Raw genomic sequence first — 59948 nt, 5'->3', positions numbered from 1 at the left:
AACGAGCCGTAGCGAGGGGCAGAGGGAGAAGGAGAAGCAGACTCCCTCCTGAGCAAGGAGCCCAACATGGGACTGGATCCCAGGGGTCCAGGATCATGCACTGAGCCCACGGCAGACGCCCAGCCAGCTGAGCCCTCCAGGCGCCCTGTAATGTGAATAGTTGAAGCAAAAAATTTTGTTTATTTTGTTTTTTGAAAATGCAGGTGCCCTGGGGCTCGGAAGCCGGGAGGAAGCACGGATTGTCCCAGCCCGGGAAGGCAAGGTGTAGGCTTAGCCATGACCTCCTCGTACCCTTGCAACTGCAGAGCTTAGTGGCAACCCACAAGTGTTTTAAAGGTCCAATCAAGCCCCTCGGGCAAATGTGAAAGTAACACGTGTCAATGATTTCATCCCGCTGGGCAATTAATGAGGGACCTAGTAAGATGTCACAAGTGCTCAGAGAAGCCAGACAGACACATACACAAGCCATCAGGAAGGCTGCACTTAATTCACTGAACAGAGGCACGCAGCTCCCTGTCCTCGGGCAATCATCAGTTGCATTTCCGTGGATACGGTTTGTATATCCGTGGGCAAAATCATTTGCACTCTTCTCAGTTTTCTCCAGTTTTGCTCAACGACGAAGGAAGACAAAGATAATCCAGAGGGAGACGGGACAGGACAGCCCATAATAATCTTTGCCGCCAGTTTCAAAGTCTCTCCCAACTTTCCCTAACATGACGATTTTCTTCCTCTCAAGACAAAGCCAAAAAGACGGAGATGGGCCCAGGACGCAGGAAGGGGAATTCTATCCAGGGCCAGTCCCTTGTGAAGGCGGAGGAAGTCCAGACGATGACGTCACATCCGGGATGACGTCAGAAAGATAAGAATGAGGTTAACTCTCCCCACGAAATTCTAGGATGTCCTTCAAAAGACTGTCCTTTATTGGAGATTATATCCTTCATATATTTATGGCATTCAAACGTCCCTTCCTTTCTGAAAACATGGTGGTCATAGGTAGTATTACAACTAGTGGTTTTGGGGTGTTTTTTTTTTTTTAAGATTTTGTTTATTTGGGGCACCTGGGTGGCTCAGTGAGTTAAGCCTTTGCCTTAGGCTCAGGTCATGGTCTCAGGGTCCTGGGATGGAGCCCTGCACTGGGCTCTCTGCTCAGCAGAGAGCCTGCCTCCCCCTCTCTCTCTGCCTACCTCTCTGCCCACTTGTGATCTCTCTCTCTCTCTCTCTCTGCCAAATAAATAAATAAGATTTTTTAAAAATAATTTATTTATTCGACAGAGAGAGAGCACAAGCAGGGGAAGCTATAAGCAGAGGGAGAAGCAGGTTCCCCGCTGAGCAAGGAGCCTGATGCAGGACTCCATCCCAGCACCCTAAGATCACGACCTGAGGCAGAGGCAGACACTCAACTAACAGAGCCACCTAGGCATCCCCACTAGATTTTTTTTTTTTTTAAGATTTTATTTATTTATTTGACAGAGAGAGAGCACAAGCAGGGGAGCATCAGGCAGAGGGAGAGAGAGAAGCGGGCTCCCAGAGGAGCAAGGAGCAATGCAGGACTCGGCCCCAGGATCCTGGGATCATGACCCGAGCTGAAGGCAGCTGCCTAACCAACTGAGCCACCCAGGCATCCCCACTAGTTGTTTTTAAAACACACTTGTTGGGGCGCCTGGGTGGCTCAGTGGGTTAAAGCCTCTGCCTTCGGCTCAGGTCATGATCCCAGGATCCTGGGATCGAGCCCCGCATCGGGCTTCTTCCTTTCTCTCTCTGCCTGCCTCTCTGCCTACTTGTGATCTCTGTCAAATAAAATGAGTAAAATCTTTAAAAAACAAAACAAAAAAACCCAGATACATAAGTAATATTTAAATAAAAAAACAAACAAACAACACTTGTTGTTTGAGGAGATAAAGTTTAGCAGCCCTCTGTTCAGTCCCCATCTTATATAAACATAGATATAGTTTTTGTTGTTCTGTGTTTTTTTTTTTTTTTTTTTTTATTTCACTCATCTGTGATAGCCAAAAGTCTAGAAACACCCATCCTGTTCACACTTCTGAAATCTTGTTCCAGGTAAAGTGGCTGAAGGTAAGTCGTGTGCACCAGCGCCCACGTCCCCTGGCCGGTCAGAGCTCTGCTGGTCCTGGTGGAGGCCGGGCAGCCAGCCTGGACAGGGCTTCCAGATGCAACGCTGAAGCGAGAAGGGAGAAGGAACTGAGACTTATGGACTGACTTCTTGGGAAGCCAGAGGGAGGCTGAGACAGTGGAGCCGGAAAATCACCCTCCCTGGAGCAGGATTCAAATTCTTTCTGTATAATCTGTGGCTTGTCAACAGCCTTTACCTACACCACCCTCCCTGTCCAAGCACAGAAGATTCTGAGGCCCATTAAAACCTGGTCTAGGGGCGCCTGGGTGGCTCAGTGGGTTAGGCCTCTGCCTTCGGCTCAGATCATGATCCCAGGGTCCTGGGATCGAGCCCCACATCGGGCTCTCTGCTCAGCAGGGGGCCTGCTTCTCCCCCCCCACCCCACCCCCCGCTGCCTTCCTCTCTGCCTACTTATGATCTCTGTTTGTCAAGTAAATAAATAAAATCTTTAAAAAACAAAAAATAAACAACAACAAAAAAAAACCCTTGTCTATGCTGGCATGTGGGCCAGACAGACAAGGAACAGGACCTGGGACCATCTCCCTTCCGGAGAGCCTGCCCCGGTCCCCAGATATAGGCACGTGAGCAACGCCCAGAAGGAGAGCAGTTTCAGACTCGAGACTGAAGAGCTCTGGAGAACTGGAACAGTCGCTTCCTAGCATGTTCGATATTCACATTTGCAGCCTCGCTTTTCAACTTCTCCATGCCCTGAGGCCTCCCCCACTTCCGACTATCCCACCGCTGTGAAGGCAGAAGGCACAGTGCTGCCCGGGGGCCCGACAGCAAGACCCCTCCCCAGAGAGCAGGGAGAGCTCGGGCAGCGCTGGTGTTCGGTGTTTCATTCCAACGAGATGGATGGCGCATCGTGACCCTAAAGGGGAAGGGGGGGGTGCGACGGAGGAGCTCTGGGCACCCACATTCTGGATGTTAGGGACTGCGATCCTGAGTGCCTCCTTCCTGCTGGATTCACGGGAAAGAAACGGAGCAGAGGGAAGGAGACAGCTCCCGGTGGCTTTTCAAGAAGAGTGTGTTTAAACTTAAACTCAGTGGAGCAGAACAGCTGGCTTGGAAAATTGGTTGTTTAGCTCTGCAGTTGGTGTCAGGGGCCCACTGGGAGAGAGGTTCTAAGACCAGCTGGAATTGGTAAAGGACAGGTACTGGGGACCAAGACAAAGGGTCTCTAGGGAGCAGGGACTCCAGCGACTTCTCTCCCTACCCCATCCCCTCAACCCTGCTCCTACACGTCAGGGGAACCACAGGACCCAGCTAAGAAACCACCGCCAGGGGGCACCTGGGTGGCTCAGTGCGTTAAAGCCTCTGCCTTCGGCTCAGGTCATGATCCCAGGGTCCTGGGATCGAGTCCCGCATCAGGCTCTCTTCTCAGCGGGGAGCCTGCTTCCTCCTCTCTCTCTGCCTACTTGCAATCTCTACCTGTCAAAGAAATAAATAAAAATCTTAAAAAAAAAAAAAAAGAAAGAAAGAAAGAAACCACCGCCAGGGCCTGAGCTGGTCAGGACCTGCCTATAGGCATTGGTCAGGCTCTAGAGTTTTCCTGTTCCCAGGTCCACCTTCAAGGAAACCACCCACTAATCCCAGAATCGCAGATCCAGAGGGAGCAAAGATTGCACTGGACTCCCCCACTGTAGCTCGCCTGTGCCCCAGGGACTGACTGCTCGCCAGTCCTCCTCCAGCCTGGCCTGCTGTCTGCAGCTAGAATTGGGGGAGGGGCCTCCTGGTGGCCGCAGACAGCTGCGTCTCTTCCATCCCCCAGCGCGGTGGGTCTACAGCGTGGCACTTTAGATGGGAACGGCCTCTCAGAGGTGACCTGACCCACAGGTCGCGGACTAACCCCAATGCACCTGCAGGAATTTTTTTTTTTTCCTCTTGGCCTCATTCATGTTAAAAGTACTTTTTAAATCCAATATTGATGCTAGGGAAATTTCCTACAGCAATCCAGTGTGGTGGATTCTCTGGAAAAATCAAGAAGGCTGGCCACAAGGACCCCACCTAACCGGTCCCTACAGGTGGGAGTTCGTGAGGCCAGACTGAGCACTCTCCAGGTGTCCGCAGTGACGGTAGATGAAGATGTCCTTGGTCTAGGACTCATCCCCTTCCTTTATGATCCAGCCTCTTCCCTTACAGAATTACGCTCACCTCCAGGGACTTCCCTCGTCTTGCCCTGTTCTCTTCTCCTAGTGACCTTCATTAATATAAAAATAACCAGAGCAGCAGAGCAATTTTGTCTAATCCTCCTTTTCCTGCAGCCACGCCTTTAAAAGCGGAGGTTCCAACCAGCGGCAGGACCACCTCTCCCGTATCTTCTGGGGTTTCTGGAAAGTATAATTAGTACCTTAATGACCGAGGCGCTTAGTGCTTGGGGGCCAGAGATGCTAAAGACCCCGCTGGGCAAGGATAGCCCATAAAAGGAAAGATAACAAAATCTGTCTTTGCGGAATGCTTCAAACACTGATTAAAATGGAACACTGGCTAATTTTTTCCCATCTCTCACTCGGCTTCTCTAAGCTTCTGTAAAACGGGGACAGTCTACGTCATTCACGGGACACTTGTCACACAGGATTGTTGTGGAGATTCCGTGACATAAGACCAGACACACCTGACATGTGCGACACATGCAGTAAATGTCAGCGATGACAACTGATTGAAAAAAGGGGACGGTGAGGCAGGAACTAGTGTGTCTGCCCACAGAGCTAAGGGCTAGCCCTGCGAGAACTGTGAGTCTTCCATTAAGACCAGGTGACCCTGGTCCTGCTGTCTCTCCTCTCCCAACAAGGGGGAAGGGTCATGCGAGCTTCTCGGGAGTCCTCTCCACCCACCCCAAATAGTTTATAGTGCTGTATGCTGAAAATGGTGCATGCCATACCCTTTTGATTTTCCTTCAGGCTTTTCTAGTCTGGGCCAGCACTCCCAGGTCCACAGTTGGACGCTGACCCGAGGCTGTATTGCCTCCCTCACCAAATTAAAGAACGAAGTTGACAGGTAAAGAGTACACCGGATATCACTGCTCCCCCACAAATCTGTGACATTTTGAGGGAGGCTCCAGTGACTGGTGGCCTCAGCTCTTCCTAGCTGTACCCTTCCTCCGATGGAGAAAGAGCTTTTTTTCCGCAGCACACAGCCTCTGGGGATGGGTACCTGCCCATCACCAGACTCGCACCCCAAAGGGATCCAGGGAAAGAGCTGAGGCTCAGCGGTAAGGCAGAGGCTCAGAAATAGATCCCACCCCCCCACCCCCCACTTCTAGGAGGAGGCCTGGCCATGATGGGGGGATCCGAGGGGAGGCTGCCCATTAAAGGGAAAAACAGCAGTTCGGTTCATTGGACTAACCAGGCAGCAAGGAACTCCAGTAGCTTGTTACTGAAAGAACCATTTGTAACTAGGTTACAGACAGTCTGAAGAGACAGAGCATGGATGGTGGAAATGGACAAGATTTAAAAAAAAAAAAAAAAAAACGAAAAATTCTCTTGACAGCTGATGCGGAGTAAGAGCTCCATTTACGTTAAACTTCTTACTGCAGATTTCCCTCCTGGATTTTAGAGGAATCTTACAAATGATTCCTTCAAGCACCAGGAGGAAGAATATTTAAATAAAGACTTGAACTTGAGGGGGTTATCCTCAGGATGAATCCACGGTTTTAAGGGCAGAGGGCCCGTCCTCTCAGATTTACAGGTTACTGGCGCCCTCTGGTGGACGATATAGGTTACAGCTGCAGGTGAGAGGCCAGAGGTGCGATTGGGCGCATGGGATTAGGAAGCTGCGGCCCCAGCTCCCACGCAAGCAAGAGGAAGAGTGGGTGTCAGGGGCTGTGCACCTCACATGCGGTAGCCCATGTGTCCATCATGCTGTTTTCCAGATCTGTGAGCTGAGGCTTAGAGACATTCAGTGACTGCCTGAGGTTACCCAGCCAGTAGCCAATGGGCAGCTCTGATTCAGGGCCACGGATTCCAGAACTCCTGATGCTTCCAAGTGTCTCCCTTTATCTCTCTCTCTCTCACACACACACACACACACACACAGAGAGAAAGAAGAAAGCATCTTCAGTAAGGGACACATATGTGTCCCTTATTTTGGTAGCAACTTTACCCAGTTTTGAGCCGTATAAAGCTGGAGTTTTGTTTTGTTTTGTTTTTTAAGATTTTTATTTATTTATTTAACAGATCACAAGTAGGCAGAGAGGCAGGCAGAGAGAGAGAGAGGAGGAAGTAGGCTCCCTGCTGAGCAGAGAGCCCGATGCGGGGCTCGATCCCAGGACCCTGAGATCATGACCGGAGCTGAAGGCAGAGACTTTAACCCACTGAATTACCCAGGCGCCCAAAAGCTGGAGTTTTTGAGTTAAAATTTCCCAATTCAAGGCATTAGAAGTTTCACACTTCTTTAACTCGACTCAAATGTGTGGTTGTATTTCCACTAGTGACTCTTCTAAAGGTTAACGATGAAGGGGAAAGAGTCCCAGAATCTGAGGAGGCAGATGGGGTTCCCCACACCACATGCATTTGTCAGTCAGGCCCCGCTTGTTGCCACTTCCGCTCGGCGTGTTAAAGAAAATGATCTCCAAAGACATGTTAAGCTAAAAGGGGATCTTTTTGCACACCTGGCCCTAAACCTGAAATGAGTCCTCACTCCTTTCTCCCTTCTTTTCCCTACCGGGGAGTCTTTGCGTGGGTGGCAGAAACGTTCAAGTACATGCTTGAGATCCAGAATTCCAGGAGAACAAAAACCCATCCCTCAGAATTCCCCACTCTGCCTCTCCCTCCCCAAAATCTCAATCACAGTTTTAGACTATAGCAGTAATTCTCAGAACATGCTTCCCGAACCAGCAACACCAGCATCCCTTGGGCACCTGACGGAAGTGTGGGCCTACCGAAGGAACCTGTGGCCCAGCAGTCTGTGGGCGAAGCCTTCCAGGTGGGTCTGTGCTTGCTGAGGTCTGAGAGCTACTGTTCTAGAACACGGTTCTTAACCTAGGGTCCGGAGGAAGTTTTAAGGGGTCTAAAACTTCCTTGGGTTTGCATATAAAATTTTACATATATATCCTTTGTCTGCGGAGGGGGTCCAGAGAAGACACCTTTTGATCCCAAACAAGTTATGAACTACTACTCTGGGATAGATGGTAGATATCCCCCTGCCGGCACCCACAAACTCTTCAATTTCCTGTATCTTTGCCTTAAGACACCTGGCTTTCCCCCCAAAGAATCTTGTGGTCAGGGGTGCCTGGGTGCCTCAGTCGGTTAAGCATCTGCCTTCAGCTCAGGTCATGATCCCGGGGTCCTGGGATTGAGTCCCACAACGGGCTCCCTGCTCAGCGGGGAATCTGCTTCTCCCTCTTCCTCTGCCCCTCCCCCTGCTTGTGTGCTTGCTCTGTCATATAAATAAAAATAAAATCTTTTGCTAAGAAATCCTGTGGTCATTTTCCCATACCCCTTGTATCTTCAGTACAGGAGATGGGCCTTTCCTGCGCTGTCCGCAGACCATTATCCCTCCGCACAGAAATCTCAGCTCTTTTGAGATTCAGGCCCCTCCTTTTTGTGTCATCTGCTTACCTTCCAGATATTTCGCTCATTCACTGTAGACTTTGGGTTCCTACAATCCTGCCATGATCCTGGGTGGAGTCAATGTCCTATGAATGCCCCCTTCAACACCCCAGCCTCACAGGAACCTCCCACATTGAACAACCTCAACATGAAGAAATTCCCTGTCCTCGACACCTGAACCACCCACTCTGTGCCATGTAGGACTTACCCTTACCTGGGATGGCTCCGCTTTCACCGTCAGCTTAAACTAAGTCAGTGCAGTCACACACCCCCAAATCTCAGCAGACTCCTATAAAATGTTTGCTTCTCTGCCCATGGCAGGACAGCCGTAGCTCTGCTCCCTATGCTCGTCAATCTGGAGCCAGATTGAAGGAGTGGCCCCCATTCTGGCGTGCGATGGCCCCCCGCTAGGGGGAAGGAGCACCCAATGAACCCCACAATGGTCCCTAAACCTCAAAAGTAGTACAGTCAGAGCAACAGGGTGGCTCAGTCGCTTAAGCATCTCTTATTTCAGCTCAAGTCATGATCTCAGGGTTGTGAGATCGTGCCCCACGTTGGGCTCCTTCTCTCTCCTTCTCCCTCTGCCCCGTCTCCCCTCTCAAAAAAAAAAAAAAAAAAAATAGGGGCACCTTGGTGGCTCAGTGGGTTAAGTAAGCCTCTGCCTTCGGCTCAGGTCATGATCCCAGAGTCCTGGGATCGAGCCCCACATCAGGCTCTCTGCTCAGCAGGGAGCCTGCTTCCTCCTCTATCTCTCTCTCTCTCTCTCTCTCTCTCTCTGTGATCTCTGTTAAATACATTTTTAAAATCTTAAAAAATAAAAATAAAAAAGTAGTGCACTTCATTCCCACTCACATTTCATTGACAAGCCTGTTGTCACTGGGGCAGGGAGCGTAATCCTCTCCAAAGGGTGGCAGAGAGAAGTGGCACGTTTTGACAATTCAATCTCCCCCAGGCTTTGAAGTCTCTATTAGAGCATCAATCCACATCAGAACACAGCAGCCTGTCCTTTCTGCTCTCAGTCCCGCCTTACATACCATTCTTCCCATTTCGTTCAGGCTCTCCGTTTCCCGCCAGCCCCTCCCACAAATAACAATGATAGAAAAGCTTTATCGAACATTTCGAGGGTGCTGATTTAACCTCTATCAGCCCAGGACAGATTTGCGCCTTAGAGAAGCTAAATAACCTGTCTTCACTTCCTTCTTCCTGGCCTCTAGGTTAGAACCATCATTTCAACTATAAGGGGAACAACAGGAGAACCAGGTAGAATCAAGAGCCCCGGCTGGGGACATGAATGCGTGGTAACAGCATCTGCACGCGGTGTGAGTTACGCCCCGAAACACTTGGCGGCTGGGCCTATCGGGTCTCAACCAGAGGGGAGTCCCTCCCAAGTGACATTCAGCAGGAGCTGCAGATATTTCTGTCATCTTGAGTAGAGGCCAAGGATGTCACAATGCGCAGGACACTCCCACCCCGCAACAGAAAATGTCCCAGTCCCCAGTGTCAATAGGGCTGAGGCTGAGGAACCCCGGGCCAGGGACAGGGAGGGTGTGTCCAGCAATGGCCTTGCAGGTTTCCCTGGTCCTTTCTCTCCTGTTCCCCGGAGTTCCCACTCAGACCCTCTCCATTCTCTTCAAACTCGTATCCCAACTGCCTCCTCCCTCAGACTCCACTCTCTCCCTCCCTGCTTTCAACTACACGGAACTTTCCAGTCTTCCAGATGCCCTGAGCTCCTCACCTAAAAGCCCTCGCACACCAGCTCTTATCTCGACGCTCCCCCTCTCCCAACTCCTTCTGGTCTCTTCGAGGAGGCTGGTCGGTCAACCCTTGACTAGATCGGGCCCCTCTTCTCCATTTCCCACAGCGGCACATCCTAACAGAACACGCACCACACTAATACTATGTGTTTAAACTGGCCAGTTTCCCTAAGCCACGAGAGCGAGGACCACCTTCCTCATCTTCACCACAGAATCCGCGGGACCTATGAAGTGTAAGACACAGAATATTTCCACAGGTCTATTTCCATTTGGATCTTCTCATATGCACAGAGTCAACATAACCCAAACACAACTCATCGTTTTTTCCTACCTCACCACCACCAGCACAAAACTACCCTTTTACACATAATTTTTACCTCAGTGAACGGCACGGCCATCCACCAACTGCCTCAGCCACCCCTGACTCCTCCCCTTCCCTCACACCCCCAGTGACTCGTTCAGGAATTGAGTTCCTTCTGCCTGGGTTTCCCTCAAATCCATGCACTTTTTTTTTTTTTTTTTTAGATTTTATCCATTTATTTGACAGAGAGAGACACAGCGAGAGAGGGAACACAAGCAGGGGAGTGGGAGAGGGAGAAGCAGGCTTCCCTCCAAGCAGGGAGCCCGATGCGGGGCTCAATCCCAAGACCCTGGTATTGTGACCTGAGCCAAAGGCAGAAGCTGAATGACTGAGCCACTCAGGCGCCCCAAATCCATGCACCTCTTTTGGGCTTTTGTCTCAGACACCATAGTTTTAGCTAGTGACTGATTCTGTGACTCTTAATTCCCTTGGATATATTATTTAGTTCCTCTAAGGCTTACATACCCCATGGGATAATAAATGCCAGGTCAGCACCTACTAAGTGTCTAGTCAATGTTATCTACTATTATTTTTCCAGGCCCACTGCCATCGCCTCAGGAATATCATTGTTTCTAGCCCAGATTGCTGCCACAATCTGTTATCCTTGCTTCTAGTCTGGCCAGCACTCTAGTCTAGTCTAACAATGCATGCGGCCAGCATTCTTCCAAAAATGCAAATGAGATCAAGTCTTCCACCTGCTTTTAAAATCCTCTGATGGCTCTCCACTGCCTTCAGGATAAGGCTCAAATTCCCTGGCTGGGCACAGCACACCTTCATCCTCTAGCCCCTCCGACAGTCCAGTGCCTTCTCGTCCCTTCTCGAGCCACACCCCTTGCTCCAGTCGCACAGAACAACGAAACGATCACAAACAAGCCCGGCTCTCACAGTTAGTTCTCTCACTGCTGCTTCCTCGATCTGTGTGGAAACCACCAGATGTCCCCAAGTCCACTGTTAAGACTACAGGCAATGTGGAGTGCCTGGGTGGCTCAGTGGGTTAGGCCGCTGCCTTCAGCTCAGGTCATGATCCCAGGCATCGGGTTCTTTGCTCAGCAGGGATCCTGCTTCCCTCTCTCTCTCTCTGCCTGCCTCTCTACTTGTGATCTCTGTCTGTCAAACAAACAAATAAAATCTTTAAAAAAAAAAAAAAAAAAGACTATAGGCAACTTGAGGGAGCTTCCTAACTCACCGTGCTGGTCCCAGTACCGAGCAGGACCTGGCTCACAGGAACACTAAATAAGTAATTAGCCGTACTGAAAGGAACTCCCACACTTTATTTTGAAGAGGAAAGAAAGCAAATGAGTTTCGGGTTGGGAAGGTATGTCGTGAGATGATCCCCATATCCCGAATTCTGTAATGACCTGAAATCTTCCTAATAGCACTAATTTTTAAATTACATTTTAGAGAACGGATTTGTGCACATTCTGGCAAACAATCACCAACTAGGTATTTGTCTGCTGATGACAATTTAAATCAGTTGCTACATTCAGCTCGCCTTCTTTTGGCCTCAAGACTACCTCTAACAACGGGGCGCCTGGGTGGCTCAGTGGGTTAAAGCCTCTGCCCTTGGCTCAGGTCATGATCCCAGGGTCCTGGGATCGAACCCCGCACTGGGCTCTCTGCTCAGCAGGGAGCCTGTTTCCTCCTCTCCCTCTGCCTATCTCCTGTCTCTCTGTCTACTTGTGATCTCTCTGTCAAATAAGTAAATAAAATTAAAAAAAAAAAAAAAGACTACATTCAACAATGATGAAGTTACAGGACCAGGACTCAAGATGAGTATGGCGCAAAACCCAGAAAACCAAACAGGTGATGTGGCTGGAATCATCACAAAGTACCTTAAAGAGGTCACAAAACGTGTGAAGGGTTGTGTGGACACAGAAACTGGCTTCACCTTTGGCTCTAATGCTCCTCTTGCTTTGTTTTCATTTTAAAATGCTATCCCTGGTATTTCCATGACACACGCACACACACACACACCCCACAGGAGCTCCTGTGTGTATACATCACACCTCTGGACCAGAGAGCCCATGCAGGGTGCCCCCAAAAGTCGTGCAGTGTGGCCCAGTCTGCACCTGCCCTGCAGGGACCGCGAGCTGAAATGTTTCACTCACCTGAACGGTCCTAGCTGTAAGGACTTGACCTTTTGAAAATGTGGCCTAGCAAGCTCTTTGTGGCCAAGGTTTCTTCAGTATCCCTCCAAGGAACAGAACCGGAGGGCCACAGACCAGCGGCTGCCATGAGGCTCGTCAGAGCAAATGCACAATGTTATGCTTTTGCAGATTTGGGAAGCTCCTGGAGCTTTTCAGGGAGGGCTGTCTTCCTCCTCCAATTTAAGAACCACTGCTAGAGGCCTCAGCAGATGTGAGGCAGGTAAGGGATTAACATGTACTTTGTGACAAACCCTCAGTACCCCGTGAACTAGACCCAATTTAAAACACAAACTAGAACCCTGCACCTAGCAGCTCTGTGTCAGCTCAACAGAGGCAAATCTGTCATCTCACCCTTTGAAGTCTCTCCAGCCACAAAGGTGAACAAAATGATAGCCCCGTAGGCTTAAAAGAGTTCTGTCCAGACTTGTGCCGAGACAGAAGGCTTGTCTTAAATCACTCTAGACATGCACGTATGATAGTCTCTAATTCTCAGGTGCTCTAGTTGGGGAAATTCCACTTGGCCTACCTAGCTAGCTCAAGGTTAAAAAACATTCTGCGAAATCTTGAGGTTCCCTTCAAGGACTTGGAACCTAGAAATGAAATACAATACTCTAACAGGTGACTGGAGGAAAATATCAAAAGTCGCTGCTGATTTTAAGTACGTAACTTCTTTTGCAAAATCTATTCTCTGTCCCCAAACCAGACTACAGATTATACATAAAAACAGAAAGTGAGATTTTGCGATATACAGATTTCTCCAATCATGACACAAGATGGCAAAATGAAAAATATTTAATACACAAGAAAGCAGAACAGAATCAAAAGGTATTAATAGCATTACATAGTGCAAAACCCAGAAAGATACAGAGCCATTAATTTATTGGTGCTTAAAGAGAGTAGGCAAAAAAACACATGAAAATGTCTCCTTTCCTCCTTTATTGAGCTGGGCCACTATTCAAAAGGTTATTCGACATTGCTTTTTTCCGTCCACTTTATGAAACCACATTTGCTACATGCTGATTACGCTTACCTGACAAGATATGTTATTTGGAAAATCGCATGTTTTCTGTGTATTGGCAGTGCATTTTAGGCCACCTACTCAAGTGCAAGTAGAACATTTTTGTCCATCCAGACCACAGAGCAGCTGTATCTACTCTCCAAATCTACACACACTTCTCTCAGAACCTAGAGACAGAACTCTTTCCCAGTCAGGTGCTTCAGACCTAGGAAAGGCTGGATGAGTCAGAGGCGTACGAGGAGGCCACGTAGGCCCTGCTAGGCAGGCACTAAGGGGAGCTTGTGCTCAGCTTCCAGAACATGAGGTATTCTGAATATATACCCCAGAGAGTGGTCTAACCATTTCCAACATGTCATTCAAGGCAATATATCTAGGTTGAGCTGCTCTAGCATCCTTAATCTCCATAACAAACGATGAGGTAGAAAGGGTAGTATGTATGTTAACAGATGAAAAAAATGAGGCTTAAAAAGGGGACAATTGGGACTGCAGCTGGTGACGGATCTTACTCCTTATCTCTATCCCAAAAGCACTTACCAGTGCTTGCCTGTAGACTAAGGACAGAGCCCTACCCAGAGGCTGGTCACAACTGCTACCTTGCCAAGTACCGACCGAGGAGGCCAGAAACATTTTCTGTTATTTCTTAAAGGAGGAAAGAAAAAAACCAAAGGAGATGTTTTGATTATTTTGAAAGGAAGGGAAAAAATGAGGCAAATCATAGGGGGAAGGCTGGCCTGTTTCTTAGTGCTGAGGCAACGGTCTTCCGTTGCTCATTCCCCTGCTGCCCCATCATGGACACCAAGGAAGTCGCAACTGCAAGTCTCGACTACAAGTTTTGTTGTTTTTTGTTTTTAAGATTTTATTTTTATTTGACAGACAGAGATCACAAGTAGGCAGAGAGGCAGGCAGAGAGAGAAGGGGAGGAAGCAGGCTCCCTGCTGAGCAGAGAACCCGATAAGGGGACCCTGGGATCATGACCTGAGCCAAAGGTGGAAGCTTAACCCACTGAGCCACCCAGGTGCCCCAACTACAATTTTTTTATCAGACAGTAGCTCTGGTTTCACAGCTTCCCTTCCTTACTGCTAGAATCCACCACCTACCCCTGGTGAAGAAATGTTCCCCAGAACTGACGAGAAAAGAGGAACCTTATCTAAATATACAGTCGTTCCAACCGTCTGGGGGGTGATACAGAAAGCCTTTGGTATAAAAGCAATATCCCAAAGTAGACCACTTAGAACTCTGAGGAAAAAAGAGCAACAGTAAGGGAAGAAGGAAGGAGAAAGGTATGACATCAAGTAGTTACTGTTTAAAAAAAAATGCCTTGAGATTAGACATCAGTTGCTCTAATAAATTGTCAGGATTGTAGTGATAATGTCAATTTTCAAAAGAGCGTGTGCCAAATCATAGCAAGAACTCTGAGAAAAGAATTGCTCTGACAGAACTATTTGACCCTTTTTAAAATTATTCACCCATTCTCGCCCAAGAAATGAGGACTCTTGCTCGCTGTCCTATGCTCCTAGAAGACATGAGCGAAGGATCCTGGGTAGAGGAAAACCACGTGCAGCAGCAGCGGCAGCCTGGACCTCAGATAAGCAACTAACAAGGATCAGCTACCACTGTCTGCAGATACACAAACCTGCCACATTTTCAGTCATCCGAAAGCCTCTGACAGAGGGACCGTAAACCCAGCGGTTTTCCTTTGACAATGCCACATCTGCCAATAATGGCGCTACTTGGGATTGCACACTCCTACCGAAAGATCTCAAGATACTTAGGGGACACCCTCCCACAGGAGAGAAGAGATCGGTGGCTCCTATAAAGGAAGCATGTAGCCATGACGACCGAGGAAAGCACTGTCCACCGACAGGATGTCGCAAAGCAATCTGGAAAAACCGTCCCCAGATTGAGTCAGGGAGTCATCTCTACCACTACCTCAGACACTCACTTCCAGTTTAGCTTTAGGTCCTCAGTCTCTCTCCTCAGATGCTAACCTACGACTCCCCTCATCACCCTCTGGGAGACACTTAGCATAGCCTATGGCAGTGCAAAATTCCAGACATTTGTAAACATTGTACATTTCACTTTTGGCACAGGGGAGAGCTTATAAGTTCTTTATCTCTGAAGTGAAAATTCGAAACACAGCAAGTTCCTATTCTGTCCACTTTCAGCAAAGGCATTGGCAGTCTTAATACTCTCTATATATACATATACACCCATGAATAGAGACCATCATACTAAATTCTTGAGGACATCCATCAACAATTCAAATAGATACTTGGCTAAATGGAAAACAATGGCTTCACAGTATCTAAAGGCATACTTTCAGGTCATAGGACTCTGCGTGGGGGGAAAAACCCAAATATCTGGTTAACAAATGTCCTCCTTTCTGAAGAGAACCAAGAGATAACACTCCAACAGCTCACCAATTTCTAACATTCTAACCAATTTCTCATCAAAGACTGTTCAAAGGAGTCAATGACGCACTAAATTGATTTTTTTTTTAAATGCCACAGATTATCCTGACCTTTAAAAATAAAATTTTTACAAACAAATGACCCACAAAGCATTATATACACCTAAATATACATAAATTATTATTAAAACACAATCATGTATTTCAAGTGCTTGGCAGTGATCCCATCTTGTATTAGCAAAGTTCATTACAGATTGGAGGCTGGCCCGGCAGACGCTGATCCATTGTTCAAGCGTAGGATTGCTACCTTTTGACATTCCATAGGTGGACTCTGGGGAAAGGGCATCTGAAGGCTTGGTCTTAAGATTTTTATAAAGTCTGATTTAAGTATCTGATACAAAAACATAGCAAATATACTAAGTACGACGCAAGACCAGTGAGTTAATGAGACAGGAGACATTCTGATCTGTAACCTAAAAATCCACGGTTTCTGAGGATATGTTCATTGTTTTTGCAGTGAACTTTTTGTCCAGGATAACATGATCATAAATATTAAAAGGATAATTAAAATAAGAAATTGCGCACTGGGGCACCTGGCTGGCTCAGTCAGTACAGAGTGTACGACTCCTGATCTTAAACACCTTGTTGAGCGTTGAGATTACTTTAAAAAAAAAAAAGAAAAGAAAGAAAGAAAGAAAAGTAAAGAATCTAGCACTAATGTGGGATGATCTCCTTAATCCTAAGTCTACAGCATGAGACAGCAAAAGCAGTCAACTCTTCGGGTACCTATTTGAACGGAGCCTTTCCTCACGATCAAGATTTCAACTCAAGCAGCTGAGAATGAAAGAGAAAAGGAGACAGATCAGACGGGCTGCTGGAAGAGGGGCAAATTAGCACCGTCTCCAGAAACCAGGGCCCTGTTTCACTCTGACTACGACTAAAAGGTAACGGTAGTGTGGAGAAAGCAAGAGTTTATCAAGTCAAAGTAAAACCATGAAGGCTTCACATACAAATCACGGGTTACTTTCATTGGCAGTGAGTAAAATACATCTGTACCGCAGTGGCCTTGAAAAAGAACAAAATCAAAGAGGAATCAAGATGGTGTAAAGTCTCTTGCGGGTTAAGAATTGCTCTGATAGCACTATTTGGCTCTTTGTAGGATGCTCGACCCATTCTACCGCACGAAATGTAGAATCCTCCTTGCTGTCCGACACTCCCAGGAGACGCGAAGGAAGGATCCTGGGTGAAGGAAAACAATGTGCTGCGGCCGCGGCAGCCTGGCCTGGGCCTCAGATAAGCAAAGGACTATCAGCTCTTTCTCTGTAACAGCTGTAGTCACTCACAGGGCTCTTGCTAGAGGGTCAGTAAACCCAAGTATTGGTTTATTCTAAATGTGCAGCTCAAACACGCAGCTCGGGATCTCCTAAGAATTTAGTAGTTAACAGGAGCAGTAAAAAAACTCGGGTGAGCAAGGGGGAGACGGAGGAAAGCTGAGTAGCAGAAGAGGGTCCTGTGACAGGCGGGGATGTACCAAAATGAGCATCAAATATCTTCAGAGGCAAATAAAATTTTTAAAATTTTTTCTTAAGTTTTCTAAAAACAAACAAACAAACAAACCTGCAGCTTTATGTAAGAAGAATCAGAGGGCGCAAGTGCACATCCCCTACTCTCCCCGTCCCTCTTTTAGGTCTTTACCTGCAAAAGCTCCTAAATGGCAAAAATCAGACGAAATTGAGGGCCATCATACTGCTCTGAAGAGAGGAGCACTAGGGAGAACATAGGGAAGACAGACATTTAACTTATTCATTCACTATGGCCTAACAAAACTATACGATCCAAGGACCCATTCTGCTTCGAGGGGAAAACCCTTGTCCGTGATACTTAGAGCAAGAGACCTGGGCTTCCTTCCCTGAAAAGGAACAATACTGGAGAATGGGGTTCAGGTTCCTCTGCACCTTCATCTGTCCTCTCCCTGTGGGAGGAGTAACTTATCTGATTATATAAGAAAGACTGGGGAGCAAATAATACAGTATACATTAATTTAAAAAAAGAAAGAAAGAAAGGTTGGTATTTAATTGGCATTTTCTCTTTGGGAATTAAGTGTTAATATGGAAGTCTTACTTTGACCGCAAGTCCTATTCTGCAAGATTTCAATGATTAGCACCCTGAATCCAAACTCCACAAGCATCACCCTTCAAATATTTTAACAAATAATGAGAAGAAAGTGAGTATGGTTTGGGAACTTAACTACAAGTGACTTGGGTTCTAGTAACAAAGGCATCACGAGCTCGCACTCTCCACTGTCATTTAACCTTTTAGCCTCAAGTGCAAAATGACAGGGGCTGGGTTTAAGAGTGCATTCAAGTTTTAAATTTCTAGAACGTTTAACAAAACTCCCTCTCAAGAAATCAAATAAGATACTAAAAGCGATCTTTGCTGCACCTCTTGTAACTGGGAAAACCCTTTTCTAGGGCAGGTCTTCCCAAAGTGTGGTCTGTGGACCACTTAACCAGCTTCCAGAACAAACGCTCTCATAGAAAGAAACCCCCTTTGTGGAGGAGAAACAATGCTACTGTTTGAATTTTTTTTTTTCTTTTTCCTTTTTTCTTTTTTTTGACTTGAGTTTTTCTTAACAAGCAACCCAGGTGATTTTTATGATCCATAAATTTGTTAATTCCAGTAGGCTATGGTCTTCAAAATCTCATATGCAAACCACTGAGCATACATCGAGATTTTTTCAATGGGGAAGGCAGACAGGGATATATATATAAGAACATCAGCTTAAAGATCTTCAATTTCCATATGCATTACCCCAAGATTTATGTGCTCATATAATGCTCCTTCAGACCTAACATTTTTAATTATTTTCATTTTCACAACTGCCATACTCTGTATTTGAAAGGCTGACTCACACCCATCTAGAATCTTACTACTGGGCATCGCTTCAGATTGTAAAACACCTAGAGGCATCAAACAAAAGAACAATAAGGAAAAAAAAAACAGAATTTTCAAGGGACAATGAGGACAGAGTGAGCAAAGAGAGCTTAGATTAAAATCTCTATACCTCATCTATCTTAGAAATGTAATGGAGAAGGTTGTGCCAGAAATGTGTTAATGCTTTTATTTGAATTAAAGTCAAACATTTTCTGACTGAAGGGAATCTGATTTGGCTGGTCGAGTTTTAAAATGAGAGCAGTCTTTGCTACTTTTTTATGACAGGACTTTTCTTATAAATTCAATCAGCTAAATCTACAACTCTAAAACTTTTAGAAAAATATTTTTAAGGCACATATACAATATACTGGATAGGGTATCCTTTGTTAAGTACTTAAATTTATTTTTAAAAATTTAGATGTCACATTAAACATGTGCAAAAGGAAAACTACCCTAGAATGAGAGCCATGAAATGGAGTTCTCGAGAAACTGTTTGGGAAAGGTTACAAGGGACAAAACTGTCCTCTTGGAGTAACTTGTTTTAGGTTGGGTACTCAGGTGTCTACAACTCACCAGAAGGGAACACACTATTTGCTAATCATATCCTAGGGTGTAAAATGTGCAAAAGGTTACATATAGTTTTTCAAAATTCTTTCAGGGATATGTTAGCAAAAATGCTCAGAAGAAATCTCGTTTTTCAAGACTTTTCTTTGGGCTCATCCAAACTGCGTGGACCGATCGCAACCATAAAGCGATTTACAGAAGAAATCTCGTTTTTCAAGACTTTTCTTTGGGCTCATCCAAACTGCGTGGACCGATCGCAACCATAAAGCGATTTACAGCATTTCACAACCGGACTAATCAAATTACTTGTTTGGGTTTTTTTTTTTTTCCCCACTGTTAGCTCTAATACTTTTCTAAGTATTAGATCTGGGTGCCTAAAACCATTCCCTAAGAGAAAAAAAAAAAGGCTAGGGAATAAAATTAACTGAAGGAAGAGTAAATCTTCAAGTAACTCAGTAAGTGAATGAATTAAAGTACTTTTGTTTGTACTGGCTTCTCCCAGATCCTCATCTTTAGAGAGAGAATGAAGTGGTTAACGTATCTTTTCATGTTAATGGAGTCCATCCCCCAAATTGATAATCTAGTTCTAAAGAACTCACTGTCAAATTCCCTCTACAGGTAGAAGCAAAAATGTGACACAGAGATGTTTACATAAATAAATAAACAGATACAGAGGGTTATGATGAGTAGAGATGTTCAATACTGACATTTTGATACACACCTGCCCTGTTAATATTTCTCTCCAATTCACTGAGTCAGCTACGCTATGAAAACCTTAATAACCAACTGAATCTCTTTCTTGCATATAGGGCAGGAAGCCCCAGCCTTCTTTAATCTTCTGGCACAGTGAAAACAAGTGACAAGATGCCCTGTCCTCCCATGAATAATGTTCCCGTCTCGTGGCCTCTTCTCACACAGACTACATGGCTTCAAGAGATTCCGACAATCCTCCATGTTTTCTGCATCTGTTCTCTGTTCAAAAAGGTTATCGGATTGCTCTCCCACGCTTGATATTGTTTCTTGGCTTTCAGAACTGTGGGCCAAATCCAAGAATTCCACCGAGTTGCAAGGATCAAAAAGTCTGGGGTTTTTTTCTTCCTTTGTACATACATCTTTAGGTCTCACAACTGGAGCTGATATGGTTCTCCGGCAATCGGGGACATCAAGTCCTTCATTTTCCTTCTTTTCAGCAGGTATGGCAGTGATATCGGACGTGGAGAGAGAATGGGTTAACTTAGAACAATCCGAATACCAATCCTTCCTCAACGCCCAGCAACGAAAACAGTACCTCTTGCTTGGAGAATTAAATTTCTTGCACTCAGTACATTGCCACTCATCCTACAACGACAAGTGCGGCCAATTAATACTCACGCAGCAGCGAACAAGCAGCTCAGAAAAAGGGGAGAGTGGGCCACGTTCATCATCTCACCAAGCCAGGGAGACATTCCACGTGAGCGGTCTAGCTCCACATCTGAACACATTCCACAGCCACACGTAAGAAAGTCTACACGAGTTTTGCGACGATGGTGATGCAACTGGCATTTCAAGTCAGAATTTGATATCGCTATCTTTAAGAAAGTCAATTCATTATTTTCGCATTCTATCTAGTCTGGGTGGAATTTACATTGCTCGGGTTTTTTTCCCTGCTGCCTTCTTTTAAGTTCATTTCTCATTGTACAACTTACTCTTTTATTGAGCAAGAGGCTAAGAATGAAGAAAAAAATAACACTTGCATTCCTTGCCCCCAATTAAGAAATGTTATAAAATCTGGCAAAAAAAAAAGTTTAAATCAAAATGAGGTTTGAAAATAACTATATTACTCATGCTCTCTCCCTGGTCTCAGGATTAGAGGTCGTTTACCGTATGCCTAAACCCTACCCTCTGAAAAATAAATGTGCTCATCCTTGAATGCTGCTAACTTTCTTCCTACTTCTCCATATTCAAATGAGAAGATATTAGAGTTCAATGAATTTTAAATGCCTTGCTTAATGCAAAGGTAGCTACTTGGAACAAGTCAAGAGTATTTAATGTGGATAATTGCCTGACTTTGACAGGATCAATGATTTGACACAGGCAATCTTGATTACTTTCAGAATGAAGGCCGCACACTTCACATTTAGAAGGCATAATTCAACTGCCTAAGCCAAGAGGCAGGGACATGACCATTTGTTAAACTGGGTGGTCTTCAGGGAGCGTCAAAACATTCTTGCCAGTGTAAGATCCTCAGATCATCAAATGCTATACAGAATCTCAGAGAGACTTCACAAACACTTGGAATTCATAACTGATGGTGTGTCATAATCTAATTGGCATCACTTTTTCTTTAGTAGTACATAAAATAATAGGGCTTATTAAATTAAATGGCGTCTTTGATTTGATGAAATACAGTCTATTTGCTTAATAGGTTTTCTGGGCCCAAGTAGCCACAGAAGTCTGATTAAGATGGAAACACTTATCTCTGCTATTTGTATTATGGTCAAGAACACTTAATGGACCAATATATTCCACTTTATTACTTAGCTTCGCACAGACAGATAATTTGCAATGCATTATCATAATGGTCAACAGTGGCAGGCTGGGAGCAGGGGAACCTCAATACCAGAGACAACCTCCAACTATTCTAAAAGCAGCAAACTATAAAATCCCCTCCCCTCTCCCTCCCCCATCGCCCTTCTTCCAAGCAGGTGAGCTGAGTGTAGCACTGAAGAAAAATGGGAACTAGCATGAAAAGAGAAAAGCAATGTGTGAGTCTACACCTCGGCTGTCACATTTGGTGACAAATCCACACCTAATACCTAACAGCTTAATACTCTACCTGCATTTACTAGCCCTCGTTAATGTAAACCTAGGTGGAAATTGGGCCATTCCCCATTGGTTTCTTTTTAAGAAAGCAGTGAAAATGGGGTCTTTATTCTTGACAAGGAATCTGAGATAGCTTACAGGTCTAGCTTTAGGATTGTGGAGGGCTGTTTAGTGGGTAAAGTAGTGTAGGAGTATTTTAAATAACTCCTGTGTATCCACTGCATCGTATCCAAAGAATTCTGTTAGCAGGAAGAAAGGCACACAGACGGGCATTTAAGTCACCCCTTTCAAGGTGGGGAGAGGATTAGGTCAACTCATCCTCCCCTTCTCCAAATTGCAATAAAAACCTCTAACAAGATATAAAGAAGCCAACATGTCTTAACACCAAGGAAGGCAAGACAGAAACGGGGTAAATGGCCTTCTTCAACACAAGGGCACTGCTGAACGTTCACACTGGAAGCCGCAGGTGGCGGGAAACGGCTTTTTTACTAGCTTACTCATACCTCAGAGGTAACTTCCACATCAGTATCGTCACTTAGGGACTTAGAGTCCTCAAGGTCATCATTTTTTCCCACTTCAAGCACCTGTGAGGGCAAAGACATCTCATTAGTAAGGTTTACCTAGTTTAGATGAGGTTATAATCTGAAAGCAAGAGAGACAGAAGAACTTTGATTTAAAGCCCACATTCTGCCTCCATCACTACCACTTGAAAAGAAAACAGCTTACTATGACTCTGTGCATGCCCAGCAGGCAGCTCAGTAGAAGAAATGACTGGAAAGTGCCCAGAAGGATCACCAAATACAAGAGGGCACCCAAACGTATGACCTTAATGAAAATAAATAGGATCAGAGCAGAAAAGCTACAAATCATTAAACGTGGAAATTTTTTTTTATTAATTTATTTATTTTCAGTAAACAGTCTTCATTATTTTTTTCACCACACCCAGTGCTCCATGCAATCCGTGCCCTCTATAATACCCACCACCTGGTACCCCAACCTCCCACCCAAACGTGGAAATTTTTTATCTTGGAAATTTAGGCAGACATTTACAAGAGTAAGGACTGCATGAGAAAATGAAGTGAAAAGCACTACATAAAATAAGGAACTAAGATGTGAAGAATGAAAAAGTAGTTTATAAAAAGTAAATTTCACATTCAAAAGTAAAACTAGTTATGTGCACTCTGGTTGTCCTATAAAAACATGCCCGTTGGGGCACCTGGGTGGCTCAGTCAGTTAAACGTTTGCCTTCGGCTCAGGTCATGATCCCAGAGTCCTGGGATCGAGCTCCGCATCGGGCTCCCTGCTCTGTGGGGAGCCTGCTTCTCCCTCTGCCCCTCACCCTGCTGTGCTCTCTCTTGCTCTAATTAATAAATAAAAAATCTTTTTAAAAAAATTGCCCATGGACCAAGAAAAAGAAAGTCAAGAAATGTGGGAAGTGTCCTCTAAATTTTCAAATTCAGAATTGAAAATTCTAAAAATTGGGGCACTTGGGTGGCTCAGTCATTAAATGTCTGCCTTCAGCTCAAGTCATGATCCCAGGGTCCTGGGTTTAAGCCCCGCATCGGGCTCCTTGCTCAACGGGAAGCCTGCTTCTCCGTCTCCCACTCCCACTGCTTGTGTTCCCTTCTCTTGTTGTCTCTCTGTCAAATAAATAAAATCTTTTAAAAAATAAAATAAAATTTTAAAAATTAAAACCCTATTTTATGATCTAGTAAATGGAATAAAATCAATTATGATATAATTAGGAACCTCCTTATGGCAACTTTCTCTCACAAGTTCAAGTATTTTAAGTTCCATGTCTCTCAATGGAAGTTTCCAAATGTCACCTTTGTCTTCATTCCAGCCACTTACAGTCCCTTCTGATGCTACGCATACAACTAGTCTAGCAGGACCCAAGCATCGATCTGCCTATAAACATACCAGGATACCCTTCAGGAATCCAAATTACTATGAAAGTCCCTCAAATTAAAAAGATGACTCTATTTACATCTGTGTTTTGTTATATTTACTCAATAGATGTTTACTGAGAATCCTGTCAGCGTCAGGCATTGGATCTGCAGTCCAATCTCCTTTGAGACTTGAACAAATGCTTTAATGACTCTTGGTGTGCTCACACTGTGTATTCGGAGTTCTAACACTCTCTCTTCTTCCCTCTTACTTAAACTCCAACTATGTAAGAAGAGCCCACCTGCCTACTTCCATTTAGATATGAATGACTGTGGAAGACATTGAGACATCCAAAAAGTAAGAATTTTTTCCCTGCAGGCTTCCATGGCCACTTAGAACTTTGCCTTGTTAGCGAAGCAAGGTCACCAGAAGCAAAAAATCCACAGTGAGAGATTAGACAAGGAGAAAAGGACAGCTTCTTGCTTCTAAGGAAGGAGTTTTACCCATGCAGTCCTATCCTATTTTTAAGAGAGTGTTGGTTAATGTACTATGAACCTGAAAACCGGATAGAGGAAAACATTAGAAAATAAAAAGGGGGGATTATGTGACTCATCTGTGGTACCAAGGGACAGGACACCAGATCTGAACAGATTATACTATGTGCACATAAATACAACCAACGTGAAATTTTCCACACATACCCTTTTGTCTCTTACTTTCCCTACTTCTTCACTTGTTTCTTCAGTGTCTGCAGCTTCAACTTTTATTCCCACACCAAACTGCTCTGATACAGACTCATTCAAAAACCACAAGTCATCTGTGGTGTCTGAAACAATGGCAGTACCTATATCCTAGTAGAAAAAAACAAATGTGAGTTTTTGTAGTCGGAGGCTTATCGGTGACATTGAACCAAGAGAAATGAACCCAAAACTCTATCTTCACACACCTCCAAAGAACAGCTAGCCTTTCTTCGGCAGATGTCTATTCATTCAACAGATATCTACTTGGCACCTACTACATATGAACTAATGAGTGGATATAGGGAGCCTGGCAAGAAATTTTCTAACTTTAACAGTAAATCGGGTATAACACCTAAGAAACAGTACCGAAAGCTTAAAAGCTAAAGACTCATAGTTGCTCAACTAAACAGAATCCATTCCCTAAAATTTCCTTTCCAAAGGTGGCACACTGAGAACCTAGAAAACAATTCTATTAACTATAATATATTACTTCCTTTATGGTCAAATAACGTTTACTGAGGGATGCCTGGGTGGCTCAGTCAGTTAAGCATCCAACTCTGGATTTTGGCTCAGGGCATGATCTCAAGATCATGAGACTGAGCCCCACGTCTGGTTCTGCACTCAGTACAGAGTCTGCTTGAGATCTCTCTCTCCCTCTCCCTCTGCTCACCTGCTCTCTCTAAATAAATAAATAAATAAATAAAATCTTTAAAAATGATAATGTTTATTGAAATATAAGAAATACTGATGGTAACTAAAATCTCCTATCCTCTTTCTGAATTCTTGAACGACTTTAAATATGACTTTCTTTCACATTCGTCTATGGATATTTTATGACCTGCTTTTCTACACTATTCCTAAGAGAAAACTTACTTTTTTTTGCCACTATTTTATATCCATTCATTTACTAAGCAAATACTCCCTGAACTCCTATTACGTGTCAGATACTGTTCTAGGTACTAAGTAATAGAATGATGAATAATGAGAAAGCCGTGGACTTACATTTCAGTAGGGGTAAAAAGGCAAGAGGCACATAAACAAAATAGAATAATAGGTTTTCGAAGTGAGAAGTAAAAAAGAGACTATAAGTAAGACAAAGGAACAGAACGTTTATGGTTTGAATTAGGGTACCACACCAGAAGTAATAAAAGTCGTTGAGAGTCTGGATATGTTTTAGATAAAGAGCTGAAAACCTGAATGTGGCATATGACAGAGAAAGAAACTGATACCATCCCTTGAGATTTGGCTGGAAGGACTGGATAGAAGGGAGATTCACGGAAAAGGAAAGGCTATACAGGAATGTTTAGAAAAAATTAAAAATAAAACCCAGAGCTCTGGTTTGAACACGTTCAATGTCCGATCATCTAAGCGGAGGTGGTGAGTAGGCAGCTGAGCACAGAAGCTGGGCATTTAGAGAAGAGGTCAAGGCTGTGGATACAGATTTGAGCAGCAGATGCACACAGATGGCGCTGAATGAGAATTCTTATAAAATGCAATGTGTGGTGAAGAGTAACCAAGAAAGTTACTCTTTCAAAAACAAAATGGGGGCGCCTGGGTGACTCAGTCGTTGGGCGTCTGCCTTCAGCTCGGGTCATGATCCCAGGGTCCTGGGATGGGAGGTCCGCATCGGGCTCCCTGCTCAGCAGGAAGCTTGCGCCTCCCTCTCCCACTCCCCCTAGTTGTGTTCCCTCTCTTGCTGTGTGTGTGTCTCTCTCTCTCTGTCAAATAAATAAATAAATAAAATCTTAAAAAAAAAACAGAAAGTTACTCTTCCAATGTGACATTTACCTGATTTGTCTGTAAATCAGTCGAGCCATTACTTCTAGGTGTATAGTTGCTCCTCAGGTTTCCTAAAAACCACCAAGGCAGCCCAGCTACATCCCACTCCTCAAACCCAAGGTCCAGCTTAGATGTCTCATCTTGGGTTAAGTTTTTTATGAAGTCTTCATCTACAGCAGTCAAACGGAAAGGACAGTAACTACCTACACAAAACTCAAAACTCGCTTTGTAACACTTATAATCTCTTTACAAGACAGGTCAAAAGAAATTTCTACAGCCAATATATTGAAAGAAACAGAAATCAAATATTGCAGTCACAGAGTCCGGACCTCCTCTCAAATTCAGGAGTCGTTCATTAACAAGTAATGACACTAGAAGCAGATGATCATTTATCAAGAAATCTGGGGCACCTGGGTGGCTCAGTGGGTTAAGCTTCTGCCTTCGGCTCAGGTCATGATCTCAGGGTCCTGGAATTGAGTCCCTCATTGGGCTCTCTGCTTGACAGGGAGCCTGCTTCCTCCTCTTTCTCTCTGCCTGCCTCTCTGCCTACTTGTGATTTCTCTCTGTCAAATAAATAAATAAAATCTTAAAAAAAAAAAAAAATCTAAACTCTGAAAACACCCAAACAATGACACTGTTCTAGAGGATTTCAAAATGGTTATTTAGCACCATGTTAAACATTCAGAGCACGCAATGATCAAAGAGAGACTTGTTCTAGTACATGATGCCTGATGGTGGCTTGATCCATGGACTGCAACAGTGGTAGCAGAGCGGCCGAACCTGAAGACAGAAGCAAGGCAGTCCAGACCGAATGGGCACTCACAAGGTTGTCAAGGCCATCTCACTGCTACATATTTAGGGATGTTTCTCACGAGTTCATGTTCAGATGGCTAACAACCATTATAAAACACCAATGTCCTTTCTGGATCAATGGGCTCTTTCGAGGTTATCTAAGATCTAGAAATATTGCAAACCCCAAATCTAAGAAGGGACCATATATTCCAAGTAAAAGATCTCATGTTGTACATCCAAGTGACATTCGAGGTGGTGACTAACATAAATTTGTTGCTACCGGGCGCCTGGGTGGCTCAGTGGGTTAAGCCGCTACCTTCGGCTCAGGTCATGATCTCAGGGTCCTGGAGTCGAGTCCCGCATCGGGCTCTCTGCTCAGCAGGGAGTCTGCTTCCCTCTCTCTCTCTCTCTCTGCCTGCCTCTCTACCTACTTGTGATCTCTGTCTGTCAAATAAATGAATAAAATCTTTAAAAAAAAAAAATTTGCTGCTACCACAACATGCCATCATCCAATCTTGTTTTGTTGTGCTCTCCTCTGTTCCTACTTTCTCACTCTCCTCTGCCTCCTCCCGGTGCACCAGCCATTTCCATAGCAACCATGGGTGTTAAAATGTGTTGAGGTGCCCGTGCTTAAAAACTTGCAATAAATTGGTCCCTGTCAGAACAAAGGATTACCTTATCTACTTACAAATTATGTTGAACCCTGCCCATTAAGTTCAGGGAGAAATTTAGCTTTTTACTTACTCATTACTAGATAATCAAAACCCAAACCCCTGAGATGATGCCATATTAAAGTTATCCTCGTCTCTTCAAGCTCTCAAACATCCCGTAAGGACAATAGAAATATCTTTTCCACATACACAAAGTCTGACCTTTCTACTTATACACTTTTCTGAAAATACTAAGCTCTTTATTCTCAAAATTTACAGCACAAGCTACACACAGTCTCTTACATTGGCTATTCTTACATTTCAAATAGCCTTTTGAGTAGCAAATAACCAAAGACCTACATTTAAAGAAAAAATTACACACTTAATACCATACAGACAGGAAATAAGCTCCCAGGTGACTAGGTAGCTCAAAATTCGGTTGTATGATAAATGGATTCAATTTTTAACATTTAAAACAATTAGAGCAGCATCATGTTCTGGGATGTTGCTAGAGATCTAACCTGCCACTGCTCTAAGTATGAGCCAGTACCTAAACTAGAAACTATCATGTCATAAAAGGCTTGAATAATTTATTATTTTATACTCCTGTAGAGAAAAAATTTTAGGGGATACTTTATTAAGCAGAGCTTGGGGCAAACTTTCAAAATATCAATTAAGTCATTTAACCTGACCATAGCGTATCTAGTACAGATGGCAAAGATCCGAGGACTATCATCCAAGGGCAAACAAAGGAACTACTAGGCTCCTGAGGGCTCATTCTTGGCTCTGACAGACTACGTATACATCATCTCTGCAAACTTCAAAACTCTACAAAAATTAGCCTTCACCTGAAGCAGATAAATCAAAATAAGAAGCCTAACTGGACTGAATATATACAAGTATGTCAAAATTTAAAAGGCCAAGGCAGCTTGACTAGGTGGTAAATTGATTTATCTGTAGTGATCTTCTATTAGCATGTAACCAAAGGACAGGTCTCACCCCACCAGTCCACCCCAGTAAACACAGGTTGCTAAAAGAGCACTACCATCTTCAAAGTTAACAACGGTCACTAGGGTAAAGGAAAAGTTTTTGGAAAAGAATGAGAAGTAAGGATGACATATGACCCTCTTACTTCATATACAAAAAATGCATTATTATTTTTGGAGTTGTCTATAGAATGGTCTCAATTGCAGCCAGTGCTAAATGTTGAATAAATCCCATTTCTAGAAGTCATCAACGAAAGGAAAAAAAAAAGAGAGAGAAAGAAAAAGTAAAAAATGTATAGCCTTAACCCAAAACTTACCTTCTCTAGAACTTCTGCATTTATGATGTGAGGTAGGCAGTGCAGGAATATTGCCTTCTTCTGTTCTTTTCCTGTAATTGGAACTTTCTTCTGCACTTTGCTGGAAAAAAAAAAAGGGAAAGATGTCTGTCAGTGCCATAAAAATGACTGAGACCCGGGGATGTAGCAGTTCCGTCCTGGCTCACCAGTCAGCGTGCGGCACAATGGGTTACGCACAAGAAAGAGATCTCTGGAGTTCGCAATAGTCATCAAATAAAGGCAACACCTCTCCTTAACTCACTGTGAGCAGCACTAAGAGAATCCCAAACCTAGGGGAATAAAAAAATCTATGCACAAAAGGCCAAAATCTACTGTTAAAAATAGGCTATCAATGAAAAGCCTCTAGACTACAAAATTAGGCATAATTCAGAAAACATGAGAAACCCTCAGCACATACCAAGAAGATCATAAAGTTCCCAGGTCTCAAGAAGCTTTAAGAATGGCCTGACATGAACTCAATTGCAAAAAGCCTGCTAAAATCTAATAAAGCAGTTTTCTCAAACACCTATATAAGGACACCATCACACACACAGGCATACACAAACCCCAAAGAAAATGCAACTGGAGGAACTGAAGATCAGAAGTGCTACATCCCAAAGAAAAATTCAGAGACTGGAACTCTGTTATGGGCAGAACAGAGAAGTTCACTCTGTCCCTGGTCTGTGAACTCCCAAGAACCTTTCTTGTTAAATTCTTACCACATTCAGAGAAAGGTCTTGGGAGTCCAAGATCCATAGGTACAGAGAAGGGGCCACTCTGTACAACAAAAGAAGTCACCGTGTGGTGATTTTACCTTCAGTTGGTCTTGACTTGGAATATCCATACTGTGATCCTGTGCGAGAGCGAGAGTCTGAGCAGCATCTGGATAGCAAGTAAAACAAAAGGAAAACCTTCCCTGGTAATAACCGTTCTTTCCACATAAAAAGGACCTCAGCAAACAACCCTGGAGCCAGGTGTGCTCCCTAAAGATGTACATCTCCATGTTGGCTGGGCAAAGCTCTCATCCAAAAGGGAAAAATCAAAACTGATAAAAACAGCAAAGACCAAGACAGGCTTTGTTCAAAATGTTATTACCAAAATGTAATCTGGGAGAAAATGAAAAATAACTAAAAAATGTTCATGGCAAACTTTCACATTTTTCTATGAAAGTGATTCCAACCAAGAAATAATGGAGAGTATTTTTTATTATCTCTTCCCACAGATGTTTATTATCCAATCTGCCTAACTTGTAAACCACAGCAAAAAAGTTCGGTCTTTAATTTTTACTTTCAACTGTTAAAGTTATACAGGGTTATGAAATCTGAAAATCTGGAATTTTCCTCACTTGCTTCATAACACAATAGCACCTCGTGCAAACTTACATTCTAAATTCCCAATACATGAATATGCAGTAGTTTTTTTAATTAACATGTTTTACTTAAAAAAAAAGTTTTATTTTTCCCAGTTACTATAATCATTTCCTAAGAAAGAAGGGAGAGCAGATAAAAGTTCTTCTCAAAGCCAGTGAAAGCAAAGAAAACAATAACCTGAGAGTAATTCTCAGATAGTCTGAGAGAAATGTATTTTGAGGACTTGGAAATTTTTCAAGCAGAACAGAAGATGAAAACTCAGCTACAGGAAAACGACAAAGTGCAGAGAATTTAGTAACCTAGACTGCTCATTATATGAGGTTATATGTAACTGAAATGTTCCCAAATAAGTCTACCAAGGGTTGGGTTCGTTAGCTACTATCAGGTCCAGAGACAAGACATTTATGGAGAACCCCATCCTCACGTCATAGAGGCTGCCAGGGAAAAGAATATGGATCCTCCAAGTGGTTTGATAATTCAGTTAGTTTGCACAACGCAAACAATTTCAGAACTGTAATCCTAAAGAGCGTGATTTCGACAAGAATTTTTATAGGTCAACAGAGAATACTGAGAAGTTTGAGAGACAGCATTTTCTGACCCCAGTGGTCTTCAAAGATCAACTAACGAGACAATGCAGATAAAGTATTTCTTTACTAAAGCAACTTGATATTGTCATTTATAGTTCTAATGCCTTCCTATATCTTCCTCAGGTTAAAACATTTAGAAGCAGGGCGCCTGCTGGTTCAATCTGTTGGGCATCTGCCTTCGACTAAGGTCATGATTACCAAGTCCTGGGACTGAGCCCCCTGCTCAGTGGAGAATCTGCTCCTCCCTCTTCTCCTGCCCCTCCCACCAACTAGTGAGTGAGCTCTCGCTCTCAAACGCCCTCTCTCAAATAAATCTTTTTTAAAAAAATGAAAATTTATAAGCAAAAAGAAATTATGTGGGAAAACCACAACATACAAAAGGAATTTTAAACTAAATAAAGCCTGTCATTTATTTGTCATTTTGTTGGTATACATGTGGAGATTTGGACAGATGCCTCATAAAAGAGCCACCTTTACTTTACACAATGACATTTTCTCAACCATCAAAATAAAAGGTTTAACCCACTTGCAAAGGTGTACAGCAGGTGATATAAAAAACATTTTTCTCGTTTGTCCTTTTAAATAAAACACAAGCAACCCAATTCATTCAGATCAACAGCAATAACCAACCACAAGCACCAAAGCAAGGGCAAGTCAAGAGCAGACAATCAAAAGTACTTTGGGGCAATATTCTGGTTTTTAACAAGGTACTATGGTTATACAAGATGTCAGTTATCATTTGGGGAATCTGGGTAAAGAATATTTGGAACCCTTTATTATACTTTTATTACTTTTTTCTAACTAAAATCATTTCAAAGTGACAAGAACAAACAAAATCTTTTAAACATTTCATGTTTAGAGAGAAATGTGTTAAGAAAAATTAATTGGGGCAAACTCTGTTATGACATCAATGTGTGGCACAATGAAAAGCCCAAGAACCAGTCAGTCAGAAATATCCGTTCTACCAATTATCAGTGGCACCTCATCTTGGACAAATCATTTATTCTATTAAGAGCAAAAACCAAAGGGGCGCCTGGATGGCTCAATCGTTAAGCGTCTGGCTCAGGTCATAATTCCAAGGTCCTGGAATCAAGCCCCGCATAGGGCTCCCTGCTCGGAGGGAAGCCTGCTCCTCCCTCTCCCACTCCCCCTGCCAATGTTATCCTCTCTCGCTGTGTCTCTCTCTGTCAAATAAATAGAATTAGGACGCCTGGGAGGCTCAGTTGTTAAGCATCTGCCTTCGGCTTGGTTCATGATCCCAGGGTCCTGGGACTGAGTCCCACATCGGGCTCCTTGCTCAGTGGGAAGCCTGCTTTTCTCTTGTGTTCCCTCTCTCGCCGTGTTTCCTCCTTCCGGCAAATAAATAAATAAAATCTTTAAAAAATAAATGAATAAAATAAAATAAAATCTTTTTTTAAAAAAAGCGAAAATCAAAACCACAAACAAACATCTCCAGACCTTCCTCACAAGGTTGTTGTTAGGATCAACTGAAATATTATTGAAATGTTCATTTTAATAGATGGCATGTTAAATGCTCCAAGTGCAAGAGAAAGAGAGAGGAAACGTGAGAATTAGACCCACTCGAGTTATCCAGAGAACAATCAGAAAACAAATTCTACTGAAAGCGTAGATCAGCAAATATAAAATCCTCCGTGCAGTTCAAGCCTGCAGTGAACATCCCAGGAAAGCCCTACTATTTCACAAGTGACTGAATTTCAATAAAGCGCTGTATTATTTGCAAGGCCTTCCCTCTCAACAGAAATTTAAAGCTGGGTGAAGTGGGCAAATGGCTCAATGAAGACAACAGGCTCCAAAATTCAATGTAAGTTCAAAGACACATTTCACTATGAAAGCAGTCTCTCTGCTCTCACGTTAAATCATAAATCTTTATTAGGACTGGATTCTTTTCAATTATTTGTTTCACTAAACTACTGGAAGATAACCAATCTAAAAGATCACAAACTTGGCTTTCTTTAAAGGATAAGGTTACCTAAAATCTAATTTGAGACGCACAAAAGGCCTTCACAGAGAAATGGGGGAGGGGGGTTCATTATTTGGAAAGGAGTAACAGATAGGGTTACATTTCAGTTATATCCAGTTTTCACCTATTTCTTCAGACCTCAGAGCAGTCCGCTTCCTGCACATACGGAATAAATTAAACCCAGAGGACAGTATTTAAAAGATATGGAATTGGGGCACCTGAGTGGCTCAGTGGATTAAGGCCTCTGCCTTCAGCTCAGGTCATGATCCCAGAGTCCTGGGATCGAGCCCCACATCAGGCTCTCAGCTAGGCAGGGAGCCTGCTTCCCTTCCTCTCTCTGCCTGTCTCTTTGCCTACTTGTGATCTCTGTCAAATAAATAAATAAAATCTTTAAAAAATATGGAATCAAGCAAAGGGTGTCAGATAAACTGACATTCATATAACAGAAAGCTAAAACCATTAGATGAAAGGTTCCTGGGGACCCTGATAACAGATAACAGCATGTGCGCCTACAGAATCAACATCACTGAAAGAGGGACAAGTCGACCTTTACATGGCTCAGGTATGATGCAAAAGATGTACAAAGCACCACCTACGAATTCTCAGCAAAAAATTTAAACTTGAAACTATTCAAGCGTTACTAGTTTAATGGAAATAAAAGAAACAGACAAGCACATTTAACGACATCATAAGAATACAATCTTGCAACCACTAGAATGTAGGAAATTCTATAGGACAAATGATCCATTTCTTCAACAAATAAATGACATAAAAATAAAAGGAGGATTGTTTTATAAAGATACTTACAGGCATATCAACCAAACGCAATGTGTGGACTTGGTCTGGATCTTGATTTCAACAAGCCAAATGTAAAAGGCCTTTCTGGGATAACTGGGGGTAAACTATACACACACTGGCTATTGGATAATATTATGGAGTTATTATTTATATTATTAATAATTTTCTTGGGTGTAAGAATGACACTGCAGTTCTGTTTAAAGGAAAATGGTCCTTATCTGTTCGAGATTTTAATGTTAACAATTACTAAGTCTAAGAGATGGGCATTACACTAATCTATCTAGTATATCTGAAATTTTCCACAATGAAGTTAACATCCTAATAACATTCTTTATGACAGGTGTCCCTCCCAATCATGCCAACACAGCATTTCATTTCCATCTTAATCCTGCTTGTTTTCCCATCATTTGCCCCCTTGAGCTCAAAGCTGTGATACAGGTTGAAGAAAGAGGATGTGACGTACCTGTAGTAGCAGAGGCTAAAGTGATAAGATTCTTTCTTAGCATATCATAGAGAGGGCTGTCAGAGACAAAAACAAAAACAAAAACTTAATAACCCCATGGTTTTCCATTAAAATGTTATATGTCTATTTGGTACATGATCTTTCAACTTTCTCTGTAACACATGGAGAAGCAGAATGTTTTCCCCAGAATAGATTTGTTTGTAATTATTTAAATGTCAAGATACTCATGTCCAAGTGCTTGTGTTACTTTGCCACCATTAAGACACTAATTAATTTACATTTTATTTAATGAGCTAACAGTAACACAAGATTTCCCTTGGAGACCATTTCTTCCCACGAGGAATTAAGTTTTACAATTTTAACTGGGGAAGGGGTGGAAGGGAGTCTAACCACAGTAGGACAAAATGAGCGCAGAAGAAACAGTCATCACAAAGCTATAGAAAGAAAACAATGGCTTCTTAATTACTAATCTGCTTTTCACTCTGTAACAACCATTTACACCCCCATGTGGCTGGAGAAAGTTGCACAACAGGTCAAAGAAGTTCTACTGTGATTCTTATGAAGCCCATCTTCGACCTCAAACCGCCCAGCCATGCTACATTTCGCTCATCAGCTCAGTCTTCCTCTCTGTAACAGCTGCTTCACAAAATTCTAACCTAGCCACACCAAGCTCCTCCTACCCAGGCCTTTGCACATGATGTTCAATCTGCCAGTTCTCCAACCCTCTCCCAGAGCACTCCCATTCCTCACTCATCCTGCAGCTCTCGGCTCAAATAGCACTTCCTCAAGGAACCATACAGACCCCAACCAATAAGACCCTAAATCCCACCCCAACGCAGCTTCATGTACCTCTTTGTCTCTAACTCTCACAGTGTAATTTACTAAGTGCGGTGTGATAACCTGAAAGAAGACGGGGAAGAGCATCCACTGTCTCACTGCTCCTTAAACTCCATAGAATCTGAGATCGCTGTTCACGAACACATTCTCAGGGCCTCACAGGAGACCCTTAAATATTGATTGACTAAAGGAATAAATAACCACTAATACCCTATGGAGACTGAGTTGTTAGAAGCACCCAAAAAGACAAACAAATCTTCAATCTTCTTACCTTGGATCTTTCACGGAGAAGCTCTGACGTCCTAGCAGTTCTCCTAAAAGATCTCCGCCACAATACACCATATGCTGCTCCCGCTGATCATAAAGCTTCTTCACCATTATGTACTGGCCGAGATAATGCATGACCTGCAGGGCAATAAAACCACAGGAAGAGGTCTGCCCAGCTGCTCCAAACACAAGTTAATTATGAGAAGGGAAGGTACATTAGTTTGTTAGAAAAAGAGAAACCATGAGTGAGCATGAATGTCAGTGCTTGTGGAAGGAGTCCTATGACAAGACGGTTGTCCCCAACTACTAGGTTCAGCCACTTATTATCTTGCTGGACATCAAGAGACTTACTTTTAAAATAGAAACGCAGTGGTCTGACAGTGAGAAAGAGTGTTGAATTTACCTAGTATCCCCATAAAAATGTTCTTACGAGTCCAAATAAAGAGGCCTATTCCATGACTAGAATAAACTTTATATGTGCCTGGTCCATAAAAATATATTCCAAGTCCAGGGACACATAACTCTAAGACGCTTCTGATGCATATTCCTTTAATTCTTTTTTGGCAAATGAAGTACAATGGTTAACAAGCCATCGGCACCGTAAGTGCATAAAACACAGAATCTAGTGTCTATCAAATAAAAATTTAGTCTATCTGGCTTTTTTCACAGAGTTCACAAAAATGGAAAGAACTCAGACAAGATCATGATTCAAAAGTTTTAAGTGATCTATTTTTTCCTAATGTTTTCTCCATGCAGATTTTTAAAAAATAACTTAATAATTAAGTTCACTTAATGACAGTAAGACCTCTGCTGTCAGAGACCACATGCAAACCAAAGCGGCTATCTGTATCTTTAGGCCCCAACTTCTCAGGAACTATTAGATACCTGCACAGAAGATGTTTCCAACACTGTCCCCATTATATTGGTACAATAATGCTCCTAAGCTCCCTTCTATACCAAGCAACATTTCACCCCAGATCATCAAATACCTAGGGGGAAGTAAGATGGGGAAGAACAACCACTGGAAGAGGAAAAGGAGGAAGTTTTATATTTTATCAGTCCAACTTCCGGAAGAAATAAATCCAAAATAAGCTCTTCTAAGATAATATAGATCATCTACCCTATAAATGTGTACATAATTGTCTGCAGCCACTGCCACAGCATCACCACCTCTAACTCCCAGAGCTCCAGCTGAAGAAGGGGGAGAAGGTAAGACCTCTACACTAGGGCTTGCACAAAGCAGACCACTCGAATATCAACTGGTGGTAAAGCTCTGAAGAAGTGACTGACTACAAAAAGCCACTTGCAAGAGTGTGCCCTCTTCTGGAGGGGTGAAGAAACCTCACCGTTACAGTCCTGGTACTGCTGCACCTGTGAAATCGGACACTATCACAAGTCCACTGAACAGATCTGCAAGCTTCCATTCCAGCATCTGGTGCAAAAAAGTGTTCAGGGACACCTGGCAGGCTCAGTCAGTAAAGCATGTGACCCCTCATCTCAGGGCTGTGAGCTCAAGCTCCACATTAGGTGTAGAGATCACTTAAAAATAAAATCTTAGGGGCGCCTGGGTGGCTCAGGGGGTTGGGCGTCTGCTTTCGGCTCAGGTCATGGTCCCAGGGTCCTGGGATCAGGCCCCGCATCGGATTCCCTGCTCGGTAGGGAGCCTGCTTCTCCCTCTCTCTCTGCCTGGCTTTCTGCCTGCTTGTGATCTCTCTCTGCCGGATAAATAAATAAAATCTTTTTAAAAAATAAATAAATAAATAAATAAAAATAAAATCTTAAAAAATAATAAAATAAAATAAATGCATTCAGCAAAAAAACATTAAAATAAAACATTAATAATGTATACAAAATTACTACTCTCATTATACCGTACTGCCTCAACGCACATACTGAGAACCAATATTTAAAAATAAAAAATTAGCAGGGTGCTGGGTAGCGGGGGTTAACCAGGGTTAAAGCCTCTGCCTTTGACTTGGGTCATGATCCCAGGGTCCTGGGATCAAGCCCCGCATCAGGCTCTCTGCTCAGCATGGAGCCTGCTTCCCTTCCTCTGCCTCTCTGCCTACTTGTGATTTCTGTCTGGCAAATAAGTAAATAAAATCTTTAAAAAAATAAAAATAAAAAATAAAAAATTAGGGGCGCCTGGGTGGCTCAGTCGGTTGAGTCGCTGCCTTCAGCTCAGGTCATGATCCAGTCATGATCCCATCATGATCCCAAGGTCCTGGGATCGAATCCTGTATCAGGTTCCTTGTCCAGCAGGGAGCCTGCTTTTCTCTCTACCTCTACATGCCATTCTGCCTGCTTGTGCTCTCTCTCTCTGACAAATAAAGAAAATGTTTTTTAAAATAATAATAATAAAATCTTTAAAAAATTAAAAATATTAGGAAATTCTTCTTTATGCACCAGGTAAGGTCAAAATTCATAATAGAGAGCTTCATATAAACTGACTCATTGCAATTTCTTCCCCAGTAAAATATTCTTTCTGACCAATATGTACTTAATTTCTTCTTAACCCAGGAAACCTCTACCACAGGACTGAAGGAGATAGCATAATTCATTTTAACAACTTTACTGATATAAAATTCCATACATCAGGGGACCTGGGTGGCTCAGTCAGTTAAGTCAGTTAAGCACGGACTTGTGGTTTTTGGCTCAGGTCACAATCTTATGGGGGTCATGAGATCATCGAGCCCCACACCAGGTCCCACACTTAGTACAGAGGCTGCTTGAAAATTCTCTGTCCCTTCTCCAATGCATACGCCCCTGCACTCTTTCTCTCAAATAATTTTTTTTTTTTAATTCATACTTTGGGACACCTGGGTGGCTCAGTCGGTTGGGTGTCTGCCTTTGGCTGAGGTCATGATCCCAGGGTTCCGGGTTTGAGTCCCACATGGGGCTCCTTGCTCTGCGGGGAGCCTGCTTCTCCCTCTGCCTGCTGCTCCCCCTGCTTGTGATCTCTCTCTCTCTCTTTCTCTGACAAATAAGTAAATAAATAAAATCTTTAATAAAAAAAGATAAAAAATAAAAATCCATACTTCAATAATAGTTTCAGAATTCTAAAGATACAGTCCAAAATGATGTACTTAATTTAAAATGATAAAGTAAATATGAATATTCTAGAAAATCTAAAATGCTCCCAATTTGTTTCCTTGAGAGATATAATGGCTCAGAAGTTCAGTGTTCCTTAAGTATTTCAGAAAAGTTTAAAAAAAAAAGCTTGATAATTTTGTTTCTTCCCATTAGAAAAGGTTAGATTTTTATCCTACTAAATGCAAGCAGTTCAGAGAGATTAACATTTTAATACTGAGTCTTTTCCACTTAAGGAATTCAATTTGGTTTTGTTAAAAAACAAAACAAAACAAAAAACCTGTAGATGCTAAATAAGTTATTTAAATGCATAAGTGTTTAAAATAACTCACAGTGCTCAGAAGAGTATCTGACACATTTATAATGAAAAATCACTGCATTTAATTCCTGCCTGGCAGTACATCCTATAAATCATAGACAGTGTCAATTTTTAATCTTGTACACGCTTTGCATTTTAACTCGGAGATCAATGAATTCACAGTTAATTTTATGTTTGGCTGACAACATACTTCAAAAGGAAATTTAAAGGAAATATGAAGTTGAATTTAGCTCAGCAGTCTTTAAAACAAGCAAAAGTTGCCTTTCCAGTACTTCAGGAAGAGAATTTCCTTTCTTGGGCCTGATGTCAGAACTACATATTCATCAGCTACTACTTTTTTTCTTTTCATCAGCGTTTACTTCTCAGCTGTTCTTATAACTGAGAATTCTCAAGGTGCCTGGGAGGCTCAGTGGGTTAAAGCCTCTGCCTCTGGCTCAGGTCATGATCCCAGGGTCCTGGGATTGAGCCTCTTATCGGGTTCTCTGCTCAGCAGGGAGCCTGCTTCCTCCTCTCTCTCTCTCTCTCTCTCTCTCTGTCTGCCCTTCTGCCTACTTGTGATCTGTCAAATAAATAAATAAAATCTTTAAAAAAAAACAAAAACAAAAACTGAGAATTATCTTTGACGGCTTACCTCTTTAACAGTGAACATTTCTCCTTGTGCACCTGCTGCCTGCAAAATCTTCAAAAGTGGCTGTTTTGGTCGTACCTGATAGAAACATTGAAAAAACCTGTTATTTATATTCCAACTAGCTTGGTTTCTCAAACCCTAGGGAACAAGAAAAGCTCCTTAAATATATATATATTTTTAACAAACCCTGGTAGATACTTACCATCTAATAACAAACAATCTTCCAATACCTACAATAATAGCAGATAATCGGACTACTACCTGTTACCTCTCTGAAAAATCACATTTTCAAAAGACAACACATTGACACCTGCTAAGACGGCCAAAATCAAAAGAAAAAAGGAAACAAACATTGGCAAGCGTGTGGAGAAACTGGAACCCTTGTGCACAGCTGGTGGGAAGATAAATGGTTCAGTTGCTGTGGAAAATAGTTTGGCAGTTTCTCAGAAAGTTGAACACAAAATTATCATATGACCCAGGAGTTCCTCTCCTAGGTATATACCCCAAAGAACTGAAAGTAGAACTCAAACAAGTATTTGTACACCAGTGTTCCCAGGAACATGATTCACAACAGCCAAAAGATGGAACAACCCAAACAGCGCCAACAGGTGGGCAGAAAAACCAGATGTGGCATAAACACACAAGGGATAGTGACTTTGACATCTCTTGACTCTGACTGTGGAGTCCGTCTTTAACCACACAGTTTTATCTTTAAAATTTTTATGGTCAAATTTGTCTCTCTCTTCCTCTTACAGCTTCTTTGGTTTTGTCCTAAGGCCCCTCTCATCCTGAAGTTTCACAACCATTTCCTAAATTTTCCTCTAACATTATTTCACTCTTTACATTTAAATCTTCATCTACCTGGAATTTGTTTTTGTACAAAGTTTGAGGTCTTCATTTGTTTTCTTCCAGAGATGGACAATTATATCAAACCCATCTATTATACAAGCCACATTTTCCCCCAACAAATCCAAATTCTACTTTCATCATCCACTAAGGTACACAATACTATATGTATTGTGCAATGTTTATGAAGACAGGTGACAAAATTATGTATTTTTACATGTTAGAGGAAAAGAACTGAAACAAGACACACCTAATTAGTAATAGTGTTGTCTTAGGGAGAGGGGATTTTGGGCAAAGAAGGGAAGAGACAGTCAAGGAGTCTCTATAGCTAAATACTTTATAAATAAACACATTATAAAACTGAATTTTATAAGAATACATTTGCTATATTTACAATTTAAAATTAATTTTAAAGAAAACAAGCTTGTTAAAATGAAGCAAGAGAGATGGAAAACAAACATATAACTTGGCCCCAAATTCTCCATTAGCCACCCATATCCTAAAACATAAATTTTCAAAATGTACTGTATTTTAAGCAATGTGTAACCTCCACATCTTTATTTAACCAATAATCAATTCAAATTTTGAGCAGTGAAACTATTTATTAGTTTCCCTAATACGGAATTTAAAAAATAATCCTTTCTGCTCTACATAAAATCCTAAGTCAGTAAAAGTCAGTAAAGTTACTACGTGCTCCAACTCAATTTTTTAAAAGCTTACAGAAAACTAGGAATGCCTAAAAATGATTTACCTGATTGGTCTGTTCTGGAGAGATCCTGCAAGCACTGTCAGAAGTTGAACACTGGGCAGAGGTGGAAAGTGAGGTCATTTTGGCAGTGAAGAAATTGCCGTCTGCTGATAAATCTACAAGGAAAAAAAAAGTTATGAAATCTCTTCTAAAGCAGAAAATTTTCACTTTGAAGATTTACAAAACAGCAGCCAGCAGAAGGTTAAAAAAAAAAAAGACACATGTATCAGAGGACCCTACACAAATGGTTCTCGATACTCTTCTGATCCCTTTCTAAATTCAGATCCTCCAAAAAACTGGAGAGCTTAATTAAGAGTCAGAGCCATCCATGCTTCCCTCAGGTGAAGTCCGAAACAGAAACAGGTTCAGGCATGCTCCAACTTCCACAGTGATGATAATGAGTAAACTGTTTTAGCCGAAAGTCAAATTCACAATCATTACCTCCCCAATGGGTATCAGGGTTTCAGTAACTCCTCCCCTCTTAACAGTGCTCAAGAGCACCCCCTGGAAGACAACAGATCATAGAGCTGGGGGAATTGCCAAGATTAAGTAATAGATTTATGATTCCAAGGGCATATCAAGAAAAACCTCTGCAACATGTTGAAACATGTCTTGGCCAAGCAACTGCAAGAAAGTGAGAGTCAAATTACTCAGTATCAGTTAAGGCAGTTAGTTTTTAATACCTGCCAACGCCAAAGAGTATAGCAACTAAATGCCTATAAAATGGGTTAAGCCAAGGTGGGAACATAACGTGTGCCAAACCTAAAGAGTATAGCGATCCCTACAAGATGGGTTAAGCCAAAGTGGACATCTATCATCAAGGAAAGCTGTAACACGAAATGAAATAGAGTAAGGCTCAGTGAAAATTTTTCAACTTCTACCATCTCTCCTTTAAAAAAAAAATTTTTTTTGAAGAGGGAAAATAAATTTTTAAATAAACTTGTTAAAGTTTACCATCGGGTCTTTTTCTAGTAAAAAGGTGATAAGTGATCAGTGAAATTTGTGATAACAAGCCACATCAGGGAAAAGGTGAAAGGGGCCTGGAAAAACTGACAAATGGTCTGGATAAAACTAACAAGATTCCTCAGTCTTCTGAGAATACTTACTGACTCTAACACAATTCAAATTCCTCCCTCCCCCATCGGCTTCCCTTGCCACAAAATGGGAAGTCAAATAGGATACAAGCATAATTTACAATTTTAAAGTAGCTAGCTTTTAAATAGCATTTCAAACCTTATACCTAAAACGCCAGTCCAGATCTCCCCAAACCTGCCAGTCCTGCAGTCCTCCCCACCTTAGCAATCAACAACTCCATCCTTCCAGCTACTCAGGTCAACGACCTTGAAGCCATCCCGGATTTCTTTCACATTCCACACCCAGTTCATGAATAAACTGGAGAGCTGTTATCTTCAAAATACAAACTCTAGCCATTTCTCACCACTTCCACTATTACTGCACAAATCCAAACCACCTACCTCTCAACTGCACTACCCTCCTAAGGTTTTCTTGCTCCCACCCTTGCCCCTCGAGCTCCTAACCTCCTCCTCCTTTTGTCTACTCAAATATCAGTTTACCGAGGAGGCCTTCCATGACTACCCATTTTTAAAACTGCAGCTCCCAACCCCCAGTATTCCCTATCCTTCTCTGCCTTATTTTTCTGTATCGTCCTTATTACCAACCAACATACTATACGTTCTAATTCCTTATCATGTAAAACAGAAGCAGCAAGAGGGCAGAGATTTGTATTTATTCATTAATCAGTCCCTGATGCCGAAACTGACAATTACATACATGTTACTGTAGAGTAACATGATGGTCACAAGTATCACTAACAGTGTGGATGCTGGGTGCCTGGCTGGCTTAGTGGGTGGAGCATGCGACTTTTGATCTCAGGACTGTAACCCCGCGTTCAGTCTGCACTTAACCAAAAATAAAATCTTAAAAATAAAGAAATAACAGTGTGAACGGTTTCCAAAAATGGTCTTCAATGCATCTCCCAAGTAGCTCTGTGACATTTATCAACAGAATACAGCGGAAGTGGTAATGTGCCAATTCCAAGCGCTGGCAGCTTCATTTTTTGTGCTCTTGGAGACCCGTAAAATCTGACTGCTTTCCTAGAGACCACATAAAAGGGCCGTGTGGGGAGGACTAGTTGTCCAGCTCATCACAGCCTTCTAGCCACTCCCTCCAAAGCACCACGTATAACAGGACATTCCAAAAGCAGCTACTGCTTGACCAGAGCTGCACGACAGGCAAGAACCATCCAACTAAGCCCACAAAATCGTAAGAATAAATCAAATGGCTGTTGTTTTAACTAAGTTGTTGCGTGGTTTATGACACAGCACTAGATAATCAAAACAAAAGGCGCAGACTCTGTATCAGGCACACATTAACCCATTTAATACATTTAATAACCCTATGATGTAGGTAAAAGAATTATTACTATTATTTATAGTATAATAATTACTTATAGTATAATAATTATTAGTAGAATATAATAAACATTATTCTTTGTTTTACATCTAAGGCAAGAGAAGCATAGAGATGTTATTTGCCCAAGATAATACAATTCAGTGAATTGCTGGAGTCGATTTCAAACTCAAGAGTTCTAAAGACCTCACTTAGTAATATATTTTTGCCCCTTAGACCTCAATATACAGAATTAATCATAATCCTTTTCTTCAACAGACTCTCATTGTTTATCAGCACATGACCCACTTTTCCTTGATTCTTCCTGATGCAATAAACATCCTCAAGGCAGTACTCTTGACAACCACCTACATTTAACTATAATATCCTTCCCTAGCCCATTCCCCTGCCTCTCCCCAACAATCATCCTTATCCTGTTTTGATTTTCTTTCCTTCCTTTTTATGCATTTTAGTGCATCAAAATGGAATGTTACAAGTAAGTATTTTTAAGTTAGCTGCTTTTAACTTAAAAGAAGCAGATATAGTAATTTTTGAGATTTTTGTTTCACTAACAATTCCTACTGTTTTGTCACTTTTTTTTTTTTATTATTATTAACATATAATGTATTATTGGGGCACCTGGGCGGCTCAGTGGGTTAAAGCCTCTGCCTTCAGCTCAGGTCATGGTCCCAGGATCCTGGGAACGAGCCCCACATCAGGCTCTCTGCTCAGCAGGGAGTCTGCTTCCTCCTCTCTGCCTGCCTCTCTACCTACTTGTGATCTCTGTCAAATAAATAAAATCTTTTAAAATATATATAATATATAATACCCAGTGTTCATTACATCATGTGCCCTCCTTAATGTCCATCACCTAGTTACCCCATACCCCACCCCTCCAGCAATCTTGTTTCCTGTAATTAAGAGTCCTTAGTTCTTTTTTAAAAAAATTTTATTGTAAACTAAATATAACATAAAATTTACCATTTTTAAGTGTACAATTTAGTAACATTAAGTATGTTCACAATACTGTACACCATAAAAACTATCCATTTCCAGAACTTTTTAATCACCCAAACTGAAACTCTGCACCCATTAAACAATGAACTCTCCAATGACCTCCTCCCCTCAGGGCCTTGTGATCAAAATCCTACTTTCTGTCTCTATGAATATGCCTATACTAGATAACTCATATAAGTAAAATCACAATATTTGTCCTTTGGTGTCTAGCTTATATCACTTAGCATAATGTTTTCAAGATACATCGATGTCTTAGCATACCTTATTTTTCATTCATTTTGACTGCTGTATAATAATCCACTGTCTGATGAACATTTGGATAGTTTCTACGTTTTTACTATTATGAAAAGTGCTACTAGTAATATTCATGTAGATGTGCAAAAAAGGTGTCTCTTGGGCAGATCTACAAAAGAAACTGCTCACTCATAGCATACATGAATACTCACCTTTAGGAACTGATACCAAAGTGTTTTCAAAGTGTGTGCACCAATCCACAATCCCAACAAGAATCTGTAAGATAGCCTGTGAATCCATCTCCTCTTCACTATTTGATGTCATAAAACTTTTTTAACTTTTGCCAATAGGTATGGGCTTTTTCTCTGTTCACTAATGATGATACTAAATCTCTTCATCTGCTTAGCAGCCTTGCTTCCTCTTCTATGAAACATCAGCTCATGTCTTCTGGACATTTTCCTGATTTTGTTATACTTAGTTTGTAATAGTTATTTATAAATTTTTAATATTAGCCCTATGTCAACTGGGTGTCCTGCAAATACCTTAACTTATATCGTCTTTTCGATTTCCTAGAAGGTACTTGTATGAAAAGTTAATAAAATCAAATTTATATTTATCCATCTTCTCTTTTTTTAGTCAATGGCCCCTCTGATGTAAGCACTCTTTTATTCCCCGAAGTCTCATATTCACCAATCCTTTCTACTAAAAATTTGCAAGTGTGTGCGGTGAAAGGATGACATTTTAAGACCTTTAAATTCTTAATCTGGAATTGACTTTTTTCTTTTTAGAGATCAATTTTACTCTTCTTCCCTATAGATAGCCATTTTTCCAGCTCAGTTTATTGAACACGCATTCTTTCCTGCCAGCCACCTCTTTTGTACACCGAATTTTCCTTACATACATGGGTGCTTGAGTTCTCTATTCTACTCCAAGAACTGATCAATCTGTTTACTCAATTTAACATTGTCTTAATTCCTATCTTATAATAAGTATTCCTATCCAGTAAAGCAAGTCTTTTCCTCCATGTTCTTTTTTACAAGTGACAGGCTTATTCTTGGCCCCCCAACTTCTTAAAATTTTTAACTTTTTAAGTTTTCGATTTTAATTCCAATTTAGTTAACATTAGTTTCAGGTGTGCAATATAATGATTCAACAATTTTCTTTTTTTCTTTTTTTGGTCAGAGTGAGTGAGCACAGGCAAAGTGGCAGGCAGAGGCAGAGGGAGAAGCAGGGTCCCCACCGTGCAAGGAGCCCGATGCAGGACTCAATCTCAGGACGCCGGGATGATGACCGGAGCAGAAGGCAGCTGCCCAACCAATTGAGCCACCCAGGCGTCCCTGATTCAACAATTCCATACATTTCTCAGTGCTCACTGTAAGTGTACTTTTTAATCTCCATCACCTATTTCACCCAACCCCCACCCACTTTCCCTCTCTTCTGGTAACCATCAGTTTGTTCTCTGTGAGTTTGTTTTCTTAGTTTGTCTCCTTTTTTTCCCTTTGCTCTTTGTATTATTTCTTAAATACCTCATGAGTGAAATCATATTTGGTTTTCCTCTTATTTCGCTTTGCATTACACTCTCTAGCTCCATCCATGTTGCAAATGACAAGATTTCTCTTCTCTCTTATAGCTGGACAATATTCCAACATACTGAGCATATACACCAACCTTCTTTATCCATTTATCAATAGATACTTTGGCTGCTTCCATAATTTGGCTATTGTACGTAATGCTGCAATGAACATAGGGATGCATGTATCCCTTTGAGCTAGTGCTTCGTACTTTGGGGGTAAATACTCAGTAGCGCAACTACTGGATCATAGGGTACTTCTATTTATGCTTTTTGAGGAACCTCCATACTATCTCCCACAGTGGCTGCACCAGTTTGCCTTCCCGGTCCTTATCTCTTCCATATAAATATTAGCATCATCTTTACCAAGTTCCATAAAAATTCCTGTTGGGATTTTGAATGAAATTATACTTTATATACAGATCAAACTGTTTTTTCATCATCAACATCATATATTTCTCTATTTATTAAGGACTTATTTAAGTAAAATTTTCCCTTTGGAGATTTAACACGTCTGTTAAAATAATTCTAAAGTTGATATTCTAATACTATTGTGATGGCTTCTCTTTCATTATAATTTTTAGTTTTTACATACATACGGAAATACCAAGGACTTTCAATAATCTTCTATCCAGTCACCTAAATGTACGTAACTATTTCTAATAATCTGTCTGTGCATTTTTTCTATGTAAATAATTATGCCACCGGCAGATAACAAAATCTTATCACCTTCTTTCCAATTCTTATGCTCCTGACTTCTTTACTGCTTAGGACTATCAGCACAATGTCAAATACACACAATCCTGGGCATCTTTGTTTCTGACTTTAAAGAAAGTGCCTCTAATGTTTCCCTACATTTTTTTTAACTGTTTGTTGTTCTTTTACAGTTACTCTATCAGTTTAGAAGGGTTTCTCTTCATCCTCATTAGCTAAAAACATCATGGAAAGTGGTTTTTATAAAATATTCTTTCTGAATCTATTGAATTGATCATGATTTTTTTCTATTAACCTATTGATGTGTGTTTCTGAATTTCATTTCTGGATTTTCTAAAATCAAATCCTTACACACCTGAGATAAACCAAACTTGGTTTGGGAGCATTATCCTTTTTTGTACACTGCTGGTTTTGATTTGCTACTTTGTTTAGGTTGTCAAGTCTGTATTAGGGAATGAAATGGATCTACAATTTTCCACCGTTAAGTTTTTGTCTAGTTTGGATGTTAGGGCTAGCAGGCTTAATAGACTCAATTGTTGAATAGTGTCTATTTTTCTATTGCCAGGGGGAAAAAATTCTACAAAATAAAGATGTTCCGGTCCTTGAAAGGTTGGTAGAATTAACCTTTGAAACATAAAACTCAGGGTGCCTGGGTGGCTCAGTCGCTGGGTGTTTGCCTTTGGCTCAATTCATGATCCCATGGCCCCAGGATCAAGCCCTGCATGCTGCACGGAGCACTCTGCCAAGCGGGAGGCTGGCTTCTCCCTCTCCCACTCCCCCTGCTTGTGTTCCTTCTCTCACTGTCTCTGTCAAGTGAATAAATAAAACCTTTAAAAAAAAAAAAAAAGAAAGAAACATAAAACTCGGGCGCCTGGGTGGCTCAGTGGGTTAAGCCGCTGCCTTCGGCTCAGGTCATGATCTCAGGGTCCTGGGATCGAGTCCCGCATCGGGCTCTCTGCTCAGCAGGGAGCCTGCTTCCTCCTCTCTCTCTGCCTACTTGTGATCTCTCTCTGTCGAATAAATAAATAAAATCTTTAAAAAAAAAAAAAAAAAAAGAAACATAAAACTCGGTGTTTTCTTTCTGGGAAGGTTTTTAATTGCTATTTTAATTAAATAAATATTAGATTATTCAAGCTTTTTATTTCTTCTTCCATTTGTCTAAGTTTTCAAAAGTACGGGCATATAGTTGATATATTCTCTTTTAATCTGTGTACAGACGCATCTTCCTTTCCATACATGATATTACATTTTTTCTTATTACCTCTTCTACTCTTAAAGAATTTGTTGATCATTTCCCAGTTTCTTAAGCTGGACATTTCGCTTACTCCTGCACTTATAATTTGAATATTTAAGGCTACAAATTCCTTCCCCCTCCCACCCCAACAATATTTTTTAAGTTAGCCCACAGATTTTACTATATAAAGTTTTCATTATCATTCAGCAGTGTTTTTCAATTTCCATAATTTTTAAATCCCTGAGCTTGACAGCTATGCTTATGCATACTATATTTTCTAAATTTACGCTTTTGTGATTAACTCTTAATTTAATAGCACTGTGGGGAGATATCATCCTCTCTGTAAAACCTGTTCTTTGAAATTAAGGCTTTTACCTGGTCTGGTTGGCGATCAATTCTATAACGTATGCTTGCAAAACTCTTGTTATGTTAAGCTTGCTAGCTTTTTATAATCTTATATAACTACTAATTTGTTAGTCTCACCTATAAATAATTAAGAAAGATATAATGAAATCTCCCACTACAAAGGTGGACTTGTCCATTTATCCCAGCGTAGTTCCACCAATTCTACATCATCTATTTTAAGGACTTTTAATCAGAAGCAAACGTGCTTTAAACTGCTGTATCTTCTTGCTGAAATGACATATTACTATCATTATATGGTCATTATATAGTGATTGTCATTACATAGTGATTCTTTCCATCCCAGTTAAGACATTCTGTCCTAAAGCGCATTTTATCTAGTATTAGTGAGGTCATGCCAGCTTTAATAATTCCAGGTATGTATTTTCCCCATCTTTCTATTTTTACATGCCCTTAAACTTCTGGTGTGTCTCTTGGGGGGGGGGGGGGGGACAAAAAAACACAAAAACATGTATCTGAACTTTGGATTTCAATCCAGTCTGCCAGTTTTTACCTTTAACTAGAAAATTCAGTCCATTCACTCTAATTAGTATGTATGGATGTTTCTACCATCCTGACTTAACATTCCAGTTTGTTCTACTCTTCCTATGCTTAATGTTACTGACTTTCTTTCTTTTTTTTTTTTTTAAAGATTTTATTTATTTGACAGAGAGATCACAAGTAGGCAGAAAGGCAGGCAGAGAGAGAGAGAGAGAGGGGAGGAAACAGGCTCCCTGCTGAGCAGAGAGCCCGATGCGGGACTCGATCCCAGGACCCTGAGATCATGACCTGAGCTGAAGGCAGCAGCTCAACCCACTGAGCCACCCAGGCGCCCTGTTACTGCCTTTCTTAAAAATTCTATCTCCGGGGAGCCTGGGTGGCTCAGTCATTAAGAGACTGCCTGTGGCTCAGGTCATGATCCTATCATCTTGGGATTGAGCCTGCATTGGCATGGGGGGGGGGGGGGACTGCTCAGTGGGGAGCCTGCTTCTCCCTCTCCCACTCCTCCTGCTGTGTTCCCTCTCTCACAGTCTGTCAAATAAATAAATAAATTTTTTTTTAAAATAATGATTCTGGGGGGTGGGGGGTTGAGTGAGCCCAGTGCTGGGTATTAAGGTATTGCATGGAGCACTGAGTGTGGTACATAAACAATGAATCATGGATCACTGAAAATTTTTTAATTAAAAAAATTCTGGGGCACCTGGGTGGCTCAGTGGGTTAAAGCCTCTGCCTTCGGCTCAGGTCATGATCCCAGGGTCCTGGGATAGAGCCCCGCATTGGGCTCTCTGCTGGGTGGGGAGTCTGCTTCCCTTCCTCTCTCTTTCTGCCTCTCTGCCTACTGGTGATCTGTCAGATAAATAAATAAAATCTTTAAAAAAAAAAATTCTGTCTGCCTGCTAAAAAGATAAGAATTTTATTTTTTTTTAAGATTTTATTTATTTAGGGACGCCTGGGTGGCTCAGTTGGTTGGACGACTGCCTTCGGCTCAGGTCATGATCCTGGAGTCCCGGGATCGAGTCCCGCATCGGACTCCCAGCTCCATGGGGAGTCTGCTTCTCTCTCTGACCTTCTCCTCATTCATGCTCTCTCTCACTGTCTCTCTCTCAAGTAAATAAATAAAATCTTTAAAAAAAAAAAAAAAAAGATTTTATTTATTTATTTGACAGAGAGCGATCCCAAGTAGGCAGGCAGGCAGGCGGGCAGACGGGGGCAGGGGGAGGACGCAGAAGTAGGCTCCTCACCGAGCAGAGAGCTGTGGGGCTCCAATCCCAGGACCCTGAGGATCATGACCTGAGCTGAAAAAAGCAGCTTAATCCACTGAGCCACACTGTGCCCCAAAGATAAGAACTTTATTGGTATCATCTGGACTTTAAATTCTGACAGACTTTTGGGGGGGGGGGGGCTTAGCCTTTACAATGAATATCAAGTAATTATAATCACCTTTACTTCACAGATCTAACACTTCCTGGATTTGAATCACTTAGTATTTCATCCAGAACTGGCCTCAATATAGGTATTTATATGGCAAGGTTTCCAAGACTTCATACACCTGAGAATATTTTTACTTTAATGATTGTGGTTGGGTATAAAATTCTAAGTTTCTCTTCAAAACTCTGCAAACACTCTTGTTTTCCTGCATTTAGTGATGCTATTCAAGTCTGATGTCAGTTTAAGTTTTGTTCCTTGTAGTAATCTGTTCTTTCTCTCTGAGGCTTCTTTTGCTTTGTTATTCTTAAATTTCACTATAACTCCTGGAAGCAAATTTTTCCTGATCACTCATCTTCAGCATTCTAAGAAAACTTTCCCTTTGAGGACATTCATTTTTTCTTTCTTTCTTTTTTTTTTTTTTTTTAAGATTTATTTTAAGGAAAGCACAAGAGCTTGTGGGGGATGGGCAGAGGGAAGAGAAAATCTCAGACTCCCCATCCAGCACAGGGCTCAATCTCACAAGCCTGAGATCACCACCTGAGCCGAAATCAAGACTCAGATATTTAACCAACCAAGCCACCCAAGCACCCCCTTTTTTTTTAATTCTAAAAGAGAACTCTTTTTCCCATTATTTCAAGCATATCCTTTTTTTTCCCCCTAAATACGGGCTCCACGCCCAATAATGGGGCTTGAGCTCATGATCAGGAGATGAAGAGTCACATGTTCCACCAACTGAGCCAGTCAGGCACCCCCCTTTTCATTTTTATTTAAGATTCCTGGGGCGCCTGGGTGGCTCATTCTCTAGGTGCCTGCCTGAAAGGGTCCTGGGATCTAGCCCCACTTCAGGCTCCTTGCTCGGCAGGAGGCCTGCTCCTCCCTCTCCCACTCCCCCTGCTTGTGTTCCCCCTCTTGCTATGTCCCCCTCTGTCAAATCAATAAATAAAACCTTCAAAAAATAAAATGATTCCTATTATTTAGGGGCGCCTGGCTGGCTGGTTGGTAGAGCATGCAATTTCTCATCTCAGGGTAGTGAGTTCAAGCCCCACATAGAATGTAGATTACTTAAAAACAAAATCTTTAAAAAATGAATTTTAACAGAAAGATTCCTATTATGTAGACTTGAGTACCTCTACTCTATTATCCTTAACTTTCAGTTTTTCTCTGAGATTTTCTTTTAATCCTTTTTTTTTTTAGTTCTGGGAGATTTTCTCAATCTAGAGTTCTAATTCATTCTTCAATTGTATCCATTCTGTTATTTCAACCATTACATTTTTCAACCCTAGTATTTTGGACTGGTTCTCTCAGCCCCTGCTTATTCTTATTTCAAGTTCTTAAGATGTTCCCCATTCCTTCTAAGATAATTACCATTCTAGGGGCACCTGGGTGACTCAGTGGGTTAAAGCCTCTGCCTTCAGCTCAGGTCATGATCCCAGGGTCCTGGGATCGAGTCCCACATCAGGCTCTCTGCTCAGCAAGGAGCCTACTTCCCCTCCTTCTCTCTGTGCCTGCCTCTCTGCCTGCTTGTGATCTGTCAAATAAATAAACACAAATCTAAAAAAAAAAAAGATAATTACCATTCTAACTTTAAACTCAATGTCCATCTGTTCTATTATTTCTGTTCCAATGAAACTTATACATTATTCTTCTTCTGAAATACCTGTTCTCAACTGTCTTTGTTATTCTTCCCTAGAGGGCAGGAGACACTCTGAAAGGCAAAGAATATGGGGCAAGGCCAGATTCCAGCCCTTATAAGCTGCAGCAAACTGTAGTAAGGTAGAAAATAAGTAGTAGGGTAGTAGGGCTCAGCCAGAAGAGAGTGCAACTCTTGACCTCGGGGTTAAATTCAGGCCCCATAGGTGTGAAAATTACTCAAAAATAAAAAAATTAAAATAAAGTTTAAAAAAAAAAAAAGAAAGAAATACGAAGTACAAAAGTAGAAAGACCCAAGCACCAGAAAACCATACTCACTCTTCACCCCATTCACTCACTACCCAGATCAAAGACTTATCCTTTGTTCCCCAAGGAGAAGCAGCACTATGATAGGATTTGAGGAGACCTAAGGACTCAGAAGGTAAAAGAGAAGTGCTGTCTAAGGTCAGTCTTCGCCTGTTTTTCATCAGCTGCTCACAAGTATATGCTTCTGTAATGCCCTGATTCACTGAGAGCTGGACTAAGGTTAGCTCTGGGTCGCAAGCGTAGAAAAAGGAAATTCCAACGTATTGAGGCAAGGAAGAAACTAGAGCAGTATTCCAACAGTCCTTCCCCCATGGTTTTATTCTCCTGTCCCAGACCAAAGCCGCCTCCCCATACACAAACACACACACAGTTCAAAACAGCCCACATCACCAGTCTGTTTCTCACAGCATTTTCCTATTACCATTCCTATAGGGATGATTCTGGGAGCCGGTAGTCATGCTAATTAAGCCTCTCGGTAGGAACAGAAATGGACTCCTGGGCAGGTCTGAAGAATTTAAACATCAATAAGGTTTTCCTACTTTGCTTTAACACCTGGTAGAAAATTGTGCCATTAAAAAACAAAACAGAACAAAAAACCCACTGCTTTAGAAGCAATGGAAGTTAAGAGCAGGACAAATTAGTCCGGCTGCAAGCGGGGGAATGAGAGGGAATGGAGACAATATGGAAGGATTTTAAAATGAGAGAATAGTGGAAAGAATGGGAGGGGAAGACATGAGCAAAGGCACTGTTCACGGCAAATGTGAGAAATGAAGTCAGCTGACAAGCTCTGAATCCAAAGCAAGATCTTGTCCCTTTCCCAATTGGGAGTTGTAATCAAAAGATTACAGAAGGTTTAAGTATTGTTATTTGCTCCTTAAAAGAGGAAACGGAGCCTAAAAGAAGTCAGATAACTTGCTTGAGTCTAAAGCTATTCTTTCCCACTATGCTACCCGTGAGCAGTTACATTCAGTTGCTCAAACCAGAAAATAGGGGGCACCTGGCTGGCTCAGTCGGTTAAGCATCTCTTAATTTCAGCTCAAGTCGTATCTCAGGGTTGGAAGATTGAGCTCTGTGTCAGGCTCCACAATGGGCAGGGAGCCTGCTTGGGATTCCTTCTCCCTCTACCTCCACCTCACCCCCTCAACCCCATGCATGTGCTCTCTCTACACAGATAAATAGGTTTTATTTATTTATTTGTCAGAGAGAGAGAGAGAGCACGCACGCAAGCCTGGGAAGCAGCAGGCAGAGGGACAGGCTTCCCACCAAGTAGGGAGCCTAATGCGGGACTTGATCGAGGGATCCTGGGATCATGACCCGAGCCAAAGGCAGACACTTAACCAACTGAGCCATGCAGGTGTCCCCAAAATAAACAAATTAATAAAACCTGAAAGAGTCCTCTTATCTCTCTCTTCCCATTATCACATCATCGAACCTGATCAATTTTAACTTTTTTTTTCTTAAAGATTTTATTTATTTATTTGACAGAGATCACAAGTAGGCAGAGAGGCAGGCTCCCTGCTGAGCAGACAGTCCAATGCGGTGTTCAATCCCAGGACCCTGAGATCATGACCCAAGCCAAAGGCAGACGCTTAACCCACTGAGCCACCCAGGCGCCCCTCAATTTTAACTTCTAAATCTTTCAAAACCACTCCTTCTTTTCATCTCCATGACTATTTCCCCAGACCAAAAGTGTTATTCCCTCTGTGCATCACTGAAATAAACACTTCACTGATCTAACTCTCTCCAAACCAAATTCCACACTACAGCTAGGAGTAAAAAAAAAAACAAAATAAACAAACAAACAAACCCAATACTACAGTGCCAGGCCCTGCTTGAAAGCTTGCTACTGCTCTAAAGATAAACACAGAATCTAGCCCCCGTCTTGCCAAACCTTCCTCTTGCACCTCAAGTTCTCCCCGCTCCCCGCACCTCCTCCCCACACTGACCTTGTAGTTTCTCACAGCATTTACTTCCTGCTTCAAGGGCCTTTGCACACATTGTTCCTTCATTTGTAGCACTATTGAGTTCTACAAAGACTGATTATCCTAGACCTAGTCTCAGGTTAAATATTACCTCAACAATCACTAACAGCTGATAAACCATTTAAGGAAAAAGCTTGGGGAGGGGGAACTTTAAAACACAGGGAGAAGGCCAAGAATACTTGACCACTGACAAACCTCTCTAAAAGATGGTCATTTGCATCATGTACTTCTTGATGGAAGGCAAGAGGAAGCACCCAGAACCTCCTACCTACCTCTTGTGAAGTATTTTCAACAAAAAATACAACTAATCAAGCTTCTACATCTACTACCTACCTACTTATAGGAAAAACGGAGGATAAAGGAATAAATAATATCAAAAGCAAACAATTAGCCAAACCCAGAATGTAGGAAATGCTACAAGATCTCAGATGGTGGGGCAGGGAGGGTAGGGGATATGGTTAAGTGGGGAGACCATTATTTAGGCTTAAAAAAACGTAAACTTAATACAGCATGCAGACCTTGTCCATTCAAGTCCTGACTCAAAGAAACTATCTGTAAATGCCACCTTTCCCTAAACAATCATAAAATGTTGAATTATGTACTAGGTAGTAGATATTAAGAAACTGTTAATTGTAGGGGCACCTGGGTGGCTCAGTGGGTTAAGCCGCTGCCTTTGACTCGGGTCGTGATCTCAGGGTCCTGGGATCGAGCCCCGCATCCGGCTCTCTGCTTGGCAGGGAGCCTGCTTCCCTTCCTCTCTCTCTCTGCCTGCCTCTCTGTCAAATAAATAATAAATAAAATCTTAAAAAAAAAAAAAAAAGAAACTGTTAATTGTAGTAAAAAGGCACTATGGCCATTTTTTAAAAAATCCTGACCTGATAAATACATTCTAACATATTTAAAGCTAAAATGACACTGCGTGATATGCTTTAAAATATTTCACTAAGAAATTGAGAAAAATAGGGGTGCCTGAGAGACTCAGTGGGTTAAGCCTCTGCCTTCAGCTCAGCTCGTGATCTCGGGGTCCTGGGATCGAGCCCCACATAGGGCTCTCTGCTCATCAGGGAACCCGTTTCCCCTTCTGCCTCTCTGCCTACTTGGGATTTCTCTCTCTGCCAAATAAATAAATAAAATCTTAAAAAAAAAAAAAATCACAAAAATTCCATTATCTATTAATTCTTGAAAATACTGTTACAAAAAAGAATCTACATTATTAACTGATGCTGCTTTGGCTCTCTGGAAATGTTTCTTTCCAGCTAATAATAAACCTTAGAAATAAGTATAAAAAACTGAAAAGGGGACGCCTGGGTGGCGGAGTCCTTGAGAGTCTGCCTTTGGCTTGGGTCATGATCACAGGGTCCTAAAATCAAGTCCCACATAGAGCAGGGGCCTGCTTCTCCCTCTCCCACTCCCCTTGCTTGTGTTCCCGCCCTTGCTGTGTCTCTGTCAAATAAATAAATAAATACAAAGATAAATAAATAGCTGAAAAGGAGGACATGTGGGTGGCTCAGTCAGTTAAGCATAGGCCTGCAGCTCAGGTCATGATCTGCAGGGTCTTGGGCTCAAGCCATCTGGCTCCCTGGAGTCTGCTGCTCCCTCGGCCCCTCCTCCCCATCACTCGTGCTCTCTTGCTCTGCTCTCTCTCAAATAAATTTAAAAATCTTTTTAAAAAGCTGGAAAGAGGGGCACCTGGGTGGCTCAGTGGGTTAAAGCCTCTGCTTTCGGCTCAGGTCATGATCCTAGAGTCTTGGGATCGAGCCCAGCATCAGGCTCTCTGCTCAGCAGGGAGCCTGCTCCCCCCTCTCTCTCTGCCTGCTTCTCTGCCTACTTCTGATCTCTGTCTGTCAAATAAATAAATAAAATCTTCTAAGAAAAAAAAAAAAAGTGAAAAGAATTTGCCTACTTTTAAATGAATGAGGGAAGAAAGTTCTTTGTGCAGTTTTCTTGCTTTCAAAAAAAAAACCCTCTCCCTGGAACAAACTGATGGTTGCCAGAGAGGAGGTGGAGGGACAGGCAAAAATGGGAAGTGGGAATACAGGTTATGGAATGAGTAAGTCACAAAGATAAAAGGTACAATACAGGAAATCTAGTCAGTGGTATTGTACTAGCGCTGTGCAGTGACAAGAGCTGCACTTGCCTAAGCACAGCATAATGGATAGAGCTGTCAAATCAGTACAGGTACACCTAAAACGAACGTGACATCATGTGTTAACTGTATTTCAACTTAAAAAAATAGTAAATAAAATAACCCAAAGGACTCTTCCTCAAGAGAGATGGGTTTATTGACAGGGAAGCCATGGGGCACCTGGGTGGCTCAGTCATTTAAGCACCTGCCTTCAACTCAGGTCAGGATCCCTGGGTTCTGGGATCAAGCCCCACTTCTGGCTCCCTGCTCAGTGCAGAGTCTGCTTCTCCCTCTTCCTCTTCCCTTCCCTCTTGCACACTCTCTCTCAAATAAATAAAATCTTTAAAAAAAAAAAAAAAGTAAAGAGAAGCCAATTCCACCCCTTCATTCCACAGTACAGCAGAAGTAAGGATATCCCAGGGCAGGCCAAACTACCCTGTTTTTCAGTGCATTTGAAGAGTGAAGGACTATGACACGTGGGCTGTAGAACTAACTCAGGATGCACGTCCATTTACAGACTCTCCTCCCCTCACTGGTATGTGTGCATGAGCTGGTCTCCAACTTACTGTCTCCAATCCTGCGTGGTACTCTTCTCCAAGTTTCCACTTCCACCATTCAATCCCCACCACGACGAATGATGAACTCAGTTTCTTCAATGGGTCAAGTCCTTTTAACACTTACCTCCTAGGTGTTTTTAGTACTGAGTTTTTCAAACTACAAGTTGTACCCAGTGAGTCTTTAACTGCTCCCCTCCATTAATGAAATAGAAGAGAATAGAAAATAAAAGTAAATAACAAAGGTAAGTTTTGTTCTTGTGGAGCCCGTTTCTGTTATTGAAAACAGCCAACACAAAATGGTTTTAAGCACCTTTGTATCAGGCACTCTTTAAAGCAGTCACTTTTTTTTAATTTTGGCAACAACTCATTCAATCCCTACAGAGATCCTATTAGGTAGATATACTATTGTCCTCATTTTCAAAGGGGAAACTGAGGCAGAGAGGAAGATAACTTGCCAAAAATGGTCTTAGAGTCCAACCACTCTGGCTGCAGAGCCAGAGTTCTTAACCATTCCCCCTCCTCTATCTACCGGGTCATAATATAAAACTTAATTTTAAATTTTGGTTTAAAAAACCAAACCATGGTTTATAAAAGTTTGAAATCCACTGCCTTTGGATTTCAGATATCATCAGGCACCTGTCCTTTTTCCTCTTCTGTGATATATTTTCTATTGAAAATTCTTCTTCTACCTAGGTCAAGTCACTTCCTCGGCCGAGGCTTTCTGACACTCCAAGGGAAGCTGATAACACGAGGGCCCCTCTATTACCACTTACCACATTATATTTTTTATTTGTGTCCTCTACTAGGCTGAAATCAGAGAGCAGTTCACTCATCTCTCGGTGATGCTGGAAGAGTGGTTTTTACACTACACTTAGTCCAACAGACTCCACCTCATCTGCAAATCTCTACCTCTGAAGACAACTGTGATTTTTAAAAATTCAATTAAAAACTTGTCAGAATTTAGCAGAATTAATCATTCCTAACTCTTTAAAGCCCTAAAGACCTCTAATAAACACTACTGTCTGATTCTCTTTCAACTACATATTTGAGAGTAATAAAAACTTAAAAAAAAAAACTACTGTACTATTCAGATGTTTAGTTCTTACCAAATTTATGACACACCTACGCAGGAACGGTGTGTACCAAAAGTATACTCCAGCACAGTTTGCAAAACAATGTGCCAGGAACAACCTAAAACTCCATCTGTGGGGAACTGGCTAACGAAACTGTTGCACAATCCTCTAAAACAACACTATGCACGTGTTTAAAAGAAAAGTATGACCTCTACATTTGATGGAAAGCTGTCCCTGGTGTTATCTTAAAAACTTAAGGTGCATAACAATGCATATAAAATGACCCCCCTGTTGTTTAAAAATGTGAGTACTGTAGCAAAAAGTCAGGAAGGACGTTATCAAGCAGTTAACAGTAGCTAGCCTGAGGAGAGAAGCGGTTAGGATTAATGAACAGTTAAACTTTACACACTTCTGTATTCTTTTTTAACTTCAGACACACTTTTTTTTTTTTAATAAACTACAAAAATTTGTGATCCTGACCAGTAGTGTGTGAAACAAAATATTCTGAAATAAATACTTTTAAACTGAATTATCTTTTGGGTGTCAGGAAGGTATGAGGAGGGAGGAGACAAAACCTAAACTGAGATGTAGGAATACTTAACACCCAAGGTACTAAGTACCTTTGACAGGTGACCTGTTCGGGGTGGAGGAGCTGCCTAAACCAACACAGCGCTTCCCCGAGGACAGGGAAAAGCAACAGCATGTTCTGCAGGTGTCACTTTTAAGAGTGGTTTATCGGAATCCGGGGGGGGGGGGTCCACTGGATGGTCGGCCGTTTGTAAAGTACGTATTTTCCCCAGCCCCAACTCCGGATGTTCCGCTTGGGCGGGTCTGGGTGTGGTCCCGAAATGAGCCCTCTTCAAACTGGCACTCGAGCGCCTCGGACACAGATGGTGCGCAGCCCTGAGAGTGACTAGCTTCCAATCTTGAGACACATCAATGTCCCTCTTCCCCCCAGCCCCCTCTGGCCACTATTTCCTCCAAAGGGCCTCCGTAGGTTTCCAATGTTGCGTCCAGTTAAACATCGTCCACCGACCACTTCGAGTCGAGGTTTGTAACCCGGTGGCCGAACGGCAGCCAGCATGTCACTGCACCTCCATTTTTACCTTCCGCGGGGCCTCAGCGCAGAGCCCTTCCCCCACCAGCCCTTCTTCCGCCCGGCACGACCGTCCCAACGCCGCCACCCGTGCTTCAAGCTCCACCCGCCCGCCGCCCCAGCTCCGAGGTCCGCCGAACTGGCCGCGCCACCGCCCGCTCCCCGCTCTCCACCTCCGGCCCCCAGCCGCTGGGGACCCGGCCGCCGAAACCCGAGAGCCACACCTTAAGCCCGCTCCATGAGTCGCTCCCCCGCCGAGCCCGCGTGGGGGGAGGGGGCGCCAGTCACAGGCCCTAAGGCCTCAGCAGCATTTTGAAACGGCGAGTAGAGAGAGCGCAATTTCCGGCCTCCCGAACCCGTCTAATACAAGGGTTTCCGGTGGGGCCTCCGGAAACCATAGAGGTTCCCCAGGAGGGCTAGAGAGTTAGAAAGACTGAGCTCTGCCTGCCATAGAGTAGAGCCCAGTCCAGAGAGTCGCAGGACTTGGACGACTGAGATGTGAGGAAACGTTTCAGGAGCTCGCAGAGTCTGATGGTATTTACAGACGTGTCCTAGGAAATCAAAAATCAAGGAAGGGAGAAACCTAATAGCATAATCAGAGACAGCCTTTTGCTCTTCCAATCACCACCATTTTTCTCACAGTTGACTGGAATATTCACTCTTAACTCCCCAGAAGTGGTGGCCGAAGAGGGCAAACAGCATGTTAATTTGTCGCTAATTGGGGGAGATAGGACTAGAAGCTACACGACTAACTCAAGACACGTGGTAAACGCTGAAAGAAGTGCAAAAAACCGGGAGGTGGGGCTTCTTTGGATCATACAACCTGATGTATGATCTCAGGTTGGCCGACTTCCACCTCTGCCGGTGCCAAATGGAA

The 59948-nt window shown here is 42.3% G+C and overlaps 1 protein-coding gene across 6 annotated transcripts; it reads right to left on the bottom strand.

Annotated features, from left to right (window-relative positions):
- Positions 1–19074: 19074 nt before the first annotated feature.
- MDM4 (MDM4 regulator of p53) lies at positions 19075–59453 on the bottom strand. Of its 6 annotated transcripts, XM_059146965.1 has the most exons (11): positions 59296–59453; positions 40777–40889; positions 39183–39257; positions 35147–35280; positions 34039–34094; positions 29654–29721; positions 28822–28921; positions 26086–26246; positions 24259–24408; positions 22174–22254; positions 19075–20206 (listed from the first exon to the last, which is right to left on the bottom strand). In XM_059146965.1, exons 2-11 carry the CDS (start codon positions 40852–40854, stop codon positions 19628–19630), a joined length of 1482 nt encoding a protein of 493 aa, XP_059002948.1. In that variant the 5' UTR covers positions 40855–40889; positions 59296–59453; the 3' UTR covers positions 19075–19627. The 6 variants fall into 6 exon arrangements, 5 of the variants coding, with proteins under 5 accessions (XP_059002948.1, XP_059002949.1, XP_059002953.1 ...); XR_009347626.1 differs by lacking the exons at positions 19075–20206; positions 26086–26246; XM_059146966.1 differs by lacking the exons at positions 19075–20206; positions 24259–24408; positions 26086–26246.
- Between the last annotated feature and the right edge of the window lie 495 nt (positions 59454–59948).

This window comes from Mustela lutreola, chromosome 14 (genome assembly GCF_030435805.1).
Source record: "Mustela lutreola isolate mMusLut2 chromosome 14, mMusLut2.pri, whole genome shotgun sequence".
NCBI lineage: Eukaryota > Metazoa > Chordata > Mammalia > Carnivora > Mustelidae > Mustela > Mustela lutreola.
Note: the sequence above shows the minus strand (reverse complement) of the source record. Positions and strands in the feature narration are given on the sequence as shown.

Coding starts and splice junctions, on each gene's coding strand:
- MDM4 (XM_059146965.1), bottom strand. CDS start 40,854: ATGACCTCACTTTCCACCTCTGCCCAGTGTTCAACTTCTGACAGTGCT. Junction 29,722..34,038: donor TTTAGCCTCTGCTACTACAG/GTACGTCACATC, acceptor CTTGCTATCCAG/ATGCTGCTCAGACTCTCGCT. Junction 26,247..28,821: donor ATGCAGAAGTTCTAGAGAAG/GTAAGTTTTGGG, acceptor TGACTGCTGTAG/ATGAAGACTTCATAAAAAAC.